This window comes from Papio anubis, chromosome 6 (assembly GCF_008728515.1).
Source record: "Papio anubis isolate 15944 chromosome 6, Panubis1.0, whole genome shotgun sequence".
Classification (NCBI taxonomy): Eukaryota; Metazoa; Chordata; class Mammalia; order Primates; family Cercopithecidae; genus Papio; species Papio anubis.
The window spans coordinates 61,718,287-61,790,375 of record NC_044981.1 but is presented as its reverse complement, the minus strand read 5'-3'; positions in this window follow the sequence as shown (position 1 = coordinate 61,790,375).

The following is a 72,089-nucleotide window of genomic DNA, read 5'->3' as shown; positions in this document are numbered from 1 at the left end:
AAGGGATGATTCACCTCCTGAGCAAGACGGAGCCGGTCACTGTGAGATTTCATCATGCTACTCAGAATAGCGTGAAATTTCAAACTACTATGTTAATTTCTGCAATTTTTCCTATAATATTTTTGGACCACAGTTGACCACAGGTCATTGAAATCAGGGAAAGCAAAAAGTACAGATAAGGGGAAACTACTATATATGCACAACATCAATAACTATGAGAAAAGAATTAAGCTCTTTTATTACCAAAGAAAAGAAAAATGTATATTTTCTCCTAGGAAACACAGAATTTGGAGTTTCAATTTCATTCAGAGAAGACTTGGTAAAACAAAATGGCAATCAAAGCAATATTCAGCCTTCACCAAGAGAGTAGCAGTAACATGGACTAAACCTGTTTTCCTTAGGCAACCTGTCTCAGTTGTTAGATTAAGTACAATATTAAATGATGGCACTAATGTAGTTGTTCAGAATATCCAGTATGGATTCCTGGAATTGTCTAATATGTCCAGTATGGACTATTGAAATTGTCCAGTATGTAATGAAAAACTAAAAACATTACATTGAAAGAGAAACATGCTGAAAAGTAATTAAAACTAAATCAATACTAATCTCCCTATTAATTGCCCGCTTAAGAGAAGCAAATTACAAACAATTCATTTTTTTCAATCTCATTGAAAGTTGTATCTTTATGATTATGTCCCTGTAATATCTCACATTTACTTACACTTATAATTATTGTTGTTCTAATCTACTAAAATGACTTATTTCAGTGCTAGAATTAATTTCTTAAACTTTACTGCAGCAATGCCTAATAACATTCTCATAAATCTGAAGATACATTTGAACATTGTGTGTGTAAGGCTATTGTGAAAACATCAACTTAAATTTGCCAGTTTTAGCAGCTCAAAGATAGTCTGAAGAAGGTAAAATAGGAAAAAGTTCCCCAATACATCTACACTGACTTCACATCAAAGGTCAGAATAAAAACCTGCATCATGAAAATTAACATGGCTATTACAAAATCAAGGTGGGAATTGCAATCTTTTCAGCTAGCAATCAATTTCGCTATAAACATGAAAAGAATGCAGAACAGTAGAGCAGGAAGAAAAAATATTCTGGTCATCACACAATCTAGTTCAACATTAAAAAACAATAGCAATTCCTAACACTTTTCCAAACCATAACAATGAAGGAGCATTCAGGAAATGTTCCTTGTTTCATGTTTGCAGCTACAGCAAAGCATTAGCCAGTGAAGCTAAGATGTGACAAGAAAAACTTAAAAGAAGAAATGACAAATATGATTTTGAAGAAATCACATATTTGCCTAGAAGATAAAGAAGGATCACAATCTAATTTAAACCCCCATACTTTGAGCCAATTTATCATCATGTTTATTTTCCAAAACAAAGCATATGAAAGAAGTTCTCAAATCCAAGTGTTAAATTGAGTGAAATAGTAGATATCACAAAATTAGGCACAGTTTGAGGTTAAAATATTAGACAAATGAAATTTCAAGAGCATGTTAAACTGTATACAGGAATCAACAATCTATTGCCCATAGTCAAGCTGCCTTTGTTAATAAAGTTGCATTGGGATACAGCCATGTCCGTGTGTTTACATCTTGTGAACGGCTGTTTTTGATTATAGTAGTAGAGTAGAAGATTTGTGACAGAGATCCGACAGCCTGCAAAGCTGAAAATATTTACTATTTGCCTCTTTAAGGAAATATTGCCTTCTACTTCAAATAATATCATTTTTTAAACGGACGTTGACTGACATGTATACAGATATATACAAGCTCACTTGTCTACTTATAAGAAAAGTATAACTTTTTTTTGTTTTAAACAGAACCAGTGTATATTGGTTTACAGAGAACCAGACTACAGGAACATAGTAAGGACAATTATCCTTTTCCCGTTGACTATTCAGAATTTTATAAATATCCACAGTGAAATTCCATATATCATGCACATGCCTTTAAACTACATTAGTAATGTTTGTTTTCTTCTTACTCTCCCTTATATTTGTCTCACATCTATGCACTCCTTATTTGTGTCTGAGTATTAGAATTAGAAATTGAGATACCTCAATGAATAGGATGGTCAAATCAGACTCACAAGAGTCTTACTGAGTATCAATCTATGCTAATAATTTCAAGAATACATTTAATCACAAGGCACAGGAAGCGGCCTGGGATGTCAAAGTAGCTCCCTGTGCTCTTTTTTCCACATTAGAATATACTTTAGCCCAAATTAGCGTATGCAATCTGTAAGTAATGTATATAGACATCACACAGAAGGAAGCTATTTTGGTCAGAAAGCATCTGCGTTTTATACTTCAAAGTTTAGCTTTTGTGATATTTTCCAGGTAGTTGAGCAATAAATCCTGCTAAAAGCATACCCTATAGAGCAGACCCTCTACTGAAAAATTGCATAAGGCTTTTGCATTTTTGTGTTTACCAGAAAGTTTGTCAATGGCTTATTTAAAAAGATTTGACATTATTTGCTTTCTTTCTTGATGATCCCCCCACAAAGAAGATAATGATCTATAGTCATGCTGATAACACTTTGTTTATAACAATGTAAGCTATATTTATAGAACTAAGAGTATCATTATCTGGCTATACATATCAAAATTGGGAACTGAGACTGATCCTAGGAACAAACTTAAAAGTGAAACACACAGCACTGACTTCTTGAATTCTGATTCAAACACAAATACATGTAAATACACGTATCTATAACTTTTTCTAGCAAACTTTGAACAGCATTTGTTTATTTAAAACAAGAATCCTTCCAGCACTCTGGAGAAAAGTTCAATACAAATTGGACCTAAAATCCCTAATAAGCAATGGAATAAAAACCAAAGGATTTCAAACCATCCTAAACCAAATGTGAGAAGCACTGATCATTTGTGCATGTCTAGTGTCCAATTTAAAGTGAGGAATTGTTTTGAATCTTGTAGATATAGATTCAACCATGAAAATAGCAGTTTTGCTCAATTGCCCTGAGAAAATGAAGAAATCACTTGAAAAAATAAAAGATTAAGCCAGAGTGCTATGAATAAATTGCTAATAATTGTTATGGGAATTGATTGGCTCATAAACGCTTCACTCTATCATATTAACCACTTACTTCTGAGGAAGGTTTAAGTCCCATAAAATAGTTTTCATTTAGTTGCTAGAGCTAGTAAAGAAATAGGCTGGGAAGGCAGAATATATCTGGGAAGAAAAATGAAGCTTACTTTATGCACATTAACTAGGAAGAAGAAGCAGAAAGAGGAGGAAAAGAATGAAAGTGAGAAGGAAGGGGAGGGACACATTTAGCACTACACTGGCTCTTGGATGGTGGGAGACATAATAAATAATAAAAAAATAAAAACTTAAGTTTTTCAAAATTTTTACTATAAAATTTTAGAGCAACATTATAATATTTTATTATAAGATTATTCTATAAGATTATGAAGATATCACCTTCTGTTTTCTTCTGTTGCAATTATGTAACTTTAAAAAGATGTTTCTGAATATATAGTGTCTCTAGGTTTCAGCTGGTTTTTGAATATAACGTGTCACTGCTAGAGTTGCAGTTAAGTGTGAATCATCATTCTAGAGAAAGAGTTTAGACTCTATAGCCAATGTGTCCTGAAACATCACCTGATCTATCACTTACCTACTGGATATCCTTGATTTAATTTCTCAACTACTCTCACCCTCAAAATATGTCTCTCGATGAATACAAAAAGAGCCACAAGAAAATCCAGAAATAAAACCATGGCTGTAGGTCAAGAAACGTGGCCTAGAATTTCATGAAACTTGTAGGAACTAGTAAGCAGAAAATAAAGATATAATTTTGCACATGCATAGTTAAAATATTTTAGTATGCTTTTTAAAAATTTTTATTTTTATTTTCCCAAGTTGTTAGATCAATGTTTATAGGTATCTCCCATAATCTAAAACAACTTTAGTGTAGAAAATAGTATTTATGCCACCTAGACTAAAGAAAGGACTTAAATTTGCTTGAAATGAGTAACAGTATGCATGTTAAGAAAACAAGGGTAATAGAAACAAGATAAAAATAATAGCTCTTATTGAAGGCCCTAGATAGTTATATCACTTATTAAAGAGGGTCACTAGATAACATTAGGAAAAGAAATATAGTGTTATCTATTTGTTAGAATTTATGACTACTTGTGTTTTCAAAATTATAAACACCTTTTAACAACATGAAACACAATGCTGTTTAGAAATCATTCAAATAATGATTTAAATAAAAATAATTATTTAAATATGACAGTGCCATTATAAGTATAACTGACTTGTCTCACTTTGTTATTTGGAATACACATATCAATCAAAATGAATCTAAATTTTCCTCTGCCTAGATTGGCAAAGGGCAGAGATCTTTATTAATTACAAAAGCTAGCCCTTATTATTTTTGTCTACAGAAGAAGTCAACAGGAGACTCTAGTTTCCTGACCAAACAGCTCATTTTCTGAAAAACCAGTCAAAATTAGCTCACTCAGCAGTTTGATGGAAGGTTCTGTTGCACCACAATAATCACTGTGTCATGGTGAGCTGAACAAACAAACAAGGAAACGAACAAAATGGGAATTGCTTCGGTCAAGGTTTACTACCATCACTATTTCTAAACTTTTTTTAAAATTTTTAATTGGGAAGATGTCATTTTTCCCAGAGTTATATTCAACTGAGCTATTTCAGAATTAAACTGTATATGCGGCCCCGTGTGTCATTTTTATGACAATTTCTTCAACGTTGTTATTCCAAATCCATATTCTGCAAGTCATCCAAAGTGCCAAGATGTTTAGTTCAGAGGTATTTCACATCAATTGCATGCTTAACACATACCAGCTAGTCCTAGAACAATTCAAAGCCTAACGGTAGCTCAGTTTATTACTCGGTGATTTATATTCTTTAATTATGCTCAGCCGCTTTGCCATTTTTTATTGATTTCAGAGAGGCCAACTCGGGTTATGAGAATTCTTCTGGTCATTGGTGATTTCATTCTATATAAGGCTTCAATCATAGGTCTGAATAATGTATTTCTGAAAGTGTTACCTTAAGAATTTAGAATACTTTGGCAAGAAGACTCCAAGCAGAGAATACCATGGATGTGACTGTTTTCCTTAGGCAAAGCTGTTTTGTAGTACCACTGCCATCATGGCATTCCCTCTGCTTTGGGATCTTTAATTCTGTGTCATCTGAAATAGTCTAGATTATACACTAAATTCTGGAACCTAAAATGCTTCAATAGACTCAAGAAATACTCTTGAAACTTTCTTTCTTGCGTGTTCCCTCAATTTTTCAACTGTGCAGATAGACTATCATGTCAACACCATCTGTATCTGAAAAGCTTTCCTTGTGTTATTTTAAAACTAATGATACAAACTGACACATTGTGTTAGTCCTTTTGGGTTGCTGTAACAAAAATACCATAGACTGGTTAGTTTATAAGCCATCAGAATTTATTTCTCACCTTTCTGAAGGCTGAGAGGTATTAGATCAAAGGGCAGACAGATTCAGTGCCTGGTGAGGGCCTGCTTCCTTGTTAATGAAAAACTGTTTTCTGTTTTCTGTGTCCTCGCATGGCAGAAGGGGCAAAGAAGCTCCCTTGTGGCACTTTTATAAGGGACACTAATTCCATTCATGAGGGCTCCTTCTTCATGACCTAATTATTTCCCAAAGGCTCTATCTCCTAATACAGTAACATCGGGGGTCAGAATTTCAACATACAAATATTCAGGGGAAACATCCTATCTACATCATATGTTTTCTGTCCTTCTATTAATAGTGATACTTTAAGTCTAATGTCCAAAACAGACCACAATAGATAAGATAAACTGGAGTTATACCTAAAGACATCATTTCATGTAGCCTCTAAATATGAGTGTATACCTGAAGGGAAAGATTAAGTGATTCCTGAATAAACACATTAAAAAAAAAAAAAAAAAAAAGTCTGTTGTGGTTCAAATGGAGCTTTTTACATAAACCAAAAGGCATATACTTGGTTTTGTTCTTATGATCCTGTCAGTTTTCAGCTTCACTCATTTTCTTTCACCAAATTGGTATTCAGTGGTCTCTATAATAATCCCATTCTTGTCATACTGTTTTCAGTTGTATTTTATTTTATTTTATTTATTTATTTATTTTTTTTTTTGAGACAGAGTCTCGCTCTGTCGCCCACGCTGGAGTGCAGTGGCGCAATCTCGGCTCACTGCAAGCTCCGCCTCCCGGGTTCACGCCATTCTCCTGCCTCAGCCTCCCGAGTAGCTGGGACTACAGGCGCCTGCCACCTCGCCCGGCTAAGTTTTTCTATTTTTAGTAGAGACGGGGTTTCACCATGGTCTCGATCTCCTGACCTTGTGGTCCGCCCGCCTCGGCCTCCCAAAGTGCTGGGATTACAGGCGTGAGCCACCGCGCCCGGCCTTTCAGTTGTAAATGACTGTCATTATAAAGCTCTTGTCTTATAGCCTAGGCTAAACTTTTCTTTAATAAATCACATGACTATATTTAAGGTTTTAATGAAAAGGCTAAAGTACAAATGACTATTGCCTCTTTCCTTTTCCAGATGAACAGAGGAAACATTACATATTTCCTCATCAGGATTTTGTTTTTTTAACCTCCTTCCATCCTCCCACACTCAAGCACATTAGCCATGTTCCATGATTTCAAACGTGATGACTTGCATCCCCAGACTGCATAGATAGAAAATTTTCTCTCTTGTTTTTCAGAATAATTCTCTCTCTCTTTTTTTTTTTTTTTTTTAAATTTTTTTTTCTGTTTTGTTATGTTCCTGAATCGCCACTCTTGCCGTGGTTAGTAGTGACTAGCTTTGCTGGTATAATTTTGTTGCTAATTTTTTTCCCTTTATTCAATTGACTTCATTCCAATATATTTTTTTATTAGCTCTTTTCCATCTCCAGCTGCTTCTCCTGCATATTTTACTTTCCACCAAAAAGGGCTAACTTTCATACATATTAAATCCCAATATTTATTTTTACCTATGAAAAATTTCATACTTCATCTCTTGTATGTGATATTTGGGCTTTTAGCTTATTGGTTCTTTTAGATTGTTTAATTCATTGCTCACAAATCGCATTTTTAATTACAAAAGATCTTTGTGCTTTTAGTTTTTTTTGGTTTGTTTGTTTATTTGTTTGAGACAGAGTCTCTGTCGCCAGACCGGAGTGCAGAGGCTCAATCTCGGCTCACTGCAACCTCAGACTCCCAGGTTCAAGCAATTTTCCTGTCTCAGTCTCCAGAGTAGCTGGCACTACAGGCACACACCATCACGTGCAGCAAATTTTTGTATTTTTTTTTTAGTAGAGATGGGGTTTCACCGTGTTGGCCAGGATGGTCTCGATCTCTTGACCTCATGATCCACCCTCCTCAGCCTGCCAAAGTGCTGGGATTACAAGCGTGAGCCACAGTGACTGGACTAGTTTGATTGTTCATTTTTAAATTTTGAGGCTGATGATATATTGGAAAATTACGTTTCCCAAAAGCCTTGTCTCTGAATTAGACATACTTCAAAAAGATCCTCCAGTATAACAAAAATAGATGCATTTTCATCATAATATAATCCATATTCATTTTCTGACTTGAGCATTCTTTTTGATTAAATTGAGACAGGTGGTAACTTTAATCACTAGTCATTATCATATATTCATCACATAGTATTTCACTAACAGTTTTGTAACAGGTCATGATTAGAAGTATTTCATTTTTTTTTTTTTTTCATTCACAATTCAATAAATGTTACTCATCATTGCTCAGGGAAATATTTAATCTAAGAACAGTGTTACTCAATGAATAGATGAATGAGCTCTAATTTTGTTCATCATAATTTATTTGTGCATACTTAGAAGCAAGAAAGTAGATATACACAGGGCAAAAAAATTACTTTAACATTGGACAATATTACTTAAATGTCAAAATTCAAATTATGAAGGAGTATCTAAAAAAACTTATTGTGTAAATTATTTTTTGTCTGTAATTTGAGTAGTTATATAACATATGATAATAAGAAAAAAAGACTTATAAATAAAATGAATAATCTGAGGTAAACAGTAACAAGCTTCCTAAATGTATTTCCAAATACGCTTTCATAAAAATAAAACAGAGTAAATATTAGCTTTCCAGAATTGGTAATAGTGAATTAATAAAATTATCATTTAAATATACATAATTCAATAAATGCAAGGAAGAGTGTGGATTATCATAACTATTTGTAAGGTGAAAATAAAATAACAGAGCATCTTTATCATGTGATAACTTAGCAGCTTCCCTTTGATGCTAAGAGTAGAGTTAACTTCTCTTCTCCACTTGTATTTGAAGAACAAGTGAAGATAATACTGACCTTCTGATTTAGACGAGAAAGACTGAGGAGATACCCAGAGAGGAATCAAAGTGATCTCTCAAGTTTTTAGGAATCCATCAATTCCAAATCTAGGTCCCACTCTCAGAGGAAAGTTGAGGGATAAAATCAAATAAAAAAATATATATTAATAGCAATCTTGTTGTTAAATATATTTTTTCTATTCAAAATATTGGAAGTTTTCATCTTCTTTAAAGTGAAAAAAATTAGGAGAAAAAATATAGTTTTCACATTTTCTGAGGAAATGACATCTTCCTGGGTCACTCTTGGTATAAATGTATTTTGTTAAGTAGTATTTTAATCACAACTTCATAAGTCTAATGAATTAAAAACATATCTGATGTATGAAGTCACAATTAGGTTTAAAAAACAAAACATGAAAAAGGGAAGACTTTTCCAAAAAGGCATCTTACACTGTTTAAATTTTTTAAAAAATCACAGGTAAAAATACGCAATTTCTTTAATCTAGCCACTTTAGTAATAAATGGCAAATCAATTTAGTCTAGAAACTAGAAATGGACCCAAACCGAAAACAAATAAGGGAACAAATGAATAATTTTACAGCAGCGTGGAACATCTCTAGAGTAGTAGCTACAGGACATGTTATATAAAATGTGTATTTTCATATAGCTAGTGGAATGACAAGGTGAGTAGTTAAATTAGAATCACATAAGTAATAATCTCAAAACACCAAGGGAGTATTTTGTTGCAATTAGTGATGCAAGTTCAATAATTGAGCAGGCATAAGAGTGTTAAGAAAATAGATGGGGAACATGCTAGTTCACCCTAAAGATCAAGTATGTCTAGCATTCACGGTGCTCTATCACAATATATGTGTTGCTAAGGACTTAAAGATATGGTAATTCATGGAGGATCTTATGTTTGATTGTACCATCACTGTGGATATTTTAATATTTAATGTAAGTTGATAGTCTAATATCACAATGTAAATGCCCATGTGGCAAGCATAGCAGATAATGTGGTTGCTTTAAGCTGCAATAGCAGTATGTATTATTCATTCTTTAATAGAAAAAGAAACAGTCAAATTATCTGCTTCTAAGGGAAAACTAAATGCCAGATAACATTTATCTTGCAAAACCTCTTGTTGAAATGTGGCACAGAATTTAAGTTGCTCATTAGTCTTTTATTAGGGTAATCCAGGTTTCTTGCTATGGGGCAGACAACAGGATGTAGAAGTTTAAAAGACATTATTTTTCTATCACTAATAGACAAACACTTAATACATAATGCACTTAACATACAATGATTTACACAAATTACCCCTGGTTTCATTCCCAGCAGACATATCTTGGCATCTCATGAAAACAGAGATTGGAACATCTGTGCTATTACTGAACAAATCTCTTCCTAGAAGTTGCTCTGTAGCAATACCATATGGAGAAAATGTTTTCACATTTCTTTCATTCATTAGACATTACATTAAAAAATTTGTACAATTACTAAGAAGGAATACAGGATGAAACAAATCTGCTTGTAACATATTTACAGGCATCGTTCAGAGATATTGTAGGGTCAGTTCCAGACCACTGCAATTAAGCAATTATTTCAATAAAATGAGTCACAAAGATGTATTGTCTTCCCAGTGAATATGAAAGTTATTTTTACATCATATTATAGTCTGTTAAGTTTGCATTGACATTATATCTAAAAAGCAAGGTATATTCCTTAATTTGAAAATACTTCTATTGCTAGGAAATGCTAACAATCATCTAAGCCTTTAGAGAGTTTTAATCTTTTTGCCAGCGGAGGGTCTTGCCTCAATGTCGATGGCTACTGACTGATCATAGTGGTGATTACTGAAAGGTGGAGTGGCTGTGGCAATTTCCTAAAATAAGACAAAAATGGAGTTTTCCACATCTATTTACTTTTCCGTTTACAGAAGATTTCTATGTAGCCAGCAATGTTTGATAGCATTTTACCCATACCAGAACTTCTTCCAAAATTGGAGTTGATTATTTCAAATTCTGCCACTGCCTTATCAACTAAGTTTATGGAATATTCTAAACCCTTTGTTGATATTTTAAAATCATTCACAGCATCTTCCTCAGGAGTAGATTTCATCTCAGGAAACCACTTTTGTTTCTCATCTATACAAAGCAATTTATTTCCATTCAAGTTTTATCATGGGATTCAGCAATTCAGTCACATCTTCAGCTCCATTTCTAATTCTGGTTTTCTTGCTATTTCCACCACATCTGCAGTGACTTCCTCCATGGAAATGTTGAATGCCTCAAAGTCATCTATGAGGGTTGGAATCAACTTCTTCTAAACTCCTGTTAATGTGGACATTTTGATGTCTTCTCTTGAGTTACAGATGTTCTTAGTGACCTCTAGAATGGTGTATCCTTTCCAGAATGTTTTCAATTTACTTTGCTCGAATTCAACAGATAAATCACTATCTATGGCAGCCATAGCCTTGAAAAACCTATTTCTTAAATAATAAAAGTTCAAAGTCAAAATTACTTCTTGATGCATGGGCTGTAGAATAGATGTTGTATTAGCAGTCATGAAAACATCAATCTTCTTGTATATATACACAATGTTATCTATCTCTCTATCAATCATCTATTTAGCTACAGAGCTCTTGGGTTGCCAAATACATTGCCAATGAGCAGTAATATTTTCAAAGAAATCTTATGAGCAGTAGGTCTCAACAGTGGATTTAAAATAATCAGTAAACAATGCTATAAACAGATGTGTTATCATTCAGGGTTTGTTGTTCCATTTATAAAGGGCAGGCAGAGTCAATTTAGAGTAATTCTTAAAGGTCCCAGGAGTCTCAAACCAATAAATAAGTATTGGCTTCAACTTAATGTTACCATATGCATTCACCCCTAACAAGAGAGTCAGTCTGTCCTTTGAAGCTCTAAGGTCAGGCATTGACTTCTTTCTAGCTTCAAAAGTTTTAGATTGACTATTCTTCACTATAAGGCTGTTTTTTTTTCTATATTGTGAATCTTTTGTATAGTGTAGCCACATTCATTAGCTATCTTAATTAGCTCCTTTGGGTAACTTGAAGCTTCAATTGCACTTTTATGTTATGAAAATACCTTCCTTTTTTTTTTTTAAATTATACTTTAAGTTCTAGGGTACATGTGCACAACATGCAGGTTTGTTACACATGTATACATGTGCCATGTTGGTGTGCTGCACCCATTAACTCATCATTTACATTAGGTATATCTCCTAATGCTATCTCTCTTCCCTCCACCTACCCCACAGCAGGCCCTGGTGTGTGATGTTCCCCACCCTGTGTCCAAGTATTCTCATTGTTCAATTCCCACTTCTGAGTGAGAAAACACAGTGTTTGGTATTCTGTCTTTGCGATAGTTTGCTCAGAATGATGGTTTCCAGCTTCATGCATGTCCCTACAAAGGACATGAACTTGTCCTTTTTTATGGCTGCATAGTTTTCCATGGTGTATATGTGCCACATTTTCTTAATCTAGTCTACCATTGATGGACATTTGGATTGGTTCCAAGTCTTTGCTATTGTGAATAGTGCTACAATAAATATATATGTGCATGTGTCTTTATAGCAGCATGATTTACACTCCTTTGGTATATACCCAGTAATGGGATGGCTGGGTCAAATGGTATTTCTAGTTCCAGATCCTTGAGGAATCCCCACACTGTCTTTCACAATGATTGAACTAGTTTACACTCCCACCAACAGTGTAAAAGTGTTCCTATTTCTCCACATCCTCTCCAGCATCTGTAGCTTCCTGACTTTTTAATGATCACCATTCTAACTGGTGTGAGATGGTATCTCACTGCGGTTTTGATTTGCATTTCTCTGATGACCAGTGATGATGAGCATTTTTTCACGTGTCTGTTGGCTGCATAAATGTCTTCTTTTGAGCAGTGTCTGTTCATAACCTTTGCCCACTTTTTGATGGGGTTGTTAGGTTTTTTCTCGTAAATTTGTTTAAATTCTTTGTAGATTCTAGATATTAGCCCTTTGTCAGATGGGTAGATTGTAAAAATTTTTTCCCATTCTGTAGGTTGCCTGTTGACTCTGATGGTAGTTTGTTTTGCTGTGTGGAAACTCTTCCGTTTAATTAGATCCCATTTGTCTATTTTGGCTTTTGTTGCCATTGCTTTTGGTGTTTTAGTCATGAAGTCCTTGCCCATGCCTATGTTCTGAATGGTATTGGCTAGGTTTTCTTCTATGGTTTTTATGGTTTTAGGTCTAACATTTAAGTCTTTAATCCATCTGTAATTAATTTTTGTATAAGGTGTAAGGAAGGGATCCAGTTTCAGCTTTCTACATATGGCTAGTTAGTTTTCCCAGCACCATTTATTAAGTAGGGAATCCGGCCAGACGTGGTGGCTCATGTCTGTAATCCCAGCACTTTAGGAGGCTGAGGCGGGCGGATCACAAGGTCAGGAGATTGAGACCATTCTGGCTAACTTGGTGAAACACCTTCTTTACTGAAAATACAATAGCCAGGTGTGGTAGCTGGCACCTGTAGTCCCAGCTACCCAGGAGACTGAGGCAGGAGAATGACGTGAACCCAGGAGGTGGAGCTTGCAGTGAGCTGAGATCGTGCCACTGCACTCCAGCCTGGGAGACAGAGTGAGACTCCATCTCAAAAAAAAAAAAAAAAAAAAAGAAAGAAAGAAAGAAAGAAAAATAAGGAATCTTTTTACCATTTTTTGCTTTTGTCAGGTTTGTCAAAGATCAGATGGTTGTAGATGTGTGGTATTATTTCTGAGGGCTGTGTTCTGTTCCATTCATCTATATCTCTGTTTTGGTACCAGTACCATGGTGTTTTGGTTACTGTAGCCTTGTAGTATAGTTTGAAGTCAGGTAACATGATGGCTCTAGCTTTGTTCTTTTTGCTTAGGATTGTCTTGGCAATGCAGGCTCTTTTTTGGTTCCATATGAACTTTAAAGTAGTTTTTTCCAATTCTGTGAAGAAAGTCATTGGTACCTTGATGGGGATGGCATTGAATGTATAAATTACCTTGGGCGGTATGGCCATTTTCACGATATTGACTCTTCCTATCCATGAGCATGGAATGTTCTTCCACTTGTTTGTGTCCTCTTTTATTTCGTTAAGCAGTGGTTTGTTGTTCTCCTTGAAGAGGTCCTTCACATTCCTTATAAATTGGATTCCTAGGTATTTTATTCTCTTTGAAGCAATTGTGATGGGAGTTCACTCATGATTTGGCTCTCTGTTTGTCTGTTATTGGTGTATAGGAAGCATGTGATATTTGCACATTGATTTTGTATCCTGAGACTGCTGAAGTTGCTTATCAGCTTAAGGAGATTTTGGGTTGAGACAATGGGATTTTCTAAATATACAATCATGTCATCTTCAAATAGGGACAATTTGACTTCCTCTTTTTCTAGCTGAGTACTCTTTATTTCTTTCTCCTTCCTGATTGCACTTGCCAGAACTTCCAACACTATGTTGTAATAGGAGTGGTGATAGAGGGCATCCCTATCTTGTGCCAGTTTTCAAAGGGAATGCTTCCAGTTTTTGCCCATTCAGTATGATATTGGCTGTGGGTTTGTCATAAATAGCTCTTATTATTTTGAGATATGTCCCATCAATACCTAGTTTAATGAGAGTTTTTAGCATGAAGCACTGTTGAATTTTGTTGAAGGCCTTTTCTGCATCTATTGAGATAATCATGTGGTTTTTGTCATTGGTTCTGTTTATGTGATGGATTACGTTTATTGATTTGTGTATGTTCAACCAACCTGGCATCCCAGAGATGAAGGCAACTTGATCATGGAGGATAAGCTTCTTGATGTGCTTCTGTATTCAGTTTGCCAGTATTTTATTGAGGATTTTTGCATTGATGTTCATCAGGGATATTGGTCTAAAATTATCTTTTCTTGTTGTGTCTCTGCAAGGCTTTGGTATCAGGATGATGCTGGCCTCATAAAATGAGTTAGGGAGGATTCCTTCTTTTTCTGTTGATTGGAGTATTTTCAGAAGGAATGGTACCAGCTCTTCTTTGTACCTCTGGTATAATTCGGCTGTGAATCCATGTGTTCCTGGACTTTTTTTGGTTGGTAGGCTGTTAATTATTGCCTCTTCCTGGTTTAGTCTTGGGAGAGTGTATGTATCCAGGAATTTATCCATTTCTTCTAGATTTTCTGGTTTATTTGCATAGAGGTATTTATAGTATTCTCTGATGGTAGTTTGTATTTCTGTGGGATTGGTGGTGATATCCCCTCTATCAGTTTTTATTACATCTATTTTATTCTTCTCTCTTTTCTTCTTTATTAGTCTTGCTAGGAGTCTATCAATTTTGTTGATCTTTAAAAAAAAAAAAAAAAAACGCTCCTGGATTCATTGATTTATTGAAGGGTTTTTTGTGTCTATCTCTCTTTAACTCTCATGAACCAACCTCTGCTAGCTTTAAACTTTTCTTCTTCAGTTTGCTCGCCTCTTTCAGCCTCATTGAATTGAAGAGAGTTCAAGATTAGACTTTGCTTTACAGAATGTTGCGGCTGATTTGATCTTCTATCCAGACTACTGAAACTTTCCCCACTTCAGCAGTAAGGCTGTTTAACTTATTTATTACTTGTGTGTTCACTGGAGTTAACTTCTAATTTCCTTCAATGTTTTTTTTTTTTTTTTTTTTTTTTCCTTTGCATTCACAACTTTGCTGCTTGAAACAAAAGGCCTAGCTTTCTGCCTGAAAACTCAAAGAAGACTGAGGAAGGCATGTCAAAACCCTGTCCTGGCCTTCACATGCCCTCTTCAATAAGTTTAACCATTTCTACCTTTCACAATTTTGACTTTAATTTTTAGACAGGGTTTTGCCTAGTTGATAAAGCTGGAGCACAATGGCATGAACAGGGCTCACTGCACCCCTGACCTCCTGGGTTCACGTGGTCCTCCCAACTCAGTTTCCTGAGTAGCTGAGACCACAGGCGTGTGCCACCACACCCATTTAATTTGGTTTATGTATTTATTTATTTATTTATTTATTTATTTATTTATTTATTTATTGTAGAGACAGGACCTCAGGTATGTTTCCCAGCCTGGTCTTGAACTCCTGGGCTCAAGCAATCCTGCTGCCTTGGCCTTCCAAAGTGCTGGGATTCATCATAAGCCACCACACCCAGCGCATTTCTAGCTTTTGATGTAACGTGTGAGACGTAACTCTTTCTGTCACTGGAACACTTACAGGCCATTGTAGGGTTATTAATTGACCTAATATCAACATTGTTATGTCTCAGGTAATAGAGAGGCCTGAGGAGAGGGAGAGAGACAGAGGAATGATTTGTTAGTGGAGCAGTCGGACACATTCAACATTTATCAATTAAGTTTGCCATCTTTAAAGTGCATAGTTTGTGGCACCCCAAAACAATTCCAATAGTAATATCAGAGATCACTGATCACAGATGACTAAAATAGATATAATATTAATAAATATGCCTGAAATATTACAATAATCATCCAATGTGACACAAAGACATAAAGTGAGCACATGCTGTTGAAAATGGCACTGATAGACTTGATCCAATGCAGGGTTGCCACAAACGTTCAATTTCTGAAAAATGCCATATCCATAAAGTGCAATAAAGCAAAGTGTAATAAAACAAGTTATTTCTACATCCATTTATTTTCTTGGTGTGAATATGAATAGGCTATCATTTTCAACACTTTTGTATTTATTATTTGCAAAAATATAGACTCTTCATGTCCAGAAAAAAATTACAAAATATAAAGATGAAAAGTGATATAACATCTGCTATGGGCCAAGCACTGCTCCAACCATTTTAAATATAATAATTCATTTAATCAACACCTGAAATAGGTAGTCATTTCCTCTCTTGTAACTATGTGGAACCTGAGGCATGCAGAGACTAAGTAAGCTAATAACCGAGAGCAACAGCAGGCAAGTCTATGTTTTTGACTACCATGTATTTGCTTGAAATTAATAGAATGTTAATAAGTAATCAAATGAAATTCATATTTTATATAAAATAAAATGAATTACCATTTTATTGACACTGATAAATATGTGTATGTATATATCTATCTTTAAAATTATATCTTCAATAGTAAATATTAAAACCCAATATTTTTTTACAAGTTATCTTCCAATTATTTGGTCAAATACTGATTTTTTTAAAAATTGCATGCATAAACTTATCTTCCTAAATATTTCTAGAATATGTAAGTATTTATTCATGAAGTCTATCAAAACATCTCTTTTGATGATTCAAACAATAACTTTATAGAGTGATTACATACAGTATAGAGTTGTGCTTAATTTGGCTTAATTAAAACAATGCTAGTTTTCACATTTCTGATGAGCAGTCTCATGCGTTAGAAGTATCAAAAGAAGCTTCAAATTATAATTAACCAATTTCTATAGTCTTTATGTTGGTCTGTGAATTAAGTTTTTCTTTGCTCCATCATTCACAAGTGAAAAAATATTTCATTGTCAATACTTGCACACAGTGATTTTTCTGTAGTATCTTTTAGCCATTATCTGCATCTGTGTATAGGCACATATGATAAAAGAAGGCATGGGTTATTAAAGTCTCTTCTGATAGCATTTCTATCTTGAACTTTTCACAACCAAGAGAGAATCTCTCAATAGTGTAAAGACTATGTTTCTGAATATGAAATTATTTCAGAGTGGTTTGAGCTGAAAATAAAACACAATGAGCAGAAGCATACATTGTTGGAAACCAATGTTTCTCACAATTCAGTGAAAACAATTTGATGAATATAAATTGTCTTTTGATAATTCAAATTACTGAGCTTTACTACAGACATTCGAAGTCATAGGACCATGAATCTTCAAGGATATCTTACAAGGATACCAGGTAATTCTGATACAAGTTGTCCAGGAACTATGTTTCAAGAACACTTCACCTGACTCATATCTCTCAGTATATGTAACTCCCTAGTTCCTGATTTTAATGATGCCCATATATATTGTACAGACTACAGTAAGTGTTAGATATTCCTTGATGCTTGAAATTAAGCCTATAACTGATTTTACCATTCCCTCACTCTTGATGGAATTTAGTGGAACATTATACTATGTGCTTAGTCTGACAAGGACAAAGTGGCAAAACTACGAGCCAAACAATTACCAAGTTATCGTAATGATCAATTCAGGGATCACAAGTCTTTATGTCCCCTTACTGCAAAATAACTGATTTCTGACTTCTCTTTCTGGTGTGCACTCTGGTGGCCATTTCTGGTAGCATTGATGAAAACCCAGCTTCTCCACCTGCAAATCTAGTAGCAGCATGATATTCTCACTGTAACAAATGTCTCTTGTAAGTAAAAGTAATTAATCTTCTAAATGACATGTGTTTTTGATTATTGCAATTGTAGCTGTTGTTGCCAGTATTATATTTATTTGTATTTGATAGGCCCAAAAGAAGAAAAATTTACCTTTTGTTCCAGAGAGGAAGGAATCAATAAAAATCTGAGATCCATTGAGTCTAAAATAGATAAATCTCCATTGTGAGCTTTCTAAAGAGGTTGCCAAATTGCCATCACATTGCCTATTTGTGAGAAATATTGTTCAAGTTTGCTGGAAATTAGCAAAAGCAATTTAATATAAATGAAAGAAAAGTAGGAGAAGTACATTTACTAGATTTTACTATTTTCAGAAATTATTTTTGGTGGGCAGCTCTTATTTAATTCAGAATTGTTCCATAGAAAAGAAACATAACTCATGTACATGAATTTGGAAAAACAAATTTTCTGTCTGTAACAAATACAAAAATTTAGAATTAGAAACATTGAATTGTAACTAAAAAGGCTCTTCGATTCTCCTCTTCCTCTTCCTCATCATCGTAATGAAAAGGTAAGCCTAAATATCTCTAACTTAATTTGAGCAACTCTATGTATGTATGTATGTAGGTAGGTAGGTATGCATTTATCTATCTATCTATCTATCTATCTATCTATCTATCTATCTATCTAATGTATCATGTTTGCTTTTTCCAGTAAATATAATGAAGAAGGGCTCAATTTGTTCCTGGTTGTCATAGAATATTTTTTCTATTTTGGAAAGGAGTTAGACCTCTATAAGTCCCTTGTAACATCAACATTCTTTGGGTTAATGACCCTTCTCCATTCATGATCATACATCATTTGGGTCTTGCAAGAGTGTCAGTTAAACAGAGTGTATCGGTTAAGCACAATTAAGCTCAATAGAGCTTCCATAATTTCCAATTTCCTGCTTACCATCCAGAAATAAATATGATCAGAAATAACAGTGTCTCTCTCTCTCTGTCTCTTTTTTCTCTCTCTCTTCCTTTTGCTTTAAAAGTTTATATATATATATATATGTATAATATATATGCATATATATTATGCATTTTACTAACAAAATCTTTACCTACCAAATATTTTTGTAACAAAATCTTTAAAAATTCAGATAAAGTTAAATGTATACTTGAAGAAGATACCTCCAGCCACCTCTCCCGTTCACCTTCACCCTTCTCTTCAGGATTTTTATTAACATTAACAACAAAGGTATTCTCATTATTCAGAGTCTTTTACACCTCATAGCTAGAGATTGTCTTGGGATAAAATTATCTGTTGCAAAGCATATAGCCTATACTAAGTGTTAATCTTGTTTTCCCTAGTAAACAGGTTACTTTCAATAAAGTGAAATACTAAAGTTGAGTTACATCTGACATAAAATTTCTATAGAAAATGCACATTCTCTGAAGGATATTTTATTAATACTGTATGCTCATCATCAAAATCTAGGTTTGCCTTTGTTAGATTCATGTGTAAAGTTATGTAGGCAGAGGAAAGAGTGATATATACTCCTATACTGAAATATATCAGTTTTCGAAGAATATGAGATATTGAAAATTGTGGTGTATTTGTGAATTAGAATTTTTGATTTTTGGTAATTTTCTGAGAGTGTGGAGTAGAGTAGTGAGTTCTAATTTGCATTTAAATAGCTCACCAAAAATAAGGTCACCTGATTCAAATTTATTTTCATTCAGTTCTATTATAAAACCAGACAGATCAGACCTAAATATTTACAGCTGTTATGATATTTAGAAAGCCACAAGTATTTTAAATGTTTGTAAAATTGCTATGCATCCTATCCCATACACATGTTAGTTTCAAAGGTAAAATAGTGATCTTATTTTTTTACACAATTGAGGTGAATATTTAATTATTGAATTGGTCCAAAAATAGATGGTTGAGTAGAACTGAGAATGACCTTCATGCAATCATAATGACTTAAGTGTAGTCTCAAGAAGGAAAAAACAAGAAAAATTAAAAAGAAAAATCATTTATTAAAGAATTACAATTTAATTAATATCATTTATTTTACCCTGAGGAAATTTTGTTGATGGTTGGAATGCTTGTATAATCTAGAGAGCCTCAAAGAATAGTATCTCTGTTACTATTAGAGGGAAAGACCGCTCAGTTGACAAAATATTTCGTTTTGTATATCTCTATGAAACAGATCCACATACATCAGACTATGGTGACTAGAGGGTAATTGGTATTAAGGTTACACACAACCTTGACTGTGGTGATGGTATCATGAGTATTTGCATATGTTCAAGCTCATCGAGATGTGTACATTAAATGTGTAAAATTGCTGGAAATCTGGGGAAAAATATTTTCTAGTTTGTTTCCCTTGTTCTGATTTTATGGTTATCAAACAGGTCTTAGTGACTTTTTACTTACCCTTCAAGACAGAATAAGCTGAATAGAGACACAAATTGCCTAGTTTAGCTTTCATTTATATTTCTCACCCTAACTTAATAATCCACCTTCCAGTTTGTGCATTCACATATTGTATGTCTGGTACATGAGTCAGTTCCCTTAAACTTATTAAACCCTGAGCCCATTGAATTTATAAATTTCTATGTCTGCTTTGAATGACTCAAACTAAAATTACCACATCCTGATCAGTGTCTGAGTGGCCAGCTGGTTTCTTTTTTAAGATCTTCATGAATTTCTCTCTAATTTTTACATAAGGCAGGTATGGAAATAAAAGGTCAGTGATTTGTTATGTCAGTACTATCTAAGAGTCTTGGCTCGACACAAATATATAGATTAATATCAGAAGGAATTTGGGCCAGAGAATAGCCAGATCACAGGGTTCAAAGAAATAATTGGTAAAAGGAGTTAAGAGCAGTTAGAAATCAGGGAAATATGTAGATACTGATAACAGGAAAAAAGAAAGTGAGCAAAAAGTAGATAAAACATCAGAGGTTAGGGAAAAAGTTATGGGCTGTAAGTCTAAAAGACTCCATCCTTGACAGAAGAAAGGAGAATGCTTATATTGAGTTAGAAAGTTAGATCTGAATCAAGAGTGATAGTCACCACACTAAATTTAGCAAAAATATGACTGGAAGAGGAGTTAGAGTGGGTAGTTTCCAGGGTAAGAGTTTCTTAGAAAGATGGCGTGTAAGTATTGGGGTTAAGCATAATATTTGTCTAAAAAGTGAGGGATGATAGCATCCACATATATTATTCATTTATTGCCATATTTTCCCTGTAGAAACCACTCATTCATTGATTGTACTGTGATGAGTACCTCCAAACCTCAATGTAGTTTAAGAGGGAAGAGATAAAGTGCAAACTCAGTGTTTTTCCTACTTGTGTAAGTTACAAATGGAAAAAATAGTTTGACCAAGAGCTAGAAATTAAAATCATCGCAAGATTAGAGATGAAAAGATAAAGAAAAACAAAAACTCAATGACATATCTGTCAAAAAATGAGCATTGTGATCTACTGTGATATGCTTAATCTTTAAATTGGAGTATTCTTTAATCTAAAGTAATCTAGCTTTTCATAATTATGACCTTCAAAATTTACAGCTAGTTGAAACTTATTAATTTGTTTATTTATTTGATTATCTTTTAAAGTCAAGGTGTTAATCTCTATGATAGAGATTAAGGATATCAATACAGAGAAAAATAATTAGAGATTGTTGAATGTCAAATTTTTTACAAGACTTTAGGATTTGGTATTGAGGCATAAAAATAAATCAATGAGAACTTGAATCTGCAGTTTTTCCTCCATCATTATTCTAGCTAGCATAGTGATTATTTTGAAATCCTATCATTTTATAGATAAATACATGAATTAAATGAACTCTCATATTTAAAAAGAAAAAGTGTTTTACATGTCATCCAAGGCAATAGTCTACACTCAATACTATCCTCTTCCTTCTCTAGACAGGCAATATCAAATATTCCCTGTATGACTCAACAGTTATTTCCTTTTCTCCCCATTGCTTTCTTTCACCTTTCCTTCAGCAAATATTTATTTTCTCTGTGAAGCGTGCTTAGTGCTGAGGACATAAATATAAATATCATATGGTTGCCATCATCAGGGATCTTAGGGCCTTACTGTAAGGGAAGATATACATACATATTGTAATAGTTACAAGAAAGAATGGGACAAAACTAAGAGAGTTAGTCATTCTACTTGGAGACTCCAGCAGAGGCCACAGCTTAGATGAGCTTATAAGTATGCTAAATATAAAATAGGAGATGACTTTTTTTTTTGTTTGGAGCAGACAAGAAAGCAGACAAAGGGCAAAGAAACAGGTGTGAGAGAGGATGTGTTCATTGAACAACAAATAATTGGTTTTCCTGAGAACAGAAGATTCCCAGAAGTATCTGAGAGATGAAGCTGGAAGTAAGCAGAAGCGTATGAAGGAGAGATCCATATATTCCCTGAGAATCTCATTTTACCCCTTACACCTTGCAGATTCAGTGACAAGTGTTAGGCATAGACATGTCATCATCATGCTGTCAATGCTTAAAGGCTAATTTGGAGGGCCTAATTAAGGAAATCTGAGATCAGGGTCATATTTTCACAATTCAGGGAAAAGATGATATGGCTTGACCCAAAGCAGGCTTTGTAGCTTCCTATTTACCAATTCAAACTTGATTTGAACCTTTGAATTAATATGAGTTACTGCTATTTTTGGTTAATTCAATTCATTGACATCTAAATACATGCAGATTAAATAAGGGAAGAGTCAAGCTACAAGAGCTGAGGGCCACTTCAATGTAACTTCTGTTGATATTGTATTTTGATTTTCCCAGCCTTAGATTTCCTCTGTCTTTTCATTATTAATCCCTTCTATGCCCCTGTATTCTGCCTTTATTTTTAATAACATAGGATTTTCTTCAACATATTTATATAAACAAGAAAACAAGGAAAAACATATCTTAAACTGAATTAATATTTCTTCTTTTTAAAAAACTGAGCATAAAGAGATTTGACAATTGCATTCATTCATGCACTAACCCCCGCAAAAGAAGATATAGACTGTTTCCACAACTCTAAATAATTCTTTTGTACCTCTTTTCAGTCAATCCTCTGAAAAGACAATTACATTCTGATTTTTCTAATATAGATTATTTTTGCCTACAGTTAGACCATCTATAAACTGAATCAGATGTGTATATTCCTTTGTATTTGACTTCTTGCATTCAAAAATGTTTTAGAAATTCATCCATATTTTCGCATGCACCAGTAAACACTATCTTTTCTTGTTCAGTGGTATTCCATTGTATAATTATATCACAATGTGCTTATGCTTTTTTCTGATAATGGCCACTTGAGTTAAGCTCTAAGATGTTATAAATGAAGCACTTTGGGACATTGCTGTACAAAGATGATATAAACGTATTTTCATTGTATTTCTCTTGGATAAATTCCTTACATTGAAATTGCAGAAATAAAAGATGAATGTATGTCTAAATGCCAGAGAGTTCCCCAAAGTGATTGGAAGCATTGTACACTACCATCAAAAATATATGAGAATTCCATTTTTTTCATATTCTTTCCATCATTTGTATTGTCATTTTTTTTTCTGTTTTAGACATTTTAATGGGTATAAAATAGTACCACATTGTAGTTTTTACTTCCCTGAAAACTAATAATGGAACCTTTTTATTGGTAATTCTTACATGTTGCATATTTTAATTGAATTATTTGACTTTTATATTTAGGATACAATTTCTAAATGGATATATGAATTACAAACATTTGTTCTCATCTGTGTCTTGCCTGTTAATATTCTTTACAGTGTTTTTTTAGAAAACAACCATATATAATTTTGCTGAAATTTAATGTATGCTTTTTCTTAATAACTCATGCTTTTGTAAACTAAAAATGTTGCTACCTCCTAGCTAGAATTTGTCTTCTATTAAACATTTAAAAGTCATTGATTTTTTCTCCTACTTTATCTAGTCTATTTTTAAATAAATTAAATATATTCTTCATTTCTGACATTATATTGTTTTATTTCAGACATTTCTATTTAGTTTCTTTTTAGAATTTTCATTTCTTTGCTGAGAGTATTTTGGCTTTCACAAATATTATTCATCTTTTCCACTAGATCCCCTCATGTATTTTTTATAGTTTAAGTCAGGGGTGTCCAATCTTCTAGCTTCCCTGAGCTTCATTGGAAGAATTGTCTTGGGCCACATGTAAAATACACTAACTGTAGCTGATGAGCTATTAAAAAAATAGAATTGCAAAAGAAATTCCATAATGTTTTAAGAAAGTTTACGAATTTGTGTTCAGCGGCATTCAAAGCTGTCCCGGGGCACATGTGGCCTGCAGACTGTGGGTTGAATTTTTCATTTATCTTTCTAGGTTATATTCTCTAGTTCCATTGAGTTACTTTTTAGTGAATGCTAAACATTGATGCCGGTTTTTTGTTTTTTTTTGTTTTTTTACCAGACTCCCATGGTAGAGGAGAACTATTAATCTAATCTATCGTTGAGCTGGATCTTGGCTTTTTGACAACTATTTAGAAATGATTACCAGTGATAGTAAATGTTTCGAGGACACTATTAAGAGCTTCTCTTCGATAAGGCTTGGGATCTGAGTACAAGCTGGATTACGGAAATCTCTATATGCTTTATAGTTCACCCGCAGCATCCTAAATCAGGAGAGAACTAGGCTTTCCAGCAAGACAGCCAGTTTTGATGGTCACCAGAATGTTCTCCCTGTTCTCCAGTTCAGCCCTGATTTTTTTGTCGTGCTCTTTTGCACCAGGCTGTTGGAAGAATGTCGCTGGGTACTTGGGTAAAGCCAAGGGTCCCTTTCAGTGATGCCTGTCAGCATTCCTAGCCTGCCTTGACTTTTAGCCCACTATCCTCAGGATCTCTGTTAACACCAGCAGGAAAAAGTGGGCAGATTGGGTTCAGATTCACACTGTGAGGAGAGGTCGTTAGTATCCTAATTCACCAGCACCCCAACACATGAATGTAAAATGTTTGTTAAAATTAGATTGCTCTCTCCTTAAACCCCTCTATGGTACTTTTCTTTTCTGTTCACCTCTCTGGCAAAAGTGGAGAGGTACACTGGGTTCTTCTCTCTTAGAAAGAGGTTGTCACTTTCTTAAATTTCATTTATTTATGTTTCCTTGCATTGATTCCTATTTGATTTTAAACATAATTTAGAAATAATGACGATGATGTTGAGATTTACTCACTTTGTTCTAATTGTTAGTAGAAATGATGGTCTGTTAAAACTTTCTACATCCTAACCACAAGCCAAAGCCTGTTTTCTTTCATACCTGTATATTAAAAACCAATAAATAACTCTGTAGTGAATGTTAAGGAATAATTTGTTTCACAATTAACAAATATATACATTCATGCAGTTGACTGAAGAAAACCTGTTACCTATAATCTATAGCAGATGTGTATAAATGCCAGAGTAATGCATCATTATTTCCATAAGAACAAATCTTCACATTTTCTGTTTTCTTAAGAACAAGAACAATTTTCGAGGTGAAATTATGCATGTTATATGGCATTACATTGCAGCCAAAGACGCTGCGTACCTGTCAGTTGCCCTGCTAATACCTTTCGAAAAGCTGTCTATAACAACATTTATTTTGTTTTACAAAAGGAAAAGACAAGCAGCAAAGAAAACATAACATTAGTGTCACATTAGTGGAGGGTTTGCCATGCTCTTTCAAAAAGAGTATTTTATTTTCTAGTTAGAGACAACAAAGGGCACATATGATTGTTTTAATTTCACTGTGGAGAAAGTATGGCCTGGTCGGGTTACAGTACTTTCTCAAGGTCATAGCTAGCAGAAGGAGGTATAATAACAGGAATTTAAATAGTCCTAATTAACTCTTCTGAGACAGCCAAGTGAAGAATAAATGAAGGGAATCTGCGATGTTTAATAACTCTAAACATGATTTGTGTGTTTTAAAGGACTTCGTTTATTAAAACAAGTGAAAGTATTTCTGTTGTTGATTTATATTTGGCTCTCAATCAGTAAACTTGTCTGATGGCTTTAATAGAAGAGATATAAGTAATTACCTAATGTGTTAGGAAAAGATAAATGGAAAAAACATATGACTTCCTTTTCCTATATATCTATTGATTTTAACAATGAGAGCTATTTCATCTCTGTCTACTAATTGAACCCCACCCCAGAAGACAAGAGGAATAATTAAACAGAGTAACAATAACAACAACAAAAACCTGTCAATACTACCACTCTGAATTTGAGAATTTTGAGTCATTTGAATGTTTGGGAGGCATGCCTAAAATACATAATTATTCTGTTTTGAGTAAATAGATTTATTATTATTTGAATTTATGCTCTAGATGTTTATTGTACTTTAGAAAGAGTGTATATGAATTATAAAATACTACTTTGTTCATAACTCTGTTTAGAAACTATATCATCACATTTTCACATTTCTGTCATTAACTAAAGGATCAGACTACCGATCAGAGATTACAAGAAATTGAAAAAGGCCTAATCTCCTAGTAATACACTCAAACTATAGGTGTGTGAGTATCACTAAAATAACTAATAAATGACTATTACTTTCAAATAACATTTTTATAATGCATATGTACTAAGTTTATTTGAGATCGTTTTGTAAGGAAGGTGATTTTATTATTATCCTGGTTTTATAGAAGAGAAAACTGAGATACAGAATATAAAATGAGTATCACTTTCATACAACTTGTAAGTTGAAAATTCAAGACTACTCCCATTTTTCTGATCCTAATTCTTGTTTCCCCAAAGAGATTTTGCAAAAGGTAATACCACCTTTTGTTCATTGTGCTACTTAGACCACTTAATTTGCATACCATCCCTCTTCTAAACAAACTTTTTGGCAGTAAAATAACTACTTGGAATGTAGTTAGAGCATACCCTAGTTTATAGTAGTGCAAGTTGAAAAATACCTGAGAATATATATATATTTTTAATACCAATTCTGATATCCTAGAAACTCTGATTTAATTTAGTTGTGTTGTCTTGATTGCAGGCATTTTTAAAGCTCTGTAGGTTTGTTAACTTCAAGGAGTAGAGAGAGATGAGAACTATGGTTTAGGAGCCAGAAGTTAGTATCAAGTTTATTTATTTGTTGACTCTTTCTATCTATACGCAGTAATAGCTCCACTCACATAACTAGTCCTACCTCAATAACCACTTCATTTCCATGTGTGAAAAAGTAATAAATTACATATTATTTAATATGGGGACTTATTTTCATGATTAAGTACTTACGTTATTTCTCATTGTTTTGGAAGTGTTTAAAGAGCAATTCCTTCTTTGATTCCAAGGGAGATATATTTCTGTTTTGGTTTATTCTTATTCTTGTGCTTGCTAATACTTTGGGCTGTAGATTTTGTAGTTTACGTATGTGAAGAGAAAGAAAATGATGAAAAAAAAAAACATATTTCTAGGGGAATTAGGAAGGTCTAGATATTAAGTTATGAGGAAGGAAATGTTGTGGCCTAAGCCAAGGGAGCCTGAAAGATTTAAGTGAGATATCTGAAAGACTTACTTACAAGTCTCATTGTTTGGAAAATTTAGTAACACTGGAGGCTAATGAGATATTACGGTAAGGATTACAGAATAGTTGTCTAGACATTGCTCAGCCTTCCCTGGAGAGACTACCCTATCTCTTGTCCACAGCTATATTGTCAGAGGCCTTCGAACCAGAGCGACTCCATATTGAGTGAGGGCTGGGAAAATGAGGCTGAGACTTGCCAGGCTGCATTTTCAGAAAGTTAGGCATTCCTAGCCTCTGTATGTTTACAGTTAAGGAAGCAAATTAATAACGGTTACTAAACAAACCCAGTCTTGGGAGTGTGCAGGTATCCCAATATTTGGAGAAGAAAGGCATTCCTAATTTTGCTTTAAAGATAATAATATTGATTCTTGCAAAATATAGTAATTAAAAAAAATAAGCCTTTATCACAAACCCATGTAGCAGAACTCATCTCCCCACATACACAAGCATTGTACCCAGGGTGGGTGTGTTCCTCCTCTTACTTTCAGAAACATCCTACTCTGTCTATGGAGTAGCTGTCTTTTCCCCTCTTTACTTTCTTAATAAACCTGATTTTGCTTTGCACTGTGGACTTGCCCTGAATTATTTCTTGCGTGAGATTGAAGAACTCTCTCTAGGGATCTAGATCGGGACCCCTTTCCTGTAACAATATTAGTTGATTTCCTTTTCTGCCTCATATAGTAAATTTACTTTTTATAATATCTAGTCCTTTCACTATTGATTCAAAATATAAAATGTACTGTCTTATTAAATATTACTGCAGTTCTGAAACATACATATTTTGTGGCCATTTTTTGGATAAGTAATCTAACTTGCTTAGAGAGATAAAATAGCTTTAAAAGGTTATGCCAATTTGATTGCAGATTCATTGACTCTGAAGTTCACTATCATTCAAACATATTAACATTACAAAGTTGTTTAAATTTTACTTATATTTTTAATAATTAATTTGTTATTCTACAATAGTAGAAAACTTCCTCTTATTTTCAAACTTTTATTTTAGGTTCAAAGCATACATTTCCAGATTTGTTACATGAATAAATTGTGTGTTGTGGAGGTTTGGTGTACAGATTATTTTGCCACCCAGGTAATAAGCATAGTACCAGAGAGGTAGTTTTTCAGTATCCATTCTCTTCCTAACCTGAACCCTCAAGTAGGTCCTAGTGTCTACTCTTCCCCTCTCTGCATCCATGTCTAATCAATTTTTAGCTCCCACTTATAAGTGAGAATATGTGGTATTTGGTTTTCTGTTCCTTCGTTAATTTAATTAGGATAATGGCCTTCAGCTCCATACATGTTGCTGTAAAGGACATGATTTTGTTCTTTTTTATGACTGCGTAGTATTCTGTCCTGTATATATATGAGATTTTCTTTATGTGGTCTACCACTGATGGGCATCTAGATCTAGATTGATGGCATGTCTTTCCTATTGTGAATGGTACTGCGATGAACATATACGAGCATCCATCTTTAGGGTAGAATGATTATTTTCCTTTGGGTATATACTCAATAATGAGACTGTTCAGTTGAATAATAGTTCTATATTATGTTCTTTTAAAAATCTCCAGACTGATTTTCACAGTGGCTGAAGTAATTTACATTCCTACCCGCAAGTTATGTGTTTCCTTTCCTCTGCAACCTTACTGGCATCTGTTATTTTTTCACTTTCTAGTAATAACTATTCTGACTAGTGTGAGATGGTATTTCATTGTGGTTTTAATTTGCATTTCCTTAATGACTAGTGATATTAAGCATTTTTTTCATATGCTTATTGACCACATGTATGTGCTCTGAGAAATGTCTTTTCGTGTCCTTTGCTGATGTTGTAATGGGGCTATTTGTTTTTTTGTCTGTTAATTTGCTTAAATTCCTTACAGATTCTGGATGTTATAACTTTGTCAGATGCAGAGTTTGCAAATGTTTTCTTCTATTCAGTAGGTTTTCTGTTTACTCTGTTAAAAGTTTCTTTTGCTGTGTAGAAGCTCTTAAGTTTCACTTGTCAAATTTTGGTTTTTTTGCAATTGCTTTTGGAGCCTTCCTTATGAAGTCTTTGCCAGAGCCTATGTCCAAAATGGTAGTTCCTAGATTTTCTTCTAGAACATTTACAATTGTAGGCTTTATTTTTAAGTCTTTAATCCATCTTGAGTTGATTTGTCTATATGGTGAAATGTAGGAGTCTAGTTTCAATCTTCTGCCTATGGCCAGCCTGTTATCCCAGCACCATTTATTTAATAGGGAGTCCTTTCTGCATTGCTTGTTATTGCCAGTTTTGTCTGGGTTCTTGTTATTGTCAATTTTTCTGGGTTCTCTAACCTGTTCCGTTGGTCTATGTGCCTGTTTTTATATCATGCTTTTTAGTTACTGTAGCCTTGTATTATAATTGAAGTCAGGAATATGATGCCTCCAGCTTTGTTCTTTTTGCTTAGGATTGCCTTGGCTATCTGGAATCTTTTTTGGTTCCAAATAAATTTTAGGATAGTTTCATATAGCTGTAAAAAAATGTCATTAGTAATTTGATAAGAATAGCACTATATCTATACATTGCTTTGGGCAGTATTACCATTTTAACAATATTGATTCTTCCTATCTATGGACATTGAATGTTTTTCCATTTGTTTGGGTTATCTTTGATTTCTTTCAGAAGTATTTTGTAATTCTTGTTGTAGAGGCCTTTCACCTCCTTGGTTAGATAGATTTTTAGATGTTTTATTCTTTTTGTGGCTATTGTGAATGGGATTGTGTTCTTGATTTGACTCTCAGTTTGAAGGTTATGATGTAAAGAAATGCTACTAATTTTGAACACTCACTTTGTATCCTGAAACTTTGCTTAAGTTATTAGATCTAGAAACTTTTAAAAGTGCATTCATGGAACAATATTTTGTGGGATGTTAATTAATCTTTTGGGATGATTCTTTGGTTGTGTTAGAAATTCCCAATGCCTATAGCAGAGCTGTAAAATATTCCACAGTAAAAGGTTTTAATTTTGTTTTAGCTTTACAGAATATTCAGTCACATTTGTAAAAAATAGTTTGGAAGCTTCCCTCAGGGGGAAAAAACATTTTTCTTTAGTCTTACCGTTCCTTAACAAATATGTTAGCCAAGTCTACTTCTGCAAGAGACAGTCTATCTAGTTTCTGATAGTACCTGGTGTTATAGTCCATCCAGCCTCCTCCCTTGTGATTAGATCAACATGGTAACTCCATAATAACTTTATTAGTGTTATTGATATCCATTTGACTCCTGTCATCTTCTTTTACCTGTAACTCCTCCTACCCATGGAGAGCCTTGAGATTCTCAATTTACTGACTTTTATTTGATTCTTTCTATGCTTTATGTGATTGGTGAGCATTTATTTATTTATTACTTACCACTATCCCAGATACTTTGAAATACTTGTGAGCTTAAAAAGTTAAAAACATAAGGTTTATTCTATACAAAATAAAGGAGGTATAGTGGAAAAATAGATCCATTAAAAGACAAGAATGTAAAACAAGGCCAATTAAAACAGAGATTCAGTGAAGGCTTTGCAGATGAGGTAATTACTCAAACTGAAACTGACATATAAATTAAAATGCCAAGTTATAGGTTTGAGGAATATGGGTGAAGGAAAGAGAACAGAAAAGATAGATGAGAGAAAGAGATAAAGAAAAAGGTCAAGAGAAGGAAGGAGATTTTACTGTAATATAAATAAGTGGAATGTGGAAATATATGATATTTCAACATAAATATAGGAGTAATAGAAAGCAAGGGATAATAAGTAATCTTGTTGTGTTATAAAGTGGACCTCTGAGATTTCTGTCTTTCTTGTATCTGTTCTTTTTATGTGTGTGATAACATCACCCACCTATCTTTTAGAAAATTTCTCCTCCCCTTTGTTACATCTACTAATTATGGAAGACCCTTCTACCCAGAAAACTTAAATCATGACAAACTATTTCCTTCTCAGTTATAAAGCAAAACATATATTATTTTCCTTCAATAATTTTGAAATATAAAGACATTATATCAGAGCTAAGTATAGCAATGATCTCTGGCACACAGTAAAAGCCTGGAAGAATGGTGACAAAAATATTGTTAACACGTTTTTTCCTTTCTATCATCATCATTATAATAATAAAACATAACAATAAAATCAATTAGTATTATTACTGGCACTAAATTGAATTTGTATTAGATTTATGTAACTTGGAATTAATGGTATCCAGAAAAACTCACCACACAAGGTCATAGTATTAAGAGATGGGGCTCATAGGAGGTATTTACGTAAAGGAGTGAGCCATCACAAATAGGATTACTGTCTTTTTAAAAGAGGCCCCGGCCGGGCGCGGTGGCTCACACCTGTAATCCCAGCACTTTGGGAGGCTGAGGCGGGCGGATCACAAGGTCAGGAGATTGAGACCATCCTGGCTAACACAGTGAAATCTCGTCTCCACTAAAAATACAAAAAATTAGCTGGGTGTGGTGGTGGGCGCCTATAGTCCCAGCTGCTCAGGAGGCTGAGGCAGGAGAATGGCGGGAACCCGGGAGGCGGAGCTTTACAGTGAGCCGAGATTGCGCCACTGCACTCCAGCCTGGGCGACAGAGCGAGACTCCATCTCAAAAAACAAAACAAAAAAGCCCCAAAGAGTTCCCTGTTTCTTCTGGCGTGAGGACACAGTAAGAAGATAGTCATCTATGAACCAGAAAGTGAGCCCTCACCAGGCAGAGACTGCCAGCACCTTATTCTTGGATTTCTCAGCCTCCAGGGAGGTAAGAAATATATATGTTTTGTGTTTATAAGCCACCCAGTCTATGACATTTTGTCAAAGCAGCCTTAATGAACCAAAACAATGGATTAGAGAGTAAAATTGTAAACCAGATCCCTAAGACCATCTGATGTGGAAGATGGCTTCACTATTGAGGATTATACATTGGGTATTCTAGTGACCCAGGATTGTCTTTGAAATTAAAACAAAAAACATGAATTCTATTTTTCTGATGCTGCCTTAGCCTAAAAAATATAATTGATACCTTTTCCCACGTACAACTTTTGCCCCTCAAGCTGCCAGACTCCAAGAATCCCACTCTTCTTAAAACAATACCCGATTTTTAAAATTATATTTCGGATTTGAACGTTTTCCTTAAAAAAAACTTCCTACCCAAATTTTAGAAGTCGAGAGACATTTAAAATTAGTCTATTTCCCCATTACACATTAGTAAATTATGGAAAACAATGCCTAAAAAATAATTGAAGAGAATTTTGAAATCAAATCATAAAGTGCCCCATAATGTCAATTTTCACGGTTTGCCCTCTTTACTAGATTCTATTTTTCCTCTCTAAATCTTGAATGGCCTTTAGAAATTTTCTCTTCACTCTCTATTCCACAATTTATTTACTTAAAATAGCTAATAAGGAAGTTTACACATTATTTAATTTGGTTGAGTGATTAATTCCTTGACTTTTTAAATCTCCTTTTAAAAAAAAGTTATTAAAACGAGCAGAAAGGATTGGACATACTATTTCTTGGGAACCTTCAGTCAATAATGATTATTTTTTCCAGTGAGGAAAGACTCAAGAGAGAAGGTGGCTACATGTTTTCTCCTTTTATAAGCTAAAATATTTGAACTATATATGATGAGGAATTGAGATTATTATTCTATTCCATCTTTAAAAATTCCATAGAAAGCTAGGAGAAGTTGTGAATATGTTTCTGGGGTTAGATAACAAATCATTACAAAGAAAGATGGTAAACTGAGGGTAAATATAACATTTTATGTATTTCCAAATTCCTGGTGCCTGGTGTTATGCACAGACAACATCTATTGTTCAATATAAATGTATTGAATTACCTTCATACAAATTCTAGACAAGAGTCTCATTACACATTATTTGTATTGTTCTAAGACTTCATAATATGAATAGAATTTCTGCACTAGTTATTTTAGTAGGTCTGTGCCTATTAACAATGATACCCAATTTAGTTTTCCATTAAATTGGTGACTCAAAGTTTGGTTTCCTCCCAGCTGTGCTTTCATTACATTATAATTTTACATTTCAATCCAGTTATCTTTGAATTTAATTTCTACTATACAACATTATAAAGCAGCATAGAACAATTTCATTTACAAATTAAAAAGCATCTTAAGGCGCCACGAAGATATGAAATTCTCAAAATGAGTAGAAAACATCTTTAATCAAATTGCAGATGATAGCAAATAATTTGTCCCAGTATCTTTTATACTTAAAACACTGTTATTTCTAAAATAAAACAAAATAAATTAAATGAATGGCCTAAGAAAAACTTAATGGAATAAATAAATTAAAAAAAAATTCAAACCAAAAAACTATACTTCTTATTGGATATTTTTATATTAACTATCAACTCAGAACTGACATGCTAGAATTATTTAAAAATGTATAATTCAAATAGACAATTAAACTAATTTCACGTTGACTTTGCTTTTATAAAAATATTTTCTGTGTTCTATGAAATTCTTCCAATTAACATTGAAGAGTACAAGAAAAAAACAGACTGACTCTATAAATTTCAGATAATTAGTATCGTCCAAAATGCTGTGGTATTATTTATTGATCTCAAATTATAGACTAGTAAATAAAAGATTAAGATCCTGTTTTCATTTTTATTTATATTTGGGTTTCATATCTATGCCTTCAAACTGTATAAAGATTTCTACTTATTAAAGTCGATTTTAGGAGTATCTTATATTCATAAAACTTTCACACACAAATCTGGTTTAATTATATTTATTCATATCTTATTCAACTAATGCTAAAAAGAGCCACAACAACAGACTAAAATCCTGCATATGCTAGAGCAGATCAATTATTCAGAATGTTGGTCTCCTTTATATAGGAGAAAACTGTATCTAAAACTATAAGAGAAATTATAATTTGTAGACAAAAGTGAGGTAAAAGAAAAAACTTATTCTCATGGAATTTAATCAGCAATCAGAGCAAAAGGAGGCAACAGATCTCTGTGTAAAGTAAGTGACTTTCCAGAAATCATGAAGAACAAGAGGAAATATGGGATTAGAGGATATTGTTTCTGCTACCCTATTAGGCTTACACATATAAAATTAGAACAGTGCTTCTTAGCATTTTATTATGATAATTCCTTTCTACTCTTAAAAATTTTAGAGGACCAGAAAAATTACTTCTTAATGTGGTTATATTTTTATCAACTAAAAATTGAAGAAATACTTAACCTTCTATAAAATTAAATAAATATAACTTATATTATATGAATATATAATAATATAAATGCAACATAAATATAAATTAAATACAAATAAAGAAAATTTAGCATATTTATATACTGATTTATTTAAAAATAAAAGTAAGTCCATTACATGCTTACTGTTATATTTTATAAAAAATAATTTTTTTGGCTGAGTACAGTGACTCATGCCTGTAATCCCAGAACTTTGGGAGGCCGAGGTGGGATGATCATCATTTCAGGAGTTTGAGACCAGCCTGGCCAACATGGTGAAATCCCATCTCTACTAAAAATACAAAAATTATCTGGGCGTGGTGGTGCACACTTGTAATCCCAGCTATTGGGGAGGCTGAGGCAGGAGAATGCCTTGAACCCAGGAAGTGGAGGTTGCAGTAAACTGAGATCATCCACGCAGCACTCCAGCTTGTGTGACAGAGCAAGACTCCATCTCAAAAAAAAAAAAAATATATATATATATATAATTTTTTTTTTTCAAAATTAAAAAATAGTTTGGAAATGGAGGAGTGGTGTTTTGTAGTTTTCTAAATCTGTTTAATGTCTGTATTAGTAGAACATAACTTTATTATTTTACCTGCTTTTTCAATTTTCTGTGCTATGTGGCATGAGTTAGACTCTGGGAAACTCTATCTTATATTTGTCAAAAATGACTGTAAAAGGCAAAAATAAAGTATCAATATTATAATAAAAATAGTTTTTATCTATGTACCAAGGAAAGCATATAAAAGGAACCCCTAGGGGTCCCTGGAACACACTGAGAACTTAGATAATTGGTTTTCAACACTGATTGCCATGACAATTAGGAGTAAGCCTTGAAAAGATATAGATGCTTTAGACAATTCCTCAGAAAAATTGATTTAATTGGTTTGCAGAAAGATCTGGACATAAGTAGTTGTGAAATCTCCAGGGAGTTTCTCATATGCAACTAGGATTAAGACTGATAAATTGTGTAATGAGACATGTCTTCATCTTAGTATTTTTGCATCTTTATAAATTTAGATAATCATCTATTTCCTCTTTAGGATTTTATTTTGTGGGATTATAGATATTTAAAATATACATTTTATTTAATATAAAATTAGATACTACTACAAACGTACTGGTGAAAGATTGTTCCAATGACACAGTTGTTCTCAGTGAATAAATAAGAAAAAAATACTTTTTACAGATATAGAAATGAATGATTTGCCAGTCAAATAAAAAATCTAAAGTTTGTTCAGCATGGCCAGAAAAAATAAGTCAGACGGAAGTACAGTTCTTTCTTGTGATTTAAATTATAAAGATGTTTCCATGGCAGAAAAAAAAAAATGACAAGTAGCTGATAAAGACAATTGTGCGCTAGCATTTTCACTCACAGCAGAAAGAGGGAAGAAAATACATATTCAGTCCATGAGTCTTTGCTGTCTATTAGGGCCCATATTTTTGTAGATATATTCCAGCATGAGAGATAACATGTCTTTTGAATATAAGATGTAAGGTAGGTGCAGTAAAGCCATGATTTCTCTTTTCTAACATATACAATGATTAATTAATTATTCATAAGGTTTGTATACCTAAAAACTGAAGCATTATTATTAATCTGAATTTTCTATCATTATCAAAACACAGCATTTCTGACAATTAGTTTCTATTCCTTATTCAGACCCTGCCTCTCTGTAAAAGCAATTTTATTGACTCAGAACTCTTGTTCTCAAGGGCCTAAGAACATCGATGAATCTTAGTTGGTGGTGATCATTTTTTTCCTCCAGGGGACGTTTGTTATAAACAAAGGCATTTTCTTATGGGGGCGGGGAAGGCAGCTGCTAGTGCATCCAATATGTAAAAGTCAAGGATGCTGCTAAACCTCCTGTGATGCACAGGACATCACCTCCACTTTCAACAAATCCATTACCTGTCCCAAGATATCATTAGTGCAAAGGTTGAGAAGCTTGCATTAGATGATATACTGTACTAACAATTCTTGTCTTGTCAGAAGTTCCTTGTGGACATGTAAAACCACTAAGTAGTTTGATTCAATAATATAGTTCAGTTCCATTCATTTCCAAGTGAATATGATAATTTAAAAAGATTATTAGAAAATGCTTAGAGATTAACCCAGTAGCAGTGACTTTTGGGGAAACTGAATGATATATTAGAGGATCATTCAAAGAAATATTTTCTTATCATATTATTTTAAACTTTGAGCTTTACTTAACAATACATTTCTCTTCTTTCTATAGTACAGTTGAATACTTTTATGTTATTAACTATTTTATAATTATATTGCAAATAGCAAACCGTTCATAATAGAGTGTAGGAGATATGTAGCTCTTTGACTTTCAAGATGAATTTGACTATAACTGTCTTCTACATAAAAATAATAAATAGTATATTATATACTATGATTGGAGGGACACTCAGAAACATGCCTACAAGGAAACTATTATCCTTGCAGTCCTGTTCTAAAAGTTGTCATTCCATTATTTTTATCAAGTATTTAACGGACCAGGCTTCCAGAATTTCCATATAACGGCAAGTACTCCACAGAGAGAGAGAGAGAGAGAGAGAGAAAGAAGTGCAAATTTATTGTCATTTTATGATTGCTTAGATGGTCATCTACAAATGCCCTTGTGTAATGAGGAATAAATTTTCTAAATAAGTGCAAAGGAACTCTAGTAAGCTGGGTTAGGAAATGGAAGAGTAGAGACTTAGTGGACACTGATAAACACCCTTATCTACACTTATCTTTATTTCAAAAGCTAAACTATTTTCCCTTCAGATAATACATTATCTTTGAGTCAAAGGATCAAAATTGGTGTACAGAGGATTGCTATTTGTTGAAAAAAATCATACATGCAAAACTCATTTGAAATTGATCCAATTAAAACTGACAGAAATACTGTATGTGGCAGTACACTCGAAGCCCTATTGTACTATATATAGGAGACCAGCGATTAGCTGATTCAAGTAGTTAAAGGAAAGAACTATTAAAACTTAATAGGTATTGAAGTCATTTGAGATAATTAATTAAGGTAGCAAAACGTTAAAAATTGGTATATATTTTAGACATTGTATTTTTTAAGAGCATACAGTCATGTTCATTTGCTGTTCTTTTATGTAGTACCAAATCTTTCAGCTAGAGTAAAAATGAACCTGTAAGCTTTATGTCTTGAATAAAGTATACCCAAATGTATCATATACAGTTGTCATTCTCATTTTTAAAAGTGAAATCATAATTTAAAGACACTTAAGAAGCAACTTAGTACAGTATTTTTCTAAATTTTCTTCAGTGTTTTTTCTAATCATTCTTAGTTGTCTAACCCATACTTTGATATTGATGTATTGATATTGATGTTATTCACCTTATTGAAATGGATGACATCAATAAACTTGAAGACCTATATAACCGACACTTGACAAGTAAAACCTCAAGTAGTCATTGCAGGGTTAATGTATCTTAAAAAATGATTAGTTTGTATTATCTTGGCAAATGAGTTAAAAATGAGGGTAAATTATATCATTTATATACTGACTTTTAGAATATAGAAAACATTAATGGTTGGGCTATTATGGGTTTTTGTATACTATATATAATTTATGAGATGTACATCATTTTTACATATTTTTCCTTTTAAAATATATCAACAGTCTTGTATGCAATTTTGATCAATTTTTCGGTGTCACTTCCAAAACTTCATGATATTTCTTAACTTTGATACAGATGTATATTGAATATTATATATTTACAACATCTTTAAATAAACTAAAAATTAAACATTTGGCAGGCTGGATGGAGATAGAGACATGGGTCTGATTTTTGAGTGGGGATTCTATTGATCTGCAAAGAAGACTACACCCACAAGAAACAAAGACATGATAGTTACTCCACTTTTACCAGTAGTAGAAAACACAAGGTCAGACACAGTCTTCAAGCTTATCACTCAGCAAAAATGTCTGTTGCCTTACCTTCAGCCATCAGTTCATTTCTCATCTCTCCTACTTGGGTTATAAGAAAATCCTAGAGCCCACGAGAATGGTGAAGCGTCATGTCTGAATGTGCAATGTTTGAAATGACAGCAAGTATCTTTCCGTCTTCAAAGTTGGGATGGAGTGGTTCAAGGTATCCACATATATGGACACTAAGAATGCCTATTTGAAAGAAAAACTGACATTTAATTATCCTTTTAGATGGTTATTAGGTGGCAGATTCTGGGGGTCTGTATTTGTGCTACCATCAAAATGAGGCTAATCCTTGTGAGAGAGTTGTTGGAGCAACTGACAAATTGTATAGGAGTTTGGAACCTAAGTGTAGAGAAAGGTAGTTTCTTCCTGAGTTGAATTTTTGGACATGAAAAAGCTTTTGTGGCAGCTTACAGCAGAGAAAAAATAGTGTGTCTGGAAAGAAGACTTGGCAACTCTATGCTCTAAAGCTCTTAGAAATTTCAGAAGATGACTTCAATATTTCCCTGTGATTTCATACAAGGAAATACATAAATCACATGGCTAGGTAATAATATGGAATAAATATAAATGCCCATTTTTTTTTGTTATTTCAATAGCTTTTGGGGTACAAGTGGTTTTTGATTACATGGATGAATTATATAGTGGTGAATTCTTAGATTTTAGTGTACCCATTAGAAACTGTTCCTTCCAGAAAAAGGGCTGAGGTTATGTGACATGCCTGGGATTCATGAAAGACTTCATTTGGCTGGCTTTTTCTGAGAATGTCCATATTAGGGGTTGCAGGTAAAATAATAATAATAATAATAATAATAAAATCCTTAACACAAATATCCTAAACAATCGTGTCAACCTTTAAATTGGCTAGTCATTTTGGAAGAGAACATTAGCTTCAAGTGGATCCAAGAAAAATACAGTGAAATCAAGAAGCACACCCTTCACCACCACAATTAGCAAGAGACTTTAAGAAAATTCCTGTCTCCCCCTTCTCATCCCTATTTCAGGTCACAGAGAAGCACGAAAAAGGGCTTGTGCCAGAGAAAGGCATAAGAATATATCATTAGATATTTCACCTGAATTGTATGGGACTAGACTTTTCATAAATAAAATCAATACAAAGTTATATGAATTGTCTAGCTTGCTTTGTAGTCATTGAAAAGGGTAATTTGATAGACCACAGCTAAAAGCAGTAATTGTTGGAAAGCAATATCATATTTAAATTATTTTCCCACTGATTTGAGAGTGCTTAATAAACCAATTACTAATTCCAGAGTTAGAAGAAGGGACATATTTTAGTGGAAATACATTTATAAATTCTCAGTTATTAGTGAGTATTTTTATCGTATGGTGACTTTAATTTCCCTCTGTAATATCATAACTATGAATACTTTGTTAATAAACACTTAGATAGCATAAACCTTTGTTATATTTTGGGTTGCTGTACCTGCCTGGATATTTCAGGTTACCATATTCATCGCTTTTCTCTTATTGAACCAAATTGTAGTTATAACTATTTACATTTTCATGACATTATTAGATTAAAATTTTAAAGGAACTACAGCTTTTGAAATTTTGATATTTTAGAGTGAGAAAATATTCTACCATATGGAATGAGTGGCGTTAAACGGATTATTTAAAATTAAGAAATGTGCTTCAGAATGGGTGCGATGGCTCACGCTTGTAATCCCAGCACTTTGGGAGGCCAAGGACAATGGATCACCTGAGGTTGCGAGTTCAAGACCAGTCTGGCCAACATAATGAAACCCCATCTTCACTAAATATACAAAAATTAGCTAGGTGTAGTGGTGCACACCTGTAATCCCAGCTACTCAGGAGACTGATGCAGAAAAATCGTTTGAACCTGGGAGGTGGAAGTTGCAGTGAGCTGAGATTGTGCAACTGCACTCCAGACTGGGTGACAGAGCAAGACTCTGTCAAAATAATAATAATAATAATAATAATAATAATAATAATATAAAAGGTGTTTCAGAGAATAAGTATATGGTAAGTTCCAAATGTTATTGTTTATGTTCTCTAAATCATTACATGGTTTCATGGAGCATAAGTTTACAAATTTCTAAGTGGTATTTAAACCAGTACAATTTATTGATAATATTAAATTTTCTTCGGGGTGTATCTTTCTATCATGAGCATGAAACTGTATGCCATCCATCATCAACGTTTTTTTGAAAACCTACTATGACAGGTACTATTTTAAACAGTGGTGATGTTATTGCTATCTAGAGGAAAGCCAGCAAAATAATGAATTAACTGAATATAGTTAAGTATATCCTATCAGAAAAGTATAATTAGAAATGTAAAACCAGAGAACACATCTCAAACTCAGCCTTGACATTTTAGACTTTGAGGAAAAAAAAAAAAATGATGAGTTTGCTGAGTTTTTAATAAGAAAGAGTTTGGCAGATAATTCAAGCTGATTAAGGATTTTCCATTAAGCATGCACAAAGCTGATAGCAAAGAGATTTGTGTGTATTCACAATACATGTGTTTGTTTGGATGCTTGTGTAGCTCTTTTGAGGTTTTAAATGAGAAGGTAGCCGGCTCATAAGTCTTTCCTGCTATGCAAAAATAAATCTCTTATAGCTCTTTATATGGACTTCTAGGAAAGTGTTATATATTTCTATAAGCATAGTAGAAGAAACCATTATTGGCCAAGGAGGAACCCATAGTCTCTTTAGCAGTCAGTAGAACAACTTTCAGCATGTGGAAATATTTTATGCAGGTAATTCCCTAGTTCAGGCTTGGCAGATTAAACAAATACTTTATTTGGAAGGAATACTTATGCAGACAGGTAATAATCATCATCACATTCTTTATAGAATATGCTTTATCTCTGAGATGATTCATATTAATAACTTACCATAGGTCAAATTAATCATGAGAAAATATTTAGAGTATAGCCTGGTCATCTAATTGTTTCATGTTGATGTAGCAGTACAAAAGAAATGTGTTGTTATATTCTATAGTTTACACATTCAGCAAAATATTGGATATTATTATTTATCTTTCAAAATAGCAATAAGTATTGGAAACATATATCATGTTTTTGTGTATTCATTAATAAAATATATATTAGAACTTGTAAAATGCTACTTTGCTCTAGTTTGCCAATGACAAAAAAAGAAAAGTAAAAAAAAGGAAAGAAAAGGTTTTCTTATTTTACTTTTATATGAAACAAAATACAATTTTTTAGATATAAAAATACTCTTTATGTTAAAGAAGAGGTGGATATAGGGGTGCAAGATTTAGCAAATTAAAGTATAAGCATGGGCTATATAATATTTGGTGAATAGATACACTACAAAAATGATTCTTATTAGTCTGAAATTCAAATTTAACAGTGTTTTATCTAACAATATTAACAGTTTATATCAAAAGGGTAAATAACTTAGATTTTTGTTAATCATTGTAATGTGCTTTGAGTGATAAACCTGTTTTTATTTTTCCTTTCATTATCTACATTAGTTTCCAGTTTAACCCTAAAAGCAATATTTACATCAAATAGTTCAAAGTTTATGAAATATTGAAATTAAATCATTCATAATTTTTAAATATCAATACAACATATAATCAAATTGAAACATTTTGCTAAATTATTATATATTTTTAAGTTTTATTTTTTAACCTTCAATATTTAGAAACTGCCTTTTCATTTAATTTTTGTGTAAATATGTAAAACATTTATGAGATGTTGAAGTCAAATCTATGAAACAAGATCTATTTAGAGTAGATTACTTTCTGTCTCTATTCCTTCAGGCATAGTTCTTTCCTCTCCCTGTAGATAACTATATTTTTAATTAAAATTTTGCTTATTTCTCAATTAAAAATAAGCATTCTCACACATATACACACATATATTTATTTATATCCTTTCCTCTCTTTTAGATAGACAGTTGCATATCATATTCACTTTTTGTTCACTTGTTTTTTTTCTATTAATGTGTCCTAGTTTAATCATTTAATGTCAGTATATGAAAAGATTACTCATTGTTGTTTGTTTTTAAAGCTTTATTCAGGCATGATCGGTATCTAAGAAACTGCAAATATTTAATATGTACATTTTAATGAGTCTGGACATATGCATAAACCAGTGATTCCACTGTCACAGGATCTTTCAGGTGCTGCTTTGCCAGCTGGAAACCTCTGTGTCTGGTGCCACCTCTGCTTGAGTTTCACTCACACTCACCGAGTTTGTTCCACCCACTTGGCTCAGCAGGCTGTGCTCAGCTCACGATACCAGCCCAAATCCCACACCCACCAAGGGTGAGCCAGGTGCAGAGTGGCAAGGGATCTGTGAGTCAGCAAGCATGAGGTCCAGCCATTATGCACAGCCAGGGGTGCCAACTGCTATGGCAGGGGCAGGCAGCTCCAGGCACAGGCAAAGGTGCCAGCTCCATGCAAAGCTATGTCTGGGCCAGATGTAGCACAGGCAGCTTCTGCCATGGGCACTGACATTTGGACAAGGAAAATGTGGTTGTGCCAGAAAACTCAGAGAGGCCAGCAACTGTGGAGCCCCAAGGGGTGAGGGAGGACGTGTTACAACTCTCTCATTCCTGCTGCCCATAGCACAGTGAATTGAGGAGTGGGCATGTTTCAGTTATTTGTGTTACAGCTCGTTCACTCCCCCTGCCCCGCTCAGGCCCATGGCTCCTGGGCTAACCCAGTCCTGCTGCTACTTCCTGTCATGTGGGGTGACTGCCTGATGCCAGCAGAGGGCCGAACGACTATAGTGTTACACCTCTGGCTTGGGGAATTCCGAGGTCTGGGACTTCAGAAGTGTTGCTTGTCTTCACTCCCACAGCCTGACAAATGAGAGCGTGGCACCACCTGCAGCTCAGTGAACCAATCAGGAATGTGTTACAGCCCTTTTTGCTACCACCCACAGCTCAGCAAGCTAGCAAGGAAGTATTACACCCCTTTTCACATCCACCATTTGGTGGGTTCCAAGTCCGTCCCATGTCCATTAAGAATAAAGTTGCATGGACAACTGGAGGGTAAGCAAGGCAGAGAAGAGCTTTATTGAGTGACAAAACAGCTCTTGGTAGAGAGGAGACCCAAAGTGGGTATCTCCTATCCACAGCCAGGTAGAGCTGATGTGTGGCTAAGTCCAGGGTTTTTATAGGCTCAGAATAAAGGAAGTTCATGCTGATTGGTCCTGGAATGGGTCTGGAAAAAGCACCATCTGACTGGCCAAAAGGCATCAAGGAAGTCCCCACTCTGGGTTGTGAACTCCACCCAGAACTGGCAGCCCTGCCCCCAGGCTTCAGGACATTACTGGCTTGAAAGTCAAGCCTCACCAGGGACCCACCCCTTTCTACCTAGGGACCTGTCTGCCTCCTACAGCCATCATCAATCCCCCCTAGGAAGAGGTATATCTAACTGCCCTTAGGATAGGGATGATGACCACTCTTAACCCCTTCATGCTGACAGAGTGTGTTGTTTTGAGAAAATAGCAGTCAGAGCTCTCTCAGAGGCCTATCTAAGGGTCCCTGGTAAAAAGAGCCATTGTCTGAGGCTGCACTTGCATGATCATTTGGAGTTTGATGACCTCTAGGTGAGAAGAAACAAATTTTACAAGAAGTTTAAGTATGCATGGACTAAATATGAGTATTATACATAGAGGAGCTAACATGAAAAACTGCTGCCAAAGATAACAGAAATAAAAAATAAAATAGACTAAACATTCTGAAAACAATGTTGTGGTTAGAGCGGTTTCACCCTGGTGAAATAAATCTTGTATGGGGCAGTTAAACTTTAAAAGAGAAATAACTGCATAGGGGAGTAGATAATCCCTTAGGAGTTCATGACTAAGGTGTCCTTGACAAAGATGCCTTATGGTGAGGAACAGAACAAAGGTGAGAACAGCAAGCATAGGTGAGACTATAAAGAGGATATCAATGGAATGTTAATTATTGGCACTTAGCTTTTGTAATCTTTTAGCCTGAGGTCTCTGATTTCTTCTCATGGGTACTTTAGGTGCTCTTCTGGGTCAACAGAGGTAATTCTTTCAGTTTCTCAGGGCTTTATTCAAGTACAATGGATCAAAAAATGTATTTCAGTGATCTTTACTGTGGTAGGAGTAGAAAGAAATACAATCTAAATTCTCTCCCACTCTGAGCCTAGAGAGGGAAAAAGGGAGGGAAAGTGCCTTTACCAGTACTAAGTCCCCTGGTGATATGGTTTGGCTCTATGAACTCACCCAAATCTCATCTTGAATTGTACTTCCATAATTCCCCCATGTTGTGGGAGAGACTTGCTGGGAGATAATTTGCATCATGGATAAGGTTTCCCCCATACTGTTTCTCATGGTAGTGAATAAGTCTCATAAGATCTGAGGGTTTTATTAGGGGTTTCTGCTTTTTCACCTTCCTCATTTTCTCTTGCCGCCACCAGGTAAGAAGTTCCTTTCACCTCCCACCATGATTCTGAGGCCTCTCCAGCCATGTGGAACTGTAAGTCCAATTAAACCTCTTTTTCTTCCCAGACTCTGGTATGTCTTTATCAGAGGCATGAAAACCAACTAATGTAGTAAATTGGTACCAGTAGAGTGGGGGCATTGCTTAAAAGATACCCCAAAATGTGGAAGCAACTTTGGAACTGGGTAACTGGCAGAGGTTGGAACAGCTTGGAGGGCTCAGAAAAAGACAGGAAAATGTGGGAAAGTTTATAACTTCCTAGAGATTTGTTGAATGGGTTTGACAAAAAATAGTGATAATGATATGGACAATGAAATCCAGGCTGAGGTGGTTTCAGAGGGGGATGAGGAAAATGTTAGAAACTGGAGCAAAGGTGACTCTTGTTATGTTTTAGTAAAGAGACTGGTGACACTTTGCCACTTGCCTAGAGATTTGGAACTTTGAACTTTGAACCTGAATAAGGAATTTTGAACCTGAAAGAGATGATTTAGGGTATCTGTTGGAATAAATTCCTAAGCAATACAAAGCATTCAAGAGGTGACTTGGGTGCAGTTAAAGGCATTTAGTTTTAAAAGGAAAGCAGAGCATAAAAGCAAAAATATTGTAGCCTGACAATGTGATAGAAAAGAAAACCCCATTTTCTGATGAGAAATTCAAGCTGCCTGGAGATATTTGCATAACTAACAATGAGTCAAATGTGAATCACCAGGACAATGAAGAAAATGCCTCCAGGTCATGTCAGAAACTTTTGCAGCAACCTCTCTCATCACAGACCTGGAAGTCTAGGAGGAAAAAAAAATGGTTTTGTGGGCACAGCTCGGGGTCCTTATGCTGTGTGCAGTCTAGGGACTTGGTTCCCTGCATTACAGATGCTCCAGCTGTGGCTGAAAGGGGCCAATGCAGATCTCAGGCTGTGGCTTCAGAGGGTGCAAGCCCCATGCCTTGGAAGCTTCCATGTGGTGTTGAGCCTGCGGGTGCACAGAATTAAAGAACCGGTATTTTGGAACCTCCATCTAGATTTCAGAAAATGTATAGAAATTCCCAGATGTCCAGGCAGAAGTTTGGCAGTGCAGAAAAGAAATATGGGGTTGGAACCCCCACAAAGAGTTTATACTAGGGCACCACCTAGTGGAGCTGTGAGAAGAGGGCCACCATCTTCCACGTACGGGTGGAATGGTAGATCCATCTACAGCTTACACCATGTGCAAGGGGCTGTTCTTTCTTTTGCACTACATAAAAATTAAATGTAAATTAACTTTTAGAACATAAACTATTGCAGAATAAGGAAACTCCTTAAATAACCCTGAAGATGAGATAAAGTAAAATTCTATGATATATGATACAGAAAGATAATAATGAAACATCACCTGTGAAACCTAGATTAACCAAAAAAAGTTAACAAAAGCAAATCTATGTTTTAATTATTAAACAAGATATTATTGATTTAAACTGCACCAAATATTACAAGAAGGAACTAAAACTAATCTGTGAAAATTAGAATGTGGGAATTAATTAAGCTAAGAGAAGGAATTAATGAGTTATAAACAGAAATAAGGTCTAATTTGTAAGTGTAGTGAAGAACTTAATAAAAATCAACCATAAAAGAGTCAAAATTAGATGCTAACAAAATGGAAATTTAATTTTATAAAAAGGGAGACAAAAATAACATTGTTAAAATATAGAAATGTATTCTAATACATTTTTGTGAAGTAGATATTTTCTTAAAACTTTTGACATAATAACTAAGAAACCTAAACAGAAATATAACCACAAAAAGACTGCTTTAAAAGAAACTTAAAAAAGAATGTCAATGAGTGCTACTGAAGCAACTACCAGGTGTCTTAGTCAGTTTGGGCTACTATGACAAAAACATCATGGGCTGATTTGCTTAAAACATACTTCTCATGTTTTTAAAGGCTGGGAAGTCCAACATCAATGCACCAGTTTATTCAATTTTTTATGGAGGCTCTTTTCCAGTTTGCAGAATGAAGCCTGCTTGTCATAGATACAGAGAACACTAGTCTCATTTTCTTTTTACACAGACAATCATCATGGAGTCTCCGGCCTTATGACTTTATCTAAACCTAACTACCTTCCAAAGACCCCACTTTCTAATATACTCTCTCAGCACCTTGGGAGTTAGGCTTTCGACATGAGAATTTGGGGGGAACACAAATATTCAGTCCACAACAGAAAGTAAATTATTTATCACAAAAAGTCTTTCTCTTAAGAACAGTTTACTCGTATGTTATAAAGTAGATTTTGACCTGAGAAACTGATAAGATTATGAATTAATTTTATGACACCAGCATAACAATAATGCCAGAAAATACATATATAAATTAGGAAAGCATAGAATAAACATTTTCCCTTATTTATAAATGAAAACAGATTCAAGGTAATCTTCTAGCATATTTAATATGCAGTATTTTTAAATTAAAATATAACAACATTAAATATTCTTTATTTTAAAAAGGTAAACCTTGTTGGGTATTGTAAAATCAGTTAATTTATTTCCACACAGCAATGGGCCACATAATTTTTTTTTTCTTCAAACATGAGAAAAGCTTGTGGAATGCATTTGTATTTATCTAACATAATAAATAAAATATTCTTCAATGTAATAGACTATGCTAATATCTACAGGTAATTCCCCAGCATGATTGCCAGTAAAATATTAAAAATTAAGAATGTCCTTAATCACTCACATTATTCAACATTTTTATGAAAATCCTAGAATGTGATGTATAAGAAGCTCCTATATGTATTCAATATTTTTTATTATGTATTTACTAAATATGTATTATTATGTTGAATATATATTGAATTTAAAATTGACTTTATAAATATAATATTGAATTTATAAATACATAATGTGTATTAATAAATTACATGATAAAATATATTATTGAATATATATTATATCTATTTACTATGTATGGTATATATAATACATATATATCTAATATATAGTATTCAATATATATTATTTTATATTTTCTTAATATATAGTAAATGTACATATTTAATATATATTTTGAATTCATTATATAGAATATGTATAGAATATATATTATACTTTCAATATATATTTTGTGTGTATTACACATATATATGGTAAACAATCTCACCTCACTGAAAAGTGGAAAAAATATTCATGATAATTTTGTGGAATTGGCTGCTTAGAAAGTATCTCACCACTAGTAATCATGAAATACAAATTACATTTAAAAAAGAATAGCATTTCACACTGATTATTTTGACACAATTTCAAATCTGACAGTAAAATTGAAATCTGGGGAGAGGTTCAATGATAAGAACCTTCTAACTTATTTTGCAAATGTAGTTTACACAACCATTTTGGAAAACTGAATGGCAATATTTAATAAAGTTGAAAGATATTGCATTGATGAATATATAGGTCCTACTGCTTACCAGACACAAAACATATCATTGACTTAAGTAAGAGTGCTTATTTTTTTCACATAACTATCCAGGCATAAGCAGCCTGGGGTCTGGATCACAGATTCTCTTAGGACTCCACCACTCCTCAGGAGAGGCCAACATCCTCATATTCCAAGATGCAGAAGATATGTAAAGCAACATATTGAAAACACTGGAGAACAGCCAATTTATCATGGCATTTTAGAGGGCAGCATCATATTTAACAAAATTTAACATATTATCTTAGTGTTAACTTTGGCTCACATTCTAGAATTTAACTTTAAAGAAAATAATTACCATTTTTATGTAGAATAATAAGAAAAGAATCCAATACAATATCCTATGAAGACTTTATGAATTAAAATTTTATGAATTAAAATAATTGAATTCAATTTCTCTTTTAATATCATAAGCACATATTCTTAATCACAAATATTATTAATTTGTTTTCTACCTCTCCATTTATATTTTGCTTTAATATCTAGCAGTTTAGTACTTTTCATTTTTAATTTCCCTTAAGTAATGTAATAATGGCAATATTAAAAATGTTGAATCATGAACTTGGTTGTATTAAATGTTAATTATATTAAAGAAATGAATTTCGTATTTTTAATATAATCACAATATTAATTTTCCTGACTTATTTTATTTTACTATTAAATTATAGGCCTTCTAGTTCAGATGTTATTGCAGTTTGAATATTGTTATGTCCTGTATAATTAGTTATGCCACAGAGTAGGAACCACTGGCTATATTCTTAATATATAATTAACCATTTCTGCTTAAACTATATTAATATGTATTCAAAATACATATATTATATTTTTATATCAAGAAGTTATTTGAAAATATCCAATTCATACCCAATATATTTCCAATTAGATCTTGATATTTTTGCATTAAATTCATTTATATTTTTTCTTAATACTATCTAAACACTGTAAAATATACATTAACATTTGCATCATAATACTATTTTTTATAAATAGCATTTTAAAAAGTTAAAGGTAATTTAACAGTTGATTAAATATTATATAAAATTACATTTAGTATATTCTATAAGTTTTTCTATCTTTCATTAAATTAATAAAAAGAGCTTATAACTAATATATAATTTAATGGTCTGTCACTTTTTTAACAGAGAAATATCGATAGGAAAACAAAGATTCTTTCTACACAGTCAGAATTAATTGTTTTTTGAAATCAAGTTTTTGGAAAAATTTATTTTTCTTCTACTAAGTGACTCAGTTCTAAAAAATGTTAGCATGACCAGGTGGAAAAAGTAAAAAAAAAAAAAAAAGAAATACTTGTTGATTTTTTTAAAAATGTCAAATAAACATTACTTATCAACAATACATAAATAATTAATTTATATATTTTGAAGCAGAAGTTTATAAATCCCAAATCTATGTTAAGATGTGCTCAGTACTGAGACTCTGGTGTATCTGGCCTTGTCTGGTGGACTGCTTGGGCTAAGTATAGCTGGAAATTTAGGTATAGTTCCTATTTTATAGAAAACATCAAATTTAAGATTACAATATCTGAGTTTTTTAGGGGTAAGAATAACCTCAATACACCAGGCACAGTGGGTGATGCCAGTAATCCCAGAACTTTGAGGGGTTTAGGTGGGAGGATCCCTTGAAACTGGGAGTTTGAGACCAGACTGGGCAACACGGTGAGACCTTGTCCCTAAAAACAAGAAAGTGAACACACACAGGAATAAACTCAATAAAGCCTAGCAACCGAAGTAAATAAAAATTCTTTACAAATTTAGAATTCATGTTTAAGGGAAGTAGTGGAGCTACAAATATAATACTAAGCATGTCCATGTGACTAAAATAATTGGGAAGCTCTGGAACACAAGAAACAGCATTGTTTGAGTACTTGCAAAGTGAAATTTAGACAGGAATGAACAATTTGTATTTTGCCACAAACGGAACCCATACACGTGCATACAAGTGTGTCTGTGTATATGTATGGGTATATGTATATACATATGCACATGTGTGTGTAGATACATACACATACGTATATATGTTCATATATACGTATATATGTTTGTAAACACACACATGCATAATATCATTAAATTTTGGCTTAAATAATCCAAAGCAACCTGGCTTGCAACATAAGTGATGATTCCATTCTTTTGTTGGTAGTGAGAAGTCAGGCCTATGTATGACTATTGTGATTGCAAATTAGCTTGTGGTGGCAAGTGGCTCTTGGCCTTCATGGATCAAAAAATGCCCAAAGAGAACATATTAATTAAAATAATCAGAGAAAAATAGGAAGGAAACAAACCATAACATATAGTAGCTGAGAATACTTGTTTATGAAAAAAATTCTATGGAATCTCAAAAATGATTCTAAAATTTTGATGTTCTTGCAATTAAGAACAGGTTGACAAGCTAGAGAAGTTATTATTTCCTGTTATGCCTTCCCTCCCTCTGCTCCATTACCCTAGTTATAGCCCCATTTTTCTTCAATGTAAATAAAGAAGAAAGTGTAAAAATCATAGCTTTAAGTATATGAGCTAATGAAGTGGCTGCTGTGTGTACTGGGGAGAGTGTATGAATATTAACCACTTCTAATGTGCTTATGATTTGTTAATTATTTCATTTGTCCTATATCTTTCGTTTTAATATACAAACAGGGATAGGAAATAATGTAATAGTTTGAAAGTTGGAAGTGAGACTTTTGCAATTGCTAAATGTCTTGAAATATTGTCTCATTAGCTGAAGTCTGGAGAAAGTATTCTGTTTAATGATACAAGGTAGAAGAAGAGGAACGTTTTATATCTGTGTCTGAGATTTGGATGGCAAAATAAATCCTCTGAAAATGTGTGATGTTTCTAATATAGGTTTGGTGTTTGAATTCATAATACCCCTGTAGCATAGGAACTAAGAAAAAAATAAACTAAAATTTAAAAATTATATTTCGGGAGTGAAAATTTTATGAATGTGAAGAAGAAAGAAAGAAAAATTATTACAAAGAAAAACACAGTCAAACCAAGCTACACAGAATTTCCAATGAAAACACTGCTGTGAGTTGGATTACAAATAAATATAAAAAATACAGTAGGAAAACATTTACTTTTGAGTAAGATTTGCAGGTTATAGAGTTTTAGATGATAAAGCAAACTGTTAGAATGTATGAAATAAGTAGGTGTAAATAAGCAAAGATATTTAAAAAGTTAGGTCCACAATAAAGACAAAACATTATTGCAAAATAAATAGAAAAAAATTGAAAAGTTACTGATAAACACAAAATAAAAAACTTCTGGAAGTGTTTTTGTGTGTGTGTGAAGCTATACAAAAATAAGCACTAATGCATTAACAGAAGTTATCTCTAGATAATGGACTATATGTTTTTATAGATGTATTTCTTTGTATACTTTTGTATGTTCTAATTTTACGCAATCCAGTGCTTCTGTAATTGTAAAATCATATTAAAATGTACATTAAAGAGTATTTCATTTTCACGTGTTAAAAGTATAAAAAATGTACCTTTAGGAAAAAATAAATAGAACTAAAATATCAGAAGAAATGTAACATATAAGACCAAAGAGAATTTAAGCATTCTAAGTAGTGATGGGCAGGAGCTAGAATATACCTGCTCATGAGAGCCAGTTTTTCACATCTCTTCTCAGCATTCAGAGAAATAACATTGATGGCTTAAAATATGTGACAGTGGAAATGTTTACACCACATACTTATCAGGGCTTTAATTTGTTTATGTATTTATTTATGTATTTATTTATTACAATAACATAAAAATATGAGTTTTTATAAATGGATTACCAGCAAATTTCTAGGACAATGGCTTTTGGATTATTGTTTTTAGTAAAAAGGGCTAAAGATATGGATTTACCCAAAACTTAATTATGATTCTAAAAGACCTAGAGTAAATGCTAAGTTAAAGATTATATATATATGAATACATATAATCATATACATATTTACATATATTCTCTCTATATGTATATATATTCTAATTTATTGGAAGAAAAAATACATTAGAAAAAAAATTCAGTCAACTCAAAGAAGAAAAGCGTGAAGTTAAATGAAGAAACCGAAAGTAAGTAAATTGTACTCAGTAAAATGATAGTTTTGTTTCAGAAATCACGATAAATATAAATGGACTAAACTGTCTCATTTTATAAAAGAAGTTTCCACACCAGATAATAAAATAAAATTATAAAGTGCAGCATTTATAATATTATAATATTTATAATAGAGGGACACAGATAGATGGATAATATGTGTTAAAAATTTTTACCAGCAAATATTAACAAAAAGAAAACATTAAAATTTTTTTAAATTTTTTAATTTTAACAAAATTTTAAAAATCACTATATTTATAACACCAAAATGGGCAATAGAAGAAAAACGCTGCCTGAGACATATGGGATTATATCACAATGTAACATGCTTTGGTTACTGAAAAGGGATAATTCTTCTAAGTTCTCTACATCTGATAACATGTACTCAAATATATATAAACCAAAAGTGAGCACAATTACAAGGAAAACTGATGTCCAATATCATACTGTAAAAAATAATACATATCTTAATAGATTTAGGCTGACAAGCAATCATTTGTGACAGAGTCATTCTTTTTAGATTGGCAGTACAAATAACTAATTAATGCAAACAAAAATGCTAAAATACTAAATATAAAAGTGAGATGAAAGAACATCAATGGGATATTAATACTAATATCAAAAGTCTGGTGTGCCTATATTTTACCATGCAAAGTAAAAATCATTTTTGTGTTTAAAGAAGTATTTGTGAATTATGATTGAAAGAATGATTTACCAATAATATATAACAATTATAAATTTGTATATACATCATGAAATAGTCTCAGAATACATCAAGCAAAATTTGAAAAAATATGAAATTATTTTTTAATTTATAATTATAGTGGGAGTTTTGAACCTATTCTCACCATAACTAATAGAGCAACAAAAAACTGTTAGTCTATGTAATGTGAATAGCATAATTATAAAGTATAACGTAATGACTGTGTGAAGATCGGTGCAACCAATGCTTAGAGAATAACTATTATGTGAAAATACCCATAGTACATTTATATATTCCAGAGAAAGAAGAGGGGAGCCATGTGCTACTACTTTCAAACCCCAAGAATCATCAGCTATTTGGAAAATACCTGAAAGACAGAGAAAAATAACATGATTACAAATAAAATAAATTATTCTGAATAAAATATTCAAGTAACAGTAAAGCTTTTTAAACAATCAAATTTTTCTTATTTGCATTCAGAGAGAGTTGAGAGGATAGCACCACCATACAAAATGTTGATGATTTGAAAATAAAATAATCAGTTAACAACAATGAAGACTATATTCAAAAGTTGACTCAATTAACAGAGGAGTCTGTGCAAACAGATTAGACAATAAAACTATTAGGATAATAAATAAAAGACAATTAACAGAAAAGTATTATATATAATCAGGGAAAATACAGTAGTACAATAAAATAAGATAGGAGAATATAAAAAGGTAAAAAAGTGGTTCAAGACAGAAAATAAAATAAGTATATGTTGCTCAGGTCACTTTTAATCAATATTTTTAGATAATTTTTTTTCATAATTTCAGTTATAAAGATAATATCTGAAATTTCAGTCCCCTCATAGAACTTGAGTAAATTTAAAGTTTTAAATATCCGAATTACTTAAATTTTATTAATCACTTTATTTGCAACAAAACGGTAAGATTTTTTATACTTATCACAATTCTATTGATTTTTAGAAGATAAATATGAGATTTTTATTTTATGGAAGATTCTTTAAATTCTAAAATAAAATACTTACATGAATAGGTAAATTTTATTTCCAACCAGTATACAGTAATGTATTAACTTTTGATGTTTCTATTTAATATTTAACATTCAGAAAATTATTTTAAGCAAAATATATAATTTTTAGCTGCCAAAGGTTAATTTATAAGAAAAAACATTATCTATTTTATGCACTTTACATATGAACTTCAGTTATTACATTACAAATGACAATATCCTACCATTTCTATAGTAAATTTAAATGAGGTACATGAAATACTGAAATATTTTCAATTATATTTTCCAGATATTAAATTGAAAATGCTTATCAATTTCATTTAACCTTTGATCTGTATCTATCCACACTTAATGAGTGGTTTATTTGCTATTATGAATAGCAAAGCTACACTGAATTGAGCTATTAGTCTGTATTTATATTCAGGAAACTTAGTCATTTTTATATTTTTATAAAAATGATATAAAATTAATATATTTAAAAATATTTTGTCAACTATGTAGCTTTATAAAAGTGTGATTGAGTTCTCATTTTAAAACAAATAATCTTATGACTATAGGTATTATAGATTGAGTGCAATATAAACACTTAAATTTTTTTCTATTGCTATGCTAGTCATAACTCAACAGGCAATGCAGCTCTATTTTTAAAAAACTTAAAAACAAAGTTAAAAATGTAAAAATGTTTTGTGCTTCTTGTTTACTTAGTGACGAGGTAAGATATTTTACAAATTTGCATTTGACAACTAATTTTGCTTAATAAAATAAATATGCATTATCAATTCACTGTGTACACTGAAAACATAATTTCTCAATCATCATTTGTTAAACACATCCAACCATTTTAGATTGATTAGATTAGTATTTTAATAAGCAATTGTTCATTTAGGCACACAGTTCAAATGACAACAACAATGCTTCAGTAGCTACAATTTGTTTTGGTTTGTTGTTGATTTTAACTGAATTTTAATGTTTATTATTGAATCATTTACAGAATAACATTTTTTTTTTGTTTAATGTAAGTACAGACTTTATTTATTTTCTACTTTTTTTGTATGATTTAAACTTTATATCATCTCTCAAGTGTTTCCCTTTTATTCTCTGTATTCCCTTTCTTATTTGTTTTTGAAAAATGAAGCTTTGTTCATTGAAAAAAAATTGAGGAATAGAAAAAAAACTTCTTTTGAAAAATTAGTGTATAATTAACTTATTTGCAAATTGAGACTGTTAAAAAACCAGGAGTTAGTAAAAAAACAATCTATGTTTTGAGTGTTTTTCTTTACTAAAATTTATCAGGAAGAAAATGAAAACAATAGCTAATTAAAAAGTAATGATTATAAAAATAACTAAGCATTTCAATATATTTAATTAATTCAAGTTTCACAAAGGTTTAAAAATTAAAGACTAAATTTTCTCAGAGAGTAAGTAAAAACGTTGGCTTCTATTAGCTGGTGAGTAAAATGCTGTTAGCTCATCTTAACTGACAAATGACCTACTGCTCTGAGCCTGTGCTGTTAGGAACAAATGCCTTCAAAACCACAAACTTTTAAGAAAATATATCCTCAAATGTGTGTTGTTATAGTTTTTGGCTCTATGGAAAAAAGACCACAATAATGAGGAATAGGCAATTAGCCATTAAGAACTTGGTTCTAGCTTTTCAGGTTATTACATTTCAATTCATTCATAATTTTGTACCAACAATACTCCTGTTCACAAATTAGAATATATGTAAATGAAGTAATAGCTGGTATTCTAATAAAAGGAAGAGGAGTAAAATCACTCAATATTATCATCAGTTTTTTGGTTTTTGTTTTTCTTCTTTCTGGGATGGCAGGACAGAATAGTGTGTGGAGAGTCACACTGTGAACTTTTGAGGTTTCAGATTTCTCTTCTAAGCCAAGAACATCAATCATTCTTAGGTTTGGCCATTTTACATAATCCCATAATTCTTGCAGACTTTGTTCATTTCTTAAAAAGTCTTTTGTTTGTTTGTTTCTGTTTGATTGGGTTAATTCAAAACCTTGTCTTCTGACTTTGAAATTCTTTATTCCGTTTGTTCTAGTCTATTGTTGAAACATTCCACTGTACTTTGTATTTTCCTAAGCATGTTTTTCATTTCCAGAAGTTCTGATAGATTTTTCTTTATGATCTCTATTTTTCTGGGAAGTTTTTTATTTATATCATGATATTTTTAATTTATTTAAGTTGGTTTTTATCTTTCTCTAGTATCTCCTCGAGTACCTTAGTAATCAATTTTTTGAATTCATTATCTGGCAATTCATAGATTTCTTTTTCGGGAACACACAAATTTATGTAACAGTTACCACTAGACCTAAGAAAAGAGATAAACAGCAGCATAATAATAGTGAGGAAATTCAATACTCCACTGACAGCACTAAACAGATTATCAATATAGAAAGTTCACAAAGAAACAATGAATTTAAATTATACCCTAAAATAAATGGACTTAACAGAACATTCTACCCAACAACTGCAGAATATACATTCTTCTCCTCAGCACATGAATCATTATCCAAGATAGACCATATGATAGGCCACAAAACAAGTCTCACTAAATTTTAAAAAAAACAAGATTATATCAAGTACATTCTCAGACCACAGTGTAATATAACTGAAAATCAACTGCAAAAAGAACACTCAAATCTATACAGATACCTAGAAATTAAGTAATCTGCTCTTGAATTATCTTTGAGTGAACAATGTAATCAAGATGAAAACTAAAAAAACTTTTGAAATGAATGATAATAGTAACAAAATTTAACAAAACCCTCTGCCATACAGTAAAGCAGTGCTAAGATGAAATAATTCATAGTATTAAATGCCTACATCAAAATGTCTGAGAGAGCGCAAAGAGACAAGCTAATGTGACACTTAAGGGAACTACAGAAACAAGAACAAAGTAAACCCAAACCCAGCAAAGGAAAAATAACAAAGATAAGAACAGAACTGAATGAAATTGAAACCAAAAAAAGCAAAAGATAATTGAAACAAAAAGCTGGTTATTTGATAAGACAAACAGAATTGATAGACCAATGATTAGCAACAACAAAAAATCCAAATAAGGGAAACAAGAAATTAAACTGAGATATTACAACCAATACCACAGAAATACAAAAGGTCATTCAAAGCTACTATGAACACCTTTATGTGCCAAACTGAACAATCTGGAGGACATAGATAAATTTCTGAAAATATACAACTCTCATAGATGAAACCGGGGAGAAATACAAACCCTTACCAGACTAATAACAAGCGGCAAGATGGAATCAGCAAAAAAAAAAAAAAAAAGACAACAAAAAAAGTCCAGGACCAGATGAATTAACAGCTGAATTCTATTAGACATTCAAAGATGAATTGGTAGTAATCCTACTGAAACTATTTAGGATTGTGATATTTTCCTGAAGGACTAGTCTTTTATCACTATACAATGTCCTTCTTTGTCTTTTTTAACTGCTGTTGTTTTAAAGTCCTTTTCGTCTGATATAAGATTAGCTACTTCTGCTCCATTTTGGTGTCCTTTGCATGGATTTTTTTTTCCACACCTATACCTCAAGTTTATATGAGTCCTTATGTGTTAGGTGAATCTCTTAAAGAAACCAGATACTTGGTTGGTGAATGCTTACCCGTTCTGCCATTCTGTATCTTTTATGTGGAGCATTTAGGCCATTCACACGCAATGTTACTATTCAGATGTGAGGTACTATTATATTCATTTAACTATTTGTTGCTCGAATACCTTGTGTTTCTTTTTCTTCCATTGTGTTATTGTTTTATAGGCTGTGTAAGATTTATGTTTTAAGGAGGTTCTATTTTGATGTATTTTGAGGGTTTTTTTTTTTCAAGATTTAGAACTCTTTCTAGCAGTTCTTTTATTGCTTACTCGGTAGTGGCAAATTCAGCATTTGTTTGAAAAAGACTGTATCTTTCCTTGATTTTTGAAACTTAGTTTTCCTGGTTAGCAAATTCTTAGCTGATAATTGTTTTGTTTAAGGAGACTTAAGATAGGAGCCTAATTCGTTCTATCTTGTAGGATTTCTGCTGAGAAATCTGCTGTTAATTTGATAGGTTTTCCTTTATAGGTTACCTAATACTCTTGCCTCACAGCTCTTAAGATTCTTTCCTTTATCTTGATTTTAGATATCCTGATAACCATATGCCTAGGTGATAATGTTTTTGTGATGAATTTCCCAAGTGTTCTTTCAGCTTCTTATATTTGAATGTTTAGATCTCTAGCAAGACCTGGAAAGTTTTCCTCTCTTATTGTCTGAAACACGATTTTCAAACTTTTAGATTACTTTTCTTTCTTGGGAACACCAATTCTTCTTAGGTTTGGTCATTCAACATATCCCCAAACTTTTTGGAAACTTTGTTCATTTTTTGTATTCTTTTTCTTTTCTTTTTCTTTTTTTCTTTTTTTTTTTTTGAGAGGGGAGTTTCGCTTATTGCCCAGGCTGGAGTGCAGTGGCCGATCTCAGCTCACTGTGAAGTCTGGCTGTCTGGTTTACTTATTCTGCTTCGCCTTCCCGAGTAGCTGGGACTACAGGCACTCGCCACCACACCCGGCTAGTTTTTTTTGTATTTTTTTTTTTTTTAGTAGAGACGGGGGTTTCACCGGGTTAGCCAGTATCGTCTCGATTTCCTGATCTCGTGATCTGCCCGTCTCGGCCTCCCAAAGTGCTGGGATTACAGGCTTGAGCCACGGAGCCCGACTCTTTTTTCTTTTTCTTTGTTGGATTGTGTTAATACAAAGGCCTTGTCATTTATCTCTGAAGTTCTTTCTACTTGTTTGATTCTATTACTGACACTTCCTAGTGTATTTTGTACTTCTCTAAGTGTGCCTTTCATTTGCAGAAGTTTTTTGTTGTTTGTTTGTTTGTTTTATATCATCTATTCCCCTGTGTATTTTTCCATTTATATCCTGCATTACTTTTTACATTTCTTTACGTTGGATTTTAATAATTGACCTTCTGAGTTCTTTTCCAGGCAAATTACAGACTTTTTTGTGGTTTGGATCCATTGCTGGTGAACTAGTGTGATCTTTTGAGGGTGTTTAAGAATCTCGTTTTGTCATATTGCCAGAATAGTTTTTCTGGTTTTATTTTATTTGAGTAGACTATGTCAAAGGAAAGATCTGGCGCTCAAGCACAGTTGTTCAGATTTTTCAGTACAATGGGGTGCCCCGTTAATGTGTTCTCTTCTCTCTCCTAGAGATGAGGCTTTCTAAGAGACAGACTGCAGTGATTTTTATTGGTCTTTTGGATCCACTCACCCAGCGGAGCTACCGGGTTCTGTGCTGGTCCTGGGGAGTGTTTGCAGAGTCCTGTCATGTGATCCATCTTCATGTCTCTCAGCTATGGATACAGAACATGCTCTGTTGGAGGTAGCAGGGGAATGAAGTGGACTTTGTGAGGGTCCTTGATTGTAGTTTTGTTTACTGCACTCGTTTTATGGAATGCTGGTTGTGCTGGCAATGAAGTTATCACATGGACAGACTCAGAACCTCTAGTTAAATAGCATGTTACAGATGGTGGAATTCACTGTTGCTTTCTTTTTTTCTTGGAGCACCACTAGTCTTCTTTCAATTGCTGTAATGGCTTGATTTGGTTGGCCTCCAGTGCAGAGGTGGCACTTTCAAGAGAGCATCAGCTGCAGTAGTATGGGGAGATACAAGTTTCTTCCAAGATCACCTGGATAAGTATTTGGTTTTCTCAGGTGGTGAGGAGGGCCGTAGATCTTCCATGAGATTATATTTTTGCCTTCAGCTACCAGGGTAGGTGGAGAAAGGCCATCAGGTTTAACCAGGGTTAGGAGTGTCTGAGCTCAGACTCAGACAATGGAATTACATACTCCTTTCCAAGGGGTATGTACTGAGGTCCCACCCCTTGCCCTGCCTGAGTGGCAGGTACCTTTTTCCGGGTTCCTAGAGCCAGAGTGTATAAAGCTCTTGGATCTCTGTGCATGCCCGAACAGCTGCTCTGCTCAGAGTACATGCAGCTCTATGTGTCAGACCAAAGGCCCTGGTAAAGTAGGTTCATAAGGGAATCTCCTGACCTGAGGGTTGCAAAGATCCATGGGAGAAGTGTGGTTTCCTGGGGTTGCCCATTCACTCACCACTTCTTTGGGCAGGTGGAGGTTTTCTTGGCTCCCTGTCACTCCTAGATGGGCCATCACCCTGCTCTGCTTTTCTCTGTTCTCTGTGGGTCGAGGTGTTTTCCTGATAAGTTGAATGCAAGTACCTGGATGTTTCAATTGAAGGTGCTATATTTACTTGTTCCTTTCATTTCTCTCCATGAGAGCCATGCACTATAGCTGCTTCTAGCCTGCCACCTTGGCCCCACTTCCTGTATTCTTTTTGTGTCTCTTCATGGGCATATCATAGCTGGCATCATATGAGAGGCTAGTAGGGGAGTTAGAGTTTATATTTCCGCTGCTAGGGGTCATAATGATCAAAAGGCTCATATAGTTCTCAGTATCCAAGGAAGTTAGGAATCTAGATTTAGAGATGAGGACAAGCAAATTATTTGAAATCTTGTCACACAGGAAAAACAGACTGACATAAATCTGAGTTCTGTACTCTTACACATGGCTTATCTGCTTTGCCTAGAGTATATTGTGTATACATTCCAATGTGTATACATTCCAAAATGTGTATAATCCTTAATCTTTAGAATAGTTAATTAGTTTCATATCATAGATAAAGCCACAAAAAGTTTCTACTAAGCTTTTCTTCCATTTACTTTCATAACATTCTATGAAAAAAAAAATTCGAGTAGTCACCATCAAAGGTTTGAAAGAAATTCTCTTGTTCTTTACTTTTATAACTTAAAATATACTACAAAAAAAATACCCAGTGATTGTAACCACATACATCAGTCTCTAAAGAGATTTATTAATTTAATTATAATATTTCATAATACATTTAGAAAAATAAGCACTGATTTAATTGCAAGGCAATTCCTGTAGTGTGAATTTGAAGTCTGAGTGTTTTCAAACTCTTCCAGTCACACAATTTATTTCTAGAGCAAACATGAATTGAGTTTATATTAAGTTAGCCACAAGAAATGCCTGATATTTTTTCATTTTTGACATATAGAAATGGCAATTTTCTATTGTTAAACTAATGGAATGTGCTAGGTATTTTGCTAAATAATGAAGACAACAAGCCAGAAAATTATGACCCTTTACTCCTGGAACTCAAAAGTTAGAGGGGAAATAGACATGTAAATAAATCTTAACAACTACTTTCCAGCTGCTTCATTGCTCTTAAGGTTAGGAGGAGCAAGCAGGATCTGAAGATAATAAACTCTTTTTCTTTATTCTCATGCCAGATTTCAAAATATACTCTCACATTATGCTTTCTCAATACTACAAAAAGAGAAACATCTCAATTAATGTTGCTTCATTCAGGAGATCATGTAGAATTGACAATGTTCAAAAAGATATGGATCTCTCACCACTTTTTCTCATCTCAATAAAAGAACCACCTTTCTGCTTTGCTCATGTCAATATATGGGGCTATCAATGGTTCTTTCTTTTTGGGTTATACCCAAGATAATACACTCCTATGAAAAACACTAGCAGAATATTTTCTGGGTACAATATCTCACCTCCTCCATCAGCACCACATTAGCACAATCTGCTAAATTTTTACTTAGGTAATTGCAATAACCTTCCAATTTGTCTCCATTATTCATACAAAAACCAAGGTAATAGTATAACTTTTCTGTTGCAACAATCTAAGAGATACCAATAAAACCTAGAATAAAAAGCAAAGGAGATGATCAGGGCCTATTAAAGGACACCCCTCCCACTTACTCCCTACACTCTAGCTATGCTGGCTATGTTTTTGTTTTTGTTTTTGTTTTTTCTCTTCTCAAATACAACCGTGACTTTCCATTTGAGGAACTTTACACATATTGTTTACTCTGTTTAGATTACTCTCCCAAAAAGATTTGCACATTGTCTCTCACTTCACTAGGTTTCTGCTCAGTTGTCACATCTTCAGACCTGTCTTTCTAAACAGCACCTTCTATTGCTCTATAATTGCATTACAGATCAAAGATAGAGGACACCTAGTTTAATTTGAAGTTCATATAACCAATAAATATTTCATATCAAATTTTTGGTATAATTTCCAAGTGTTTTATGATAGGTTTATATGGCATGGGACCTTCTTATACTAAAAATTTAGCATTTTTCTGAAATTCAAATTTAATTGTGAATCTTGTGGCTTGATTGGCTAATACTGGCATCTCAACAAATTATATTCTTTGTAGAATTTCACCTGCATGATATATTATAAAGGTATTTGCTTAGGCAATTGTTTTGTTGCATTCTGAGCAAATGCTCAGAACCTAGAGCAGAAACCATCACATAAGAAATGCTTGGCAAATATTTGTTGAGGCAAGGAAGAAATCATTGTGTCTGTGCGTGTGGTGTGTGTATGTGCGTGTGTGTGTGTGGTTGATTACATGTGTATGTTTCACATTTGCAAAAATGTCTAGAAGACAAAGCTAGAAAAAATATTTTCTTCGAGTGCAGACTAGGCAGTTTTTACAAGTGACTCATTGAGCTCTGTGGAAATTGAAACATGAGGAGGAGTAATTGCAAAAGACATTAGAAATTAAGCAAGTTAGGGCAGGTTAGAAAACTTTATAAGGCTGCATAAAATAATCAGCTTCAGTAGGTGAAGACTTTGAAGCAACATTGCCTATGATTGAAGATGATTCAGAATGCAAACCTGGTTCCTTTAAGAAGTAACCGCTCTACAACTTGACAAAGAAATTATAATTTTTATTTTTTCCCAAATCTTTCCTATTTTCGATGATAGCATAATTTTAACTATCTGGACTTTAGCAACCAATATATTTTCAATAGTATAACCCCTGCTGGGTCGATTCTGTGTGATGAGTACAAATGAAATTCTGGCAACTAATAAAAGGCCTCAAAGGTGCTGGCTACATTCGGGTAAAGTAACCAGTGGAGATGAGATTTACTGGATCCTACATAATGGAAGAAGGTAAAGAATATAAGATATGTATTTAGATTAAACTTAATGATTTTCATGATTCAAACCACAAGTCTGCAATATAATTATATCTATAAAGCATTAAAATATATTTATTATATGTATGAATATTATACATAAATATATATTACTATATATTATATGTAATTATATTCTATATTACACATAATGGCATATAAAACATATTATGATATAATATTATGTTAAATAGCAAAATATTATAATTATAATATATGTTAATATAATTATAGTATAACATTATAATTATGTTATATATTTATAGATAATGTGATTACATATTATCATTATGTAGATTATTTAAAAATAATATGTAATAGTACATATATGTTATATATAATATATATTTTAACTGATAACATTATATATATTATCTCTATATTATCATCATTGTGCAGATTATTTTTAAATAATAAATAACCATGAAAAAAGTGCCCTCTATTGTATCTGTCATCCCTTGTGCAATAATAGCACCACAGAGGATGCTATTAGGAAACAGGGTCTGGGGAAAAAAAAAAAATGACAAGTAAGAGGCAGGACTAACTTGCAGGTCTCACTGTGATGGACAGAACGTTGTGTGAAGACTCACGTTGTTAACTTTTGCTCCAAGAACTACTGCAGGAACATACCAGGACATCTGAAAGAATACATGGACTCTTTGAAAGAAGTGGCTTGTCACTGCAAACTCCACGTGACAGCTGAAAAACTGTAAGTGCCCAAAGTGTGAGAGGGAGAAAGTCCACCTCCAAACATACATTGCCTTTAGAGAACTTGAAAATCCAGATAATGGAAGAAGAATTTACCTAGAACTGGAATGAATTCAGAAAGCTGAGTACGATATAAAAGAAGCAGCAGCAACGGGAAGAGTAGGCACTTCCAGTTAACAGGAAAGCTCAAGAAGCCATTTCTGACTTTATCTCACAGAGGTCCTTGGGGAGGGCTACCAGTGGCATTAGGGAAGGCCCACAGGGAGATAGAAACTTTCACTTGAATGTTGTAACAAATTCGACCAAGCATGAATTTTTCTGGGCAGAGTCTGGGAGGAGGCGAATAGGAAGTGCAGATATGAGCTCAGAACCTGTGGCAGGTGGGGAGAATGGGGCCTGAAAGTCCTGCTTGCTTTCTCAGTGGGGAGACATGTAGCCTGGGGCAAGGTCTCAGCCCTTCTCACCAGCTTTCTATAAATAAATTTGATGCTGTTGGTGGAACATTGTGAGAGTGAGACTGACCCTTGTTGCCTGGATGGGAGCTGGGTGAGACCTGTCACTGTTGGTTTTTCCTAAGTTCCCTGGTGATGTGGATGATGCAGTAGAGGGAACCATAATCCCCCCTGCGAACATAATTCCATTTTTTTTCTTACAAGAAAAAAAAAATCCAAAGGTTAGCAACTTCAAAGACTGAGGTAGATAAACCCACCAAAATGAAAAAGAAAGGCTGCAAGAATGCTAAAAACTCAAAAAGCCAGAGTGCCCTCTTTCCTCCAAATGACTGCATTACCTCTCCAGCAAGTATTCAGAACTGGGCGGAGGCTGACATAGTTAAAATGACAGGAGTGGACTTCAGAATGAGGATAAAATTGATCTTCACTGAGCTAAAGGAGCATGTTCTAACTCAATGCAAGCAAGCTAAAACTCATGATAAAATATTGCAGGAGCTGACAGACAAATAGCCAGTATAGAAAAGAGCATAACCAACTTGATAGAGCTGAAAAACACAATAGAAGAAGGTCATAATGCAATAAGAAGTATTAATAGCAGAATAGATCAAATGCAGAAAAGAATCCTGGAGCTTGAAGACTCTCTTTCTGAAATAAGACAGCCAGAAAAGAATAGAGAAAAAAGAATTTAAAAGAATGAATAAAGCCTCTGAGAAATATGTGATTATGTAAAGAGACTGAATATGTGACTGATTGTTGTACCTGAAAGAGATGTAAAGAATGGAACCAATCTGGAAAATATATTTCAGAATATCATCTATGAGAACTTCCCCAACCTAGCTAGACAGGTCAACATTCACATTCAGGAAATACAGAGAACTCCAGTAAGATACTCCACAAGAAGATCATCCCCAAGACACATCATCATCAGATTATCTGAGGTTGAAATTCAAAAGAAACAAACAAACAAAAAAATTAAGGGCAGCCAGAGAGAAAGGTCAGATCAACTACAAAGGGAAGCTCATTGGACTAACAATACAACTCTCAGCAGAAACCCTGCAAGCAAGTCAGAAGAGATTGGAGCACAATATTTAACATTCTTAAAGAAAATAATTTTCAACCCAGAATTTCATATCCAGCCAAAATAAGCTTCATAAAAGAAGAAATAAGATCCTTTCTAGACAAGGAAATGTTGAGGAGTTTGTAACCATCAGCCTGCCTTACAACAGCTTCTGAAAGAAGCACTAAATATTGAAAGAAATAACCATTACCAGCCAATATAAAAACACACTGAAGTACATGGACCAATGACTCTATGAAACAACCACATAAACAAGTCTGCAAAATAACCAGCTAGCATCATGATGACAGGATAAAATCCACACATAACAATACTAATCGTGAATGTAAATGGGCTACTTGCCCTAATTAAAAGACACAGAATGGCAAGCTAGATAAAAGACCCAATGCTACGCTATCTTCAAGATACCTATCTCACATGCAATGATACACATAGGCTCAAAATAAAGGGACAGAGAAAAATTTACTAAGTAAATGAAAAACAAAAAAAAGCAGGGGTTGCCAACTTAGTTTCTGGCAAAAACAGACTTTAACCCAACAAAGATTTAAAAAGATAAAGAAGGTCATTACATAATAGTAAGAGGTTCAATTAAACAAAAAGAGTTAACTATCCTAAATATATGTGCACCTGACACAGAGCCCCCACATTCATAAAACAAGTTATTAGAGACCTTCAAAGAAACTTAGACTCCCACACAATAATAGGGAGATTTTAACAACCCACTGACAATGTTAGACAGATCATCAAGACAGAAAATTAACAAAGGTATTCAGTACTTGAACTCGTCTCTGGATCAAATGGACCTGATAGATATCTACAGAACTCTCCACCCAAAACCAACAGAATATACATTCTTCTCATCACCACATGACCCATACTCTAAAATTGATTACATAATCAGAAGTAAAACACTTTTCAGCAAATGAAAAATAACTGAAATTTTAACATACAGTTTCTCAGACCACAGCACAATCAAATTAGAAATTAACACTAAGAAATTCACTCAAAACCATACAATCACGTGGAAATTGAATAACCCGTCCTGTATGACTTTTGGGTAAGTGATGAAATTAAGGCAGAATTTGAAAAGTTATTTGAACCTAATGAGAACAAAGATACAGTGTACCAGAATCTCTGGAACATAGCTAAGGCAGTGATAAGAGTGAAATGTATAGTACTAAATGCCCACATTAAAAAGCTGGGAAGATCTCAAGTTAACAACCTAATGTAACAACTAAAAGAACTAGAGAACCGAGAGAAAACAAATCCCAAAGCTAGCAGAAGACAAGAAATCACTAAAATCAGATCTAAACTGAAAGAGACAGAAACACACAAAACCATTAAAAAGATCAATGAAATTGAGGGCTAGGTTTTGAAAAAAAATAATAAAATAGACCACTAACTACACTAATAAGGAAGAAAAGAGAAGATTCAAATAAACACAATCAGAAATGATAAGGGGAGTATTACCACTGACACTGCAGAAACACAAACAACCGTCAGAGAATGTTATAAACACCTCTATGCATATAAACAAGAAAATCTAGAACATATGGATAGATTCCTGGACACATACAACCTCCCAAGACTTAACCAGGAAGAAACTGAATTCCTGAAGAGACCACTATTGAGTTCTGAAATTGAGGCAGTAGTAAATAGCCTACCAATCAATAAAAGCCCAGGACCAGATGGATTCACAGCTGAATTCTACCACATGTACAATGAAAAGTTAGTACCACTCCTACTAAAACTTTCAAAAAAACTGAACAGGAACGACTCCTCCTGAACTCAGTGTATGTGACCCACGTCATCCTGATACCACAACTTGGCTGAGATACAAAAATAAAAAAAAAAGAAACTTCAGGACAATATCCTTGATGAACATTGTTGCAAAAATCCTCAGTAAAACACTGGCAAACTGAATCCAGCAGCACATCAAAAATCTTATCCACCATGATCAAGTAGGTTTCATTCTTGGGATGTAAATTTGGTTCAACATACACAAATCAATAAATGTAACTCATCACACACACGCACACACACAAACTAAAGATAAAAAACACATGATTATCTCAATAGATGCAGAAAAGACTGTTGAAAAAATTCAGCAGCCTTTTTAAAAATCTCAACAAACTAAGTATTGAAAGAACATAAATCAAAATAATAAAAGTTATCTATGACAAACCCACAGCCAACAAACCCACAGCCATTTTTGCTGAATGAACAAAAACTAGAAGCATCCCTGTTGAAAAACAGCACAAATCAAGGATCCCCTCTCTCATCATTTATATTTAACATAGTATTGGAAGTTCTGGCCAGACCAATCAGTCAAGAGAAAGAAATGAAGGGCATTCAAATGGGAAGAGAGGAAGTCAATCTATTTGTTTGCAGATGACATCATCTTATATCTAGAAAACTCCATTGTCTCAGCTCAAAATCTTCTTAAACTCATAACATCATCAAAGTCTCAGGATACAAAATAAATGTCCAAAAGTTGCTAGCATTTGTATGGATCGACGATAGTCAAACCAAGAGCCAAATCATGAATTAACTCCCATTTATAACTGCCACACACACAAAATAAAATATCTAAGAATACGACTAACGAGGGAAGTAAAAGATCTCTACAAGGAGAACTGCTGATACAGGAGTTAAGAGGAAATCATTTAGGCAGATAGTAAGGGTATGGGAGTCCTTGGTAAGGCTTTTCTTTTTAATAAAAAGCAGGCCAAAATCATTTTCTAACAAAGAGCAGCCTGTAAAGTCAAGCTACGGACATAGACAAGCGAGCTGGGAGCTTGCATAGGTGAATGCCGGCAGGAACTAGAGACTAGAGATGTTGAAGTTGGGGGCTCCATCTTCCCTTCTCTGCCAGCCATGTGAAAAGTAAGAAGCAGGCAAGATGGCACAGATCACCTGGAAAGCCCATTTGCATAATAAGATTCGGGTGGAGTGACCAGCCTTTCCTGCATGCTATGCAAACGTCATACCTGATGTAACCAATCTGTGAGCCTTACGTAAGTCAGACACTGCCTCCTCAAACCAGACTATAAAATCCAGTGCATCCACTGTCAGCTTATCCTTTCTGCTCGGAGAAGCAGCTCTCTCTCTAATTTTATTATAATTAAATAATTAATTTTATTATATATTTTTTTCTCTGTGATACACTCTGATATGATAAATTTATCAATCTTTCTCTTATGAATGGTGATTTTGGTGTTAGTCTAGGAACTGTTTCCCTACTCTTAAAGTCTGAAGATCTTCTCTTAGGTTTGTTTTCTAAAAATTATATCATTTTACCTTTTATATTTAAATCTATGATTCATTTTGAGTCAATTTTTGTAAAAGTTGTGAGATTCAATGCAGTCTTTTGACGGTGGATATGTAATTTTTCTAGCAATCTTTGCTAAGACTACCTTTTCTTCCTCAAATTATTTTTGTATTTTTATCAAAAGTCAGTTGGACATATTTCTATGGGTCTGTATCTCGGTTCAATATTCTGTTCCACTGACTTATATATGTGTCCTTTTCCTATTACTACACTGTATTAATTACTATGTTTTAATCTTCAGTGTTGGGCAGGGTGATTTATTTTACTTTCTTCTTCTTTTTACAAGATGGCTTTAGCTGTCCTAGGACTTATGCTTCTGGATATATATTTTAGAACGCATTTCAATTCCTAAAAAAAAAAAGATGGAATTTTGATAAAAAGTGCACTAAACCTATAAATCAATTTGGTAAGAATTGACATCTTTGTAATATTGTGCCTTCCAATCCATGCATATGGTGTGTTACTTGAATTATTTAGGATTTCTTTGATCTCTTTCATCAGAATTTTGTAATTTTCAGGATACAGATCCTGTACATATTTTGTTAGAATTGTGCCAAAGTATTTAATTTTCTTTAGAGAAACTGTTAATTGTATTGTTTTTAATTTTGGTTTTTATTTGCTTGTAAATAAAAGTTTGATTGTTAAGTGTATTGATCTTGTTATTGTGACCGAGTTAAACTTACTTATTAGTATTGAGATACTTGCTTTTGTTTTTGTAGATTCTTTAAGGTTTTCTATGTAGACAATAAGTGACATCTGGAAATAGAGATCATTGTTATGTGTTTCTTTATAATATATATGTTTTTTATTTATTTTTCTTGGCTTATTGTACTAACTAGAAATTCTAGTATTATTTTGATAAGAGTGGTAAGAACAGACATTCTTACCTTATTCTTGATCTTAGGGAGTAAGCATTTAGCTTTTTACTTTTAAGTATGATTTTAGTTGTAGATTTTTACAAAACACTCTTTACCAAGTTGAGATCATTGCCTATGTTCCTAACTTACTAAAAGTTTTTATCATGAGTGTTCGATTTTATGAAATGCTTTTTCTGAATTAATTAATATGGTCATAAGATTTTTCTTCTTTAGCCTGATGTAAATTACAATGATTGATCTTTGAATGCTGAACTTGACATGCATACCTGAAATAAATTACTCTTGGTCATAAAGTACAATTCTTTTTATATATTATGAAAATTAGTTTGCTATTTTTTAAATGTCATTTTTTTAATTCAAGTTTTGTTCTGGTTCCAAAGATTTATAAAACATATGATTGTGTTTTGTTTGAATATTTTTCATTCAATTAAAAATGCATTAACGTCCTGAGTTTTATAATTTTAATGTGTTTTTTTACATCTGTAAGCTACATTTTAGACTGAAGTTCTGGTTTATGTTTCTATGGCACTTTTTATTTTGAAATATAAAACATTGTTTTACCTCATGTCTGAAGTTAAGTAATTAAATATATTTTTTTGATCCACTGCCTTTTGATTGTTCCTTTCTCCACCTCCTTCCCTTTTCTCTTTCCGCATGCCCTCCTTGCCTTATTACTTAAGTTGTTTCTATCATTCAAATTACATTTGATAATTGAAGCATATGTAAAATTATAGCATGTAAGGCTCAGAGCACATGTAAGATCATATCAAGAGTAAATAGGAAGTAAAACAAGACCATAACAATTTAAAACATATCAAGAGAAAAATGTGCTTGCTTTTACAAAATATATATATTTTTTTATTTTACAAGTCTGTTTCCTTTTTCAGATTGCTGTCAACAGGATGGCCCAGAGACAGTAAGTGAATATATGAGAAAATATATGAGAAGAGACAAAAAGGCATAAAGATATTAATAGGCCAGAAATAAAATATATCTTCTTCTTCAGCCTCATGTGGGCTATGGTCAGTCTGCTATAGCTTAGGGATCAGATGAAAGGTACAGAGATATCAATCTTGTTTTTAAATACCCTTACTTGCTCCAAGAAGTTCTGGCATCCATTCTTCAGTGAAGACTAAATATGTGACAAGTGTGAACTTTAAAAGCAAAATATTTTCAAGTTTTCAAGTGTATTAAAAATGTCTGAACAAATTCTAAAAGTTCAGCTTTAGATAACTCAAAATGACTTAATGAAATTTTACTAACCTTTCCAAATATTGTACCTCAAAGCTGAGAGGAGGAATGAAAAATTTTGGCTTAAAGGGTAATATTTCAAGAAAAGTATAAATGCTTGAAAGTGAGGGCTGTAAAAATGTGTGTATAAATGTTTTTTTCAAACATAGCTACAGTTGTCTTTCCAGAAGTATTTGTTAACTAATTGAATCCAAAACTATTAAGCTTTTTTTTTTTTTTACATAAACATGGAATTTGTTTTCATATTGACACTTTATAAATGGTTTATTAACTGTTTAATCAGACATCTCAATAAAAGACGGGTGAGGGATCAATGTAGTAATTTGTACTGCAATTAAATATTAATGTTAGCTATAAATAGAATATTTGTTAAGAATAGTGTGATTATTACTATGTATAATTTTATGTTATATAAATAATAGTATATAAAAATTGCAGTCATGTGCCACAGAATGATGTTTCAGTTGATGATGGACTACATAAGTAACAACAGTCCCATATGATATAATGGAGCCCAAAAACTTGTTTCGCCTAGTGACATCATAGGCATTGTAACATCATAGAGCAATTACTTATTTTTTGTATACATTTAAGTGTAGCCTGAGTGTACAATGCTTACAAAGCCTACAAAAGTATACAGTAGTGTCTTAGGCCTTTGCATTCATTCACCACTTAGCCACCAAGAGCAATTTTCAGCTTTGCAAATTTCATTCATGGTAAGTGCTCCATACAGGTGTACCATTTTTAAAAATCACTGATACCATATTTTACTCTACTTGTTCTATGTTTACATAGGTTTAGATACACAAATACTGATAGCAGCAGTGACCAATCTGAAGCAGCCACTGCGAATATGCGAGCTGCAGTGCCCCCACTGCACAGCCAGGGTTGCCTGTTCCTCAGAGTCATAGGGAGCTGGAAACAGGCAAGAGTCCTGCCCCCTACCAAATTGGCAGGGCAAGATTCCCATGCTCCTGGGCACAGCCACAGCCACCCAGCTTCGGTTCCAGACCCCAGCATCCCCGCACTCTTAGAGACCCAGGAAGCTCCTTGCCCTTGCCGCAGGCTGGAAAGTGCCTGCTGCTACTCCCTGGCCTCTTCCTGCCCCAAGCGCCCACTCTGATTTCAAAGCAAAGTTGTGGCTGAGCCCAGGAGCATGCGGCCCTGGCTGGTTATGCATGTGTTCAGGGCAGCCCTCACATGCCAGCCCCCTGCGGCCTCGGCCTCCTCCAGACTTTGGGTGTCAACAAATATG